Source organism: Silene latifolia, chromosome 10 (assembly GCF_048544455.1).
Source record: "Silene latifolia isolate original U9 population chromosome 10, ASM4854445v1, whole genome shotgun sequence".
Classification (NCBI taxonomy): Eukaryota; Viridiplantae; Streptophyta; class Magnoliopsida; order Caryophyllales; family Caryophyllaceae; genus Silene; species Silene latifolia.
In genome coordinates, this window is record NC_133535.1 from 89,362,119 (window position 1) to 89,434,207 (window position 72,089).

Sequence of the window (72,089 nt, forward strand, 5' to 3'; positions counted from 1 at the left end):
GTTGTCTTTCTTAGTAGCTGTATTGAGCTTCCTATAATTAATGCACATTCTCCATCCTGTAACAAGTTTAGTAGCAATTAATTCATTTTTATCATTCTTTACTACTGTAGTACCTCCCTTCTTGGGTACAACTTGGACAGGACTGACCCACTTAGAATCAGAAATAGAATAAATAATGCCAGCATCAAGTAATTTCTGTACCTCTTTCCTCACCACCTTTTGCATTGCAAGATTTAACCGTCTCTGACCTTGTGCACTAGGCTTGTGACCTTCTTCCAAGTGAATATGGTGCATACAAAAATCAGGACTAATACCTTGTAAATCATCAATGCTATACCCAATGGCCTTTTTATGAGTTTTCAAAACGGTCAACAAAGCAGAAAGTTGGCCTTCAGTTAGGCTAGCATTGACAATTACTGGGTTCATTTCACAGTCATCCAAAAATTCATATTTAAGATGAGAGGGAAGGGGTTTAAGTTCATGTTTCTTTACCTCGGTAGCTTTAGATGGGCTACCTAAGCTGTATACCTTTTGCTTTGGGCATTCCTCTCCAGTTAGAAACTTCTCAATCTCATCAACTTCTTGACTCCATGAACCCGTCTCAGCAGCTGAATCAGAAACAAGGGGAATCTTCAGAGGATACCTGTTCAAACACATAGCAAGACACTCATCAATTGTAAGATCAACAATATCAATACTATGACAAGTTTCTTCTATCATGGGATATTTGAAAGCTTTTCCTAAGTTAAAAACAATTGTATCATCCCCCATAGCTAATGTCAGTCTCCCTCTCCTAACATCTATAACCGCCCCCGCTGTGTGAAGGAATGGTCTACCTAAGATGATAGGAATTTGGGTGTCCTCAGCCATCTAAGACAACAAAGTCAACAGGAATAAAGAATTTCCCCACTCTAACTGGAACATCCTCCAACACACCCAATGGATGCTTAATGGATCGGTCATCCATCTGCAAGGTCATATTAATAACACTCATTGGACCCATATTTAACTTCTTAGAAATAGAATAAGGCATGACACTGACACTAGCTCCTAAATCACAAAGAGCTTTACTAATAGCAAGATGACCGATATGACAAGAAATAGAAAAACTCCCCGGATCCTTTAGCTTAGGTGGTGAATTAGCTTGCAACACAGCGCTGCAACTTTGAGTAAATGCAACCGTCTCTACTTCATGAAAGGACCTCTTCCTCGTCAATATCTCTTTCATAAACTCCGCATAAGCCGGCACTTGAGTGATCAACTCAGTAAAAGGAACACTCACTTGTAAATTCTTTACTACCTCCATGAATCGTCCAAATTGCTTGTCCAACTTAGATTTTTGTTGTCGATGCGGAAAAGGTAGTGAAATAGTAATGGGCTCGGCTGCCTTTGCTTTAGAAACAATTTTTGAAAAACCGTCATCAGTTTTAGAGGGTACTCGATCGAGCCTGGGGTGCACTCGATCGAGTACATGTGATACTCGATCGAGCTTGGGCTTACTCGATCGAGGATCCTCAGCAATTACGTTTTTCTTGCTTTTCTTCTCATCTCGTGTTTTAGTTTCGTCAATTTCTTTCTCGTCGTCACTTAGCTCCAAATTATCCAATCCCTTAGGATGAATATAGGGTACCTCATCTTCATTAATGGGTAACTCATCTTCATTTATAGGCATCTCCAGATTTTGATATGTGGTGCCACTCCTCAATTGAATGACATTAGCTTGCTCATGAGCTTGCTTACGTTGAGGAGGAAAATTTCCGGGCTGTTTTGAAGAATTATGGACCGCCATCTGAGCAACTTGTGTATCCAACATCTTATTATGGGCAATAAGCTCGGAAATATGAGTCGTCTGCTTTTGTTGCATCGACAACGTTTGTTGCAATAGAGCTTTTAGCTCTGCCATCTCATTACTTGGAGCTTGTTCATGGTTTTGTTAAGGAGCTTGAGGAGGTTGTTGATATTGATTATTGTACTGTGGACCTTCTTGATTCTGCCTTTGATAAGCTCCTTGTGGTTGATTACCAGGATTTTGAGGAACCACATATGTGTTTTTCTGTGGATTTTGCACATTCTGACTAGACCATTGAAGGAAAGCATGCTCATTCGTTCTTTCATTGTAAAATTTAGAGAAAAGTGTACCTTGCCTGAAAGACTGATAGGCATTAACCTGCTCCAATGTGCTCAAACACTTAACTGCACTATGACCATCCATACCACATCGTGCACAAGACTCCTCCTGTTGAGTCATAGCATGAACTACCTCTTTATGACCCAAAGATTGGGTAGTCTTCATCTCAGCAATTTGGGCATTAGAGCCTCCAACTGCACCGCAATACCACTATTTGTCCCACTTCCACGTGTACTTCCCCTAGGGTTTCCATACTTAGCAATATGGGTAGCAATCTGATCAATCAACTTCCATGCATTATCATCATTAGTGTTGTCCTGAAACCTCCCATTAGCTAAAGAATCTAGCAAAGCACGATGATCATCATACAGCCCATTGTAAAACTGGTTGCAAAGAAACCACTTTTGAAAGCCATGGTGGGGAACTGAACGAACTAATCTTTTGAAGCGAACCCATGCTTCATTCAAATCTTCAGTGGGACCTTGTTTGAAGCTGGTGATATGACTCCTTAATGCATTAGTCTTCTGTGGTGGAATGTATCTCTTGTAGAAAGTATGAGGTAGAGTATTCCAGTCAGTAACTCCATGATCCTCTATGTCCAAATTTCGCAACCACTCCGCATCACCATCTTTTAAGGAAAAAAAAGGAAAGAGCACCTGTTTGACCTGATCTTGAGTCACCCCAACAGTTAAACGGATGGAACAACAATATGTGACAAATTTCTCCATGTGCTTGGCAGGGTCTTCATTAGCTCCCCCTCCAAATAAATTTCGTTCCATCAAATTTCGTTCCATCCTTTAGGGATGGAATCCAAAGTAGGCTTGGAATGACTTGTTAAAGTAGGCATATTGGTAATCGTAGGAACTGGAATATCAAAGTCAGAAGTATTGTCCTCTTCAAAGGACAGATTTTTTTAAGTAATTGAATGCTCTGTCTCAACGTCAAGTATACTCAAGTCTTCTACTTGACCCGCTTCTTTCTGAAACTTTCGTCTGTAGCGAAAAGTCTTCTCTGTCTCGGGATCTATTGGAAGAATATTGGACCTAGTTGACCTAGACATACACGATACTAACAAGAAAAGTGTGAGAACGGTCTCAAGGAACTAAAGTTCCCTGACCCAAAAGACAAAATAAACAAAAACAAATAAGAAAATTGTTGCCTCCCCGGCAACGGCGCCAAAGTTGATAAGGCTAAAGTCGTACCACCTTAATCAAAGAAATCCTATCTCAGTACTAACAAAATAGCTAGTGGTAAGACAAGTATCGAATCGACAGGGAGGCGGTAATATTCAGTTTGCTAATATTTAGATCGTCTTAAAGTAACCGATTTTCTTGGAGAATTGTTTGGTTTGTTTGCTAACAACTAATTGCAAGTAAAGTAAAGATTGTAAACAATAATATTCAGAAGTCTAGGGAGCGGGTTCACTAGGTCAATTATCTGGGGGTGTATCTTAATCAATTATTAGGTCAATCAAACTATCTAAGGTCACAAGATTGATTAATTCTATTATGTCCTTTAGATTCAGTTTAACATGCAATCGCTATAATTAAACACGACCTATCTGATTATCGCAATCTTTATTAATTCTAACCCAGTCGGTGAAAGTATTAATTCGCTACACTAATTATCGATTCAGGCCTTAAATCAAATAACTAGAATAAGAACAATAATCAAACGATAGTTATACGATATTACTAACATAATCCCCCTTCTAATCAACTTAGATCCCCTTTACCCTAGATGAAAGGTTTAGCTACTCATAGTAATAAGATTATTAACAACAATAGTAATTGATGAAAACATGATTAAAGACATATAACAAGAACAAATAAATAATAACATGAACTAGATTAATTATGAATGAAGAAAGATTAAAGTACCTTAAAATTAATGAGGAACGATTGTAGATCTCAATGTATGCTAGCCGACTAAAACTTAGAGTATTTTCGAGTTTTAAAAAGCAATAAAAGCGTAACCTAATAATTTTCCCGAGTTTAGAATATATAATTCAAATAAGACGTGTTTTAGGAAAATTCGGAAAAGTGCTCAATAGTAAACATCCTCGATCGAGCCTTAGCTTACTCGATCGAGGACATAGCACTCGATCGAGCCTTCATGCACTCGATCGAGGATTCAGCCCTTCTCAGCTTATCTTCGTGTAATATTCACTTCTTATCTTCAATTCCTCTAGTTTCCCGTGTCATGCCTCGTGTATTTTGCTATGCCATATGCGCAGTGCTCAACTTCACTTGTTTCACCTCGTAAATGCGTCATTCCTGCATTTTAACACAAAGTAGCGGCAGTATCGACATTCTACTATAAAAGGCATATAAATGACATATTTGGCACAGAAACCGTATCAAAACCAACATGAAAGGAGTCATAAAGTGTATATAAAAGTGATACATCAATGATTGTGATATGTGGGGTTATACTTTATGTATTGGTTATTATCGTATATGTTGAGGATGTGTTGTTGTTGAGGAGACATAAGACGGTCGTGAGACCGTTTGGGCGTGTCCCGATACCTTGTTGTGAGGTGTGGTGTCGTGGGGCGTGTCCCTGGCACCGGTGGTTGTGGGTACTGTTAGGCCCAAAATATGGATATGGGCTGACTTGGGGCAGCAGGCCTGGAAGTGTTACGGGATGCAGGATATCAGGGGGCCAGGGTGCCAGCGTCAGCAAGCAGCGCAGGAAGTGGGCTTTGACCTACGCGGAAGAAGCCTATGAGAGTCCAACATCTCGCGGGATCCGAAGAAGGAAAGTCCTACCCATTGTTAAATTAGGGATAACTTGGAGGAAAAGCAAGAAACCCTAGTCCAACGAGCTCTCCTATATAAAGAGCTTCAATGCAAAGGAGAAAGATCATCAGAATATACAAGAATTACACTTTAACATTCATAGCAAGCATACGAACTGTATTTCCTCTCGAATTATAGTGAAAATATTGGTGGGATTCCGTCTCCCCCCGCGGTTGTTTCCCACACCGGGTTTTCCGCGTCACCAACATCGCTTGTGTTCTTTGCATTCATTGTTCAAACAGGATAACATACGACGTACACATAAATCGCAATATCGACCTAACGCTAAGACCACTTTAACCCTAAATTGGTAGAAATTTACCAAAATGCAGTTTGGCGCCCACCGTGGGCATATAGTGGTCGTCTTCGTTAGTCAGTCTACTCAACAATTAAAACATGTCTGGACACAAAGAAACAACCTCAGGTAACATCGGCGGTGCACCAGGAACACAGGTGCCACCCCCTTCAGCAGCAACACAAATACCATCTCCCTCGGCAGCAGCGGCAGCACGTACAACTTCGGGTAAAATCACCACTGCTGCTCAGATACCAGCAGCCAAGCAAAGTCAGAGTTCCCAGGTAGCAGCAAGCCCATCCTCGGGAAAGGCTCAGATTAAAGATCCAGGATCCGCCCGAGGGACAAAGCAGGAGCCCCGCAATCGAAAGGGGAGCACAACCTGCAATGTATTCAAGCACCTCCAAGTCCTACCAAAGATCATGATAAGCGGGTTGGACACTTTAGCCGTAACCATCGGGACTATGCGGAGCGAGAATAGAAGCATGAGATCCCAGATGGAGGAGGACAACAACCTCCTCCGAGCAGAGATCAACGAATTAAGGAACCATGCCGCTAGTCCAGCCCCTGGGATGCAAGAAGACAGATTTGGAAGGCCGTCAGCAGAAAGTAAGGATCGAAGGCAGACACGGGTATTACCACGCGAAGTAGCACTCAGGCTGGACATGGAAGGAACACCACAGCCGCGAGGAGGCCTGGTCCCAACAGGACTAGGAGCACTAACACCAGATGAGGAACCAGTGCACCAGGAACCTACACCCACGTCAGGCGCGGTGGGACCGCAGAAAAGCAGAGCCACAATTGCAGTCCCAATAACCGGACTACCGGCCTACGAATCGGGCGAATATACCGGGAAAACGCCCGGGCGGCAAAGAACATCGCAGAAAGCGCGTCAAACGTAAAAATGAACAACAGGACCTCGTACGAAGAGCAGGACATCAGTCACAGGAGCATCTGCGACCCACCGGGAGAGAGACATACATAGAACAACAGTACCAGGAGCTACGAAGCCTCCTCAGGAGGGTCCCCGGCATGCCTCTGCCTATGGAGATGGTCGCACCGAAAGCTACGCCGACTCACCGTTTATCGACGACATAGCCACAAAGGGCCTTACCAAAAGGATTTAGCGTCCCAACAATGACTCTCTTTGATGGAACCACAGACCCCTGTGATCACATCAGTCAATTCAAGCAGAAGATGATGGTTACTACAGCCACGGGAGCCTCAAAAGAGGCATGTATGTGTAAAGGATTTGGTTCAACCCTAACTGGAGCAGCATTGCAATGGTTCGTCGGTCTGCCTAACGGAACCATATCCTCATTCGCTGATTTGGTCAACGCTTTCAATCAACAGTTCTCCAGCGCGAGAACACCCAAGCAAATGAGTGATCTCGTACAGGATCGTTCAGGAGATAGGAGAATCAATCAAGGACTACGTCACTAGATTCAATGCAGAAAAAGTCTCAATACGAGGCTGCGATATGTCCACCGCCATCAACGCCTTCAGGCAAGGCTTGGATAAGGAGTCGAACCTCTACAAAGAATTAACTATGTATCCTTGCGAAAGGTTCGAGGAGGTTCAACAGAGAGCTACTGCAGCATTAAGATTGGAAGAAGATATACAGGCTAGAAAGGGTACAGCAGGCTTCGACAAGACAAACAGGAAATTCGTACCAGAAAAGAGGGACGACAGAACTAAACCATACAGCAGACCTAATATCAGCAGGGTAGCAGAAAAATCTCAACAAATTGATGATTCTCCGCACCCTCCTAAGCTATCTGAGTACGGATTCAACACGGGAATGGAGGGGTTGTTAAAAGCACTCGAAACCAGGTGATCAGGTGAGGTGGCCAAAGCCACCCACTCAGGATCGGCCAAACGACGACAGAGACAGCAGCAAGAGGTGTGAATGGCACCAAGACATAGGACACAGGACGGAAGATTGCTACAAATTGCGGAGGGAGGTGAAGTTCCAGGTACGCAAAGGAAACTTGGACCACCCGTTATCACGTGGGGGCAAGCGGGACGAAGAGAAGCGAGAAAATCGTACTTCCTTCGCTCCACCCGTATGCACGAAGATTATTAACGTGATAACAAAGTGGATCCGAGCTAGCAGGTTTGACATATTCCGCCGCGAAGAGGAAAGCCACCGGGAGTAAAGGGGGTCATCCGAAACCTCGTACGAGTAAGCGAACAATTTACCCCCGGAACTTTCGATGAAACCGACATGGAAAGCGGCGCGAAACGCATGACGATGCCTTGACCATAACATTATCCATTGGCAATTGCACCGTACGGAAAGCATTGGTAGATACGAGGAGCTCGTGAACCTTATCATGCTCGAAACCCTCAAAACCATGGGTTTCGATAAAGAGAACCTGATAAAGAAATCTGTGCCACTGGTGGGATTCAGTGGGGAGACTGCGCATTCAGTAGGTGAGATAACCATCCCAACATATATTGAAGGAGTTAATAAACTGGTAAGATACCTAATCATCGAAGGTCCAACCACCTACAACGTGATACTAGGAAGACCGTGGTTGCATCAGATGAAGGTAGTACCTTCAACATACCATCAGTGTCTCAAGTTCCCAACTCCATGGGGCACAGTTACGGTAAAAGGAGATCAAGAGGAATCCAGAAACTGCTATACCCAAGCCCTCAAAGCTACAACCAAACTCCCTTCATAGCAATTACAGGACCGGGGCACCTCGACAGAATACAAAGAGCCTCCCTCGGAGGAGCTGGACCAGGTACACCTGGACGAGGGACACCCGGATAGAACAGTGTTGATTGGGGCCACCTGCAATGAAGAACTGCGCAACCAACCACCGATTCAATTTCTCAAGAGCAACATGGATTGCTTCGCCTGGTCCCACAATGACATGGTGGGCATAGACCCATCCGTTATCTCACATAAATTAAGCGTAAACCCAAGCTGCACCCCAGTACAGCAGAAGAGAAGAAAATTCGCGGCAGAAAGAAATGAAGTCATCAACAAAGAAGTGGACAGTCTCTTGGCAGCAGATAAAATTAGAGAAGTCAGTTACCCTGAGTGGCTCTCTAACGTAGTAGTGGTACCCAAAAAGAACGGTAAATGGAGGGTATGCGTAGACTTCACAGATCTAAACAAAGCTTGTCCCAAGGATCCCTTCCCACTACCGCATATCGACGCAATGGTGGACGCTACTGCAGGACATGAGGTACTCACTTTCCTCGATGCCTGGAGCGGTTACAATCAGATCAAGATGCATCCACAAGATCAGGAGAAAACAGCATTCATGTCGGAGAGGGGCATATATTGCTACAAGGTCATGCCCTTCGGTCTAAAGAACGCCGGGTCCACCTATCAACGGTTGGTAAATAAAATGTTCAAGCAGCAAATAGGAAAGACCATGGAAGTATACATTGACGACATGGTGGTGAAATCCAAAAAAGAAGAAATGCACATGGAGCACTTGGCGGATACCTTCCAGACATTGAGGGAATTTAAAATGAAACTTAACCCATCCAAGTGCTCGTTTGGGGTGTCCTCGGGAAAATTCCTAGGGTATATGGTGACACAGAGGGGAATTGAGGCAAGCAAAGAGCGAGATAAGAGCAATACTCCAACCGGAATCACCCCGAAGCCAAAAGATGTGCGAGAGGCTAGCGGGAAAGGTGGCGGCCCTAAATAGGTTCATATCAAGGGCCTCGGATAGGTGCAAACTATTCTATGATATACTGAGGAAGAGTCAGAAATTCGAATGGACTAAAGAGCATGAAAAAGCATTCACCGAACTCAAAAGCTACCTAAGCACGCCACCATTACTCGCGAAACCTGAGCAAGGGGAACCACTATTTTTGTATCTCGTCGATCCACGCAAGCGGCCGTAAGCGCGCTTCCGGTTAAAGAACAAGAAGGAGTGCAAAGATCCCGTATATTACATCGCAAGTCTCTGCTCCTGCGCAGAGACAGGTACACTTCTTTTGAAAAATTAGCATTGGCTTTGGTTACGCCTCTTATAAATCGCTCGTACTTTGAATCTCACACCATCCACGTCATAACCAATTACCCGCTAAAGACTATTATGAGGAAGCCCGAACTTTCGGCGGAATGACTAAATGGTCGGTGCATCTTAGTGGCTATGACTTACAATTTGAACCCGAACGGCGATAAAATCCCAAGCCCTAGCGAGACTTCGTCTCGACTTCGCCCCGCAACTCGTGGGGAAGCGAGAAGAAGGAATGCGACGATGATGATGGGAAGCCGGGATGGTGAGGTGTGGACTCGTATATCGACGGAGCCTCTAATGCAAGAGGGGTGGTGTGGGTTTAGTCTTTGCGATCTCCTAAAGGGGATATGATAGTGCAAGCCATTAGGTGCGAATTCAAGGCAACCAATAATGAGGCCGAGTATGAAGCCCTTATACTTGGGATGCAGATGGCGTCAGGGCTCAAGGTAAGGAACCTGAGGGTATACAATGACTCCTTACTTGTGGTAAATCATGTGAACAACGAATATGTGGCACGAGATCCGAAGATGATAGCCTACCTAAAGATAGCCACAGAGCAGAAATCAAAGTTTAGGACATTCAAGATAACTCAGGTGCCAAGAGATCAGAACGTGGAGGCGGACGCCCGGCTACGCTGGGGCAACCTTCCACCCACGTAGCCGTCAAACATACCGATTACCCACGTGTTGACCCCAGCCATCCAGAAGGAGCCAGACCAGGATTCCACAGCAAAGGATGTACACATGCAGTGTGTACAGGGAACCGTAATCTTTGGTTTCCCCGGTGGGACAAACAGGATGCGATTGGAGGATTCCATACCTAAATTGGCTAAGGGATGGGACACTCCCGAAGACGAAAGGAAGCACAAAGTTTTAGAATAAAAGCTTCCGGGTATATCATGATCGATAATATTCTCTTGAGAAAATCATTGGCGGGACCATGCCTCGGTGCTTAAACAAAGCGGAAGCGAAACAATAATCTTGCAAGACATGCATAGTGGAGAATGTGGGAACCACGCTGGAGGACGAAGCCCACAAACAAAATCTTAAGGCGGGGGTATTTCGGCCCACAATGCGCGCAGACGCCATAAACCATGCCAAACGTTGTGAATCATGTCAAAAGGCGGCTCCAAAATCCACCAACCAAGAGAACCAATGCATCCGATTATCTCTCCATGGCCATTCATGATGTGGGGCATGGATATAGTGGGAAAAACGCCAGGGCTCCGGAAAACAGAGTATATATGCTAGTTATGACCGACTACTTCTCAAAGTGGATTGAAGCGAAGCCATGACGGAGGTAAAAGAACAACAGGTGATCTCTTTCATCAAGCGCAACATCATAAGCAGATTTGGGATACCATCCGAGATCATATGCGACAACGGGTCCCAGTTCATATCAGATAACACCGAGGGCTTCTGCGCACGATGGAACATAACACTGAGAAAGTCAGCCCCCAGGTATCCACAAACCAACGGCCAAGCTGAGTCCAGCAATAAAATTATTGTGGAGAACCTCAGGAAGCGGCTGGAAGAATTAGGGGGAAAATGGGCAGATGAACTACCACTGGTACTCTGGTCAGACAGAACAACACCAAAGATGGCAACAGGTCAAACTCCGTTTAGCCTGGTATACGGAGCGGAGGCAGTAATACCCTCAGAAGTCCTGGTACCCACGCACATATACGGTACATCAAACGGCGAATGTAACCAAGTCGAAATGACTAGGAGTCTGGATACAGTTGATGAGCTGCGAGAAAGTGCTTACATACGTATGGCATCATATAAGCAATCCGTAGCAAGGACGTATAACAAGAATGTCAAAATCAGGACCCTCGAAGTAGGGGACCTGGTACTAAGAAGGGTATTTGAAAATACCAAGAACCACAAGGCAGGCAAATTCGCCTATAAATGGGAAGGGCCATATCAGGTCGAAAGCATTGTTAAGAATGGGGCATACAGGTTGATGACCATGCACGATCAAATCCTGGATAAACCCTGGAACATCCGTCACTTGAAACGGTACTTTGTCTGACAAAGTGCCAAAACTTTAGTGTACAAAGGACCTTTCAAAAGTCCGTGAAGCAAAAACAAAAAGTTTTCAAAAAAAAAAAAAAAAAAAAAAAAAAAAAAACAGGGGGGGTTAGTATATGCTTTAGATATTAGTGTGTTTCATAAAAACTTTTTTCCTTTAGTTTTTCTTTTTTAGAAATCAGAAAGAGTCGTTTTAAAACCGAGTAGTACAGGCTGTGGCTTCCTGGATCCAGGTGTTGCCCTGGAACACCATGAGACAGCACCAGGTAATTTGCACTACTTTGGACTTTATAATGCTTCTACGAAGAAGGGCTTTGGTACTAATATCGGTTACTTGTCAGATGAGGCACACTTTGAGGGTCCAGCCCCTGCCATGTGAGGCTACGAAGACGCTTATCTTAAGTCAAGCCACATGGAGAGCATACGCCGAGGTAGCGCGCAGGGTTCGGCATACTAAGACCACCCATACCTTAACGTTAACTCAGTAATTCCTTAGCTAGCTATGTCGTAGATCAATGGGTGCACGCACGGATTTCAAACGTCTGGAACCACAAGGAGCGCAACACTCCTTGTTAGTCAGAAGTATTCAATGAAGGTAAGCTCTAAGTCAGCCGACCCTAGTGATAAGGTATTTCACGTCATGGGTGAAATACGTTATCAACAATCTGTCACCAGAAACAGGGGCTGTGCACCTGGAGCCAGGTCAGCTTCCTGGGTATATCTATGTGGAATCAGAACTCCAGAAATTGGTGGCAAAAACACAAGTATAACAAAAGTAGGGCCTGGATTCCTGGGCCCAAAGCTACTTTAAAATAAGGCACCTGCTACCTTTAGCAGGCGCCGTCAAGAGTTCAACGCCTGCACACCGGCAGGCACAAAACGGACCAAAAACAAGAAAGAAAATAGTTTTTTTTTTTACAAAACTTGCGCCACACAGGGCCAAGTCCCCAGATAATTTGAAATAAAATTTAAGAGAGGTCAATCCTCTCAATAGCTGCTTCCTGACTATTGCTCTGCTCCCCATGCTCTATTTGCTTCTCCATGACAGGTGCCAGGACAGCCTCGGGAGTTGCAGTAGCACCATTGCCAGCCTCCACAGCCAGGATCTCCTCTACAGTCCCAGAGATGGCTCCAGAAATATCCATGGCTGTGTACTCAGGCTCGGATTAGCGGCCCGGCCGGGAGGAAACAGGGCACTCGGTCCATGCCATTGGGAAATGCACGAGCAAACTCGGCCACTCCTCTTCCGGGTTCCGGAGGTGTGCCTCCCCTCGGAATAGGCACGGATGCAGTCAATCCGCCCCTCAAAAGCGAGTGTAGGCTCCCACATTCTTGGCCGGTTCGGCCATCTCTTCAAAGACGGGCCTCTGCCTTTGTTAACCCGAAGTAAAGAACGCGGTTGGCTTCCCGGTCCTCGCCACCGATCTTTGGCGCCTCCTTCTCCCGGAAAGCCGTGTGGAGTGCTCCCTCAACTTGGCACGGTGGTGTGAGCTCCTTGTTCTTCCCCACGAAGCCGGACATTCAACCTTAGCCCTCTGCGGATCTTGCGAAGGTAGAGAGAAGATTGGAGAGCCTGAAATAAAAGAAAAGAACACGTTAGTCGTGGAATCACAAGAGCAAGGGGAGGAGAAGCGGCAAAAAGGAGGCTCACTAGGAAGCGGTGCTCTGCGGCCTGGTCGGTCATCTCCTCGGGGCGGTCGAGTCAAACGCCTTTGAGCGGTCGGGGTCGAAGCCTTTCTAGTGCGGGCGATGGTTGGCCGGTCGGCGTCCCCAAACTCGGCGGGAGGCGTAGAAGCGGCTCGTCGGTATGAACGGGGACCCAGTGTGTACGCGATATTGGGGTAGCTTCAATGGGCTCGGAGCGGGCCTAGAAGAGGACCTTCTTCTTGAGGAGGCAGGAGAGTGAGAGGAGTCAGCAGTTCTCTTCCTGGCATGGCGCATCAGGATTTCGGAGGCAGATGGTTTAGCACTTCCTACAGGAGCACAGGAACGCAGGGAATCAGAATAAAGAATCAAAAGAGACAGGGAATTCCAAGGGATTGAGGGGTATTTACCAGAAGACATGGTTTCTTCGGTAGCAGAATCGTCTAAACCAGCAAGTAGGAGAGGGAATAATCTACGATCTTCAGGGATGGAAAAGAGCTTGGCAACAGAAGTATCCTCGTCCTCGGATTTCTCAGGGTTCTTGAGTTCTGCGTCAAATCAAAGAGTAAGAATAGTAAGCGACGGGGGCAATTAAGAATAAACATGCAAATACACTTACTCTTGGCGAAAACCCAGTGTTCAAACAGGTAGTCGGCACGAATGGGAAGAGATTCAAGCTTGACATAGAAGAAGTCCTCGTACCACCCATCGTCTTTCCCTTTTGCCGCCGAGAGGAGGAAGTTCTCGGTCTTCTCCACAGACCTAAAAGTATATTGGCCGTGCCCCAGTGATCGGCACTCGAACCTATGGGCCAGATCTGATAAACCAATCTTGGCGCCCATACTATTGTTCAGCGCAACGGTGGACAGGAGGATCCTCCACGCATAAGGAGCGATTTGGGCCATAGGGAGAGAGTTCAGGCGGATGAACTCTTGGATCATCGGGGGGAAGGGAAATTTGAGACCAAGGACAAAGGGGTAGGTGTACAAGCAGATCCACCCCGAACGAAAGGCGTCGCTTTCGACCGGGTTTGGGGATGTGGATCACCACATCGTCACCCGACCCAGAGAGCTTTGATCCTGGGTATATCCTCCTGGGTAAGGTGGGAGTCACCGGAATGCGGTCTTTTGAGGACTCCCTGTGTGGGGAAGTCGTCGTTTTCGAGGTCGATGGTGGTGGAAGAAGATGATGTTAAGCGAGTCTTAGCCATAATAAACGAGGAGGGAGAAATGGAAGTACCTGAGAGGACGGATGAAGGCGGCGCTGGTAGTGAAAGGGTGTTGGCGAAGAAGGAATTTGGGAAGACGGAAGTTTGAAAGGTTTGAGGAAATGAAATGATGATGAAAGAGAGAGTGGTGGGCGGATGAGATTAAATAGAAAAGGGTAGTTGGGGTTTTTGAAAATGTGAATTGAAATGGAGTATGCGAGAAGTCACTCAACGATACACTGCAATTTCCCGCTCAAATAATTAGGGTTGCACTTTTCGCAGAAAATTGGGGGCAAACTGTTAGGCCCAAAATATGGATATGGGGCGACTTGGGCGCGAGCCCGGAAGTGTTACGGGATGCAGGATATCAGGGGGCCAGGGTGCCAGCGTCAGCAAGCAGCGCAGGAAGTGGGCTTTGACCTACGCGGAAGAAGCCTATGAGAGTCCAACATCTCGCGGGATCCGAAGAAGGAAAGTCCTACCCATTGTTAAATTAGGGATAACTTGGAGGAAAAGCAAGAAACCCTAGTCCAACGAGCTCTCCTATATAAAGAGCTTCAATGCAAAGGAGAAAGATCATCAGAATATACAAGAATTACACTTTAGCATTCATAGCAAGCATACGAACTGTATTTCCTCTCGAATTATAGTGAAAATATTGGTGGGATTCCGTCTCCCCCCGCGGTTGTTTCCCACACCGGGTTTTCCGCGTCACCAAAATCGCTTGTGTTCTTTGCATTCATTGTTCAAACAGGATAACATACGACGTACACATAAATCGCAATATCGACCTAACGCTAAGACCACTTTAACCCTAAATTGGTAGAAATTTACCAAAACAGGTACGTCGGGCGTTTCCTTGTACCGCCGTGGGGATGGTATAATCGTGTCTCATTTATATCATTGTCATATTGCATATTTACCTGTTAGATGGGTTGCTCACCATGGGGGATTTGGTTGTTCTAAACATTGGCGGGACTTGCAAGGGTAGCCCTGGGCTTTCGGGGGCGGGAATTTATGGCTCTCAAGCGCGGTCTGATGATAGCAAAAGAGCGACAATTATCCCGCCTTTTGACTCAGACTGAATCTCAAGTGATGGAAAGTTTCTTACGTTTAGATCATGAGCTACCTTATGCTCACTCTCACTTAATTAATTAAAATTTGTATGTGTTTCATCAATGACTCCCAGTGGAAAGTAAAGATGCATCACATCTATCAGGAGACGAATCGGTATACAGGCTCGTTAGTAAATCTTGGGGTTTCTCAACCTCAACATCTAGTCACTTTCGGAGAAAATGAGATACCAAATCAGCTCTTTCTTCTTACTCAACAGGATCTTGGCGAGGTGTCTTGGCCGCCCGTCCTACCATTTAATACTGTTTAGAATTTTTCGCTTTCTGTTTTTCGTTATGGGTTAATTCCCCGCTTCATTTGACCCAAAAAAAAAAAAAAAAAAACTTATGTGGCATCTATCAACCAATCAAATGCTCATAAACACGTAATTTTAAAACTCTACCAAACCTTCAGCATCAAACCAACAGAAAAAAAAAAAATAAAATAAAGGCTCCATAAACCTTGACTGAATCGCTCAGTTTCCTTGTAAACAACTAAACAAGTAAAGAACCAAGCAAGAGAGTTTGAAACATAAACCTTGTGCAATGTCTAACAAGCAAAAATCATGGGTTACATTAATGAATCTAGCAGCAATTATATGTGTAATTTCATGGGTACCAATGTCTGAATGCTTAAAAAAACAAGTAGGTGTAGCTAGAAAAGAAGACATACCATTTATTAAATGTCAAGTTTGTCAAAAACTAGCTTCACAAGTTTATTCTCTGGTGCAAAACAAACAAGCTCAAATTTCTCCTAAGAAAGTATGATTCTTTTGATCTGGGTATTCATGAATTTATCAGATATTTACTGGGTATTCTTTATTTTTTGGTTATTTGATTGTTTTATTTGATGGGCAGATCTCAGAGTATCAGATTATTGAGATTGTTGAGAATGTGTGTAATTTGAAGAAGGAAGAAGCTGATTGGATTTTGAAAATCGACATTGTTGAGCGTGGTGATAAGTTGCAGGTAATATACAATCTTATTATGACAAGTTTTTGCAATTGGATTAACTTAATTATAGATTTGATTTCGTATTCAAAATTGTTTATTAGAATTTTCGCCATTAGTCTCGGTTTATTGTTGTGTTTAGCTCTCAACGTGGATGCCTGTTGTTATTGTTATGAGATTTAACTTTATTGCTAATAAAAAGCTCAATGGCTAATTCGTTCAAGGGTGCAGCTGAACTAAGTAAATTTGTAATGAAACCGTAAAAACAATGTGATTCCCCATGAATTTGGTTAATTTTCTGTGTTTGTAATCAGGGCATTGAAATGCTGACAACCCTACTTGTCTTCTTTATATAGAAGAGTATGGTATACCTTGAGAATAAAAATACAAACCCTACTTGTTAGCCTTGATAAAGGGGCCTGCGGATGGTAATGTGTCCAACTAAATCATGGGTCGCTAATTGTTTCTCCCCTCCAAGTGGGAATGTATTAACTTCCTCAGTTCCTCAAGCCTTCCTTGCTTGCCTAACAAATTCTCTAGACAGACAAAAGAGTTGGATTTCAGGAATGTCTCTGGGAGCTGAGATTTTGTAGGAAATGAGTGAGTTGAGATTGGGAGGAAATAAGCCAATTGAGATTTGGGAGGAAAATAAGTGAATTGAAAGAGATATCCCATGATCGTATCCCTTTTGTCAAATGACAATCAACATCGGTGTCTATGTTTCAAGAGACGCCGGATTCCATTAGCAATTACCGTTTGTTCTTAGCTCTGGGGGATAGATTCATCCAGTGTTGAGGATTTCCCAAGTGCATTCTAATAAGTATTGTCTCACATCAGTATAATTAGGTAAAGAGACTAGTTATAAGTAAGTGCGTCAATTCTTTCTATCACTAATTGGGGATTATAGAATGGCACCTCACTTAAATTGTGGACAGTCTACCACACCTGCTTCTATAGACCTACTGCAGGTATGTGGGAATGCAACAAGCGATATGAGAATCAAATGGTCGACAAATGATGCAATGTGGTTACCAAGCTCTCCTCAGATGGTTTAGCTTTGACTTAAATGGTTGGGATCCGGTGATGTGTTGGTTGAGGTCTCTTGTGTTAACCAGATACGGTGCAGCAACCATCTGTCGACAGGGAGCAGCGATCGCGAAAGGGTGAGACTGTTGAGGATTTCTAAAATGTCTGAAAAACATAGTCCCACATCTAGCAGTGATAGACTATTTTTCTAGTAGGATACTCCTCCTACCATCAATTGCTTTTAGGATGAAAGACAACAGTGCCTCACTTTCTGATATGAGCTTACTGCAAGGTTAAACATCCTAGGGGCTAGGCGCCTAATGGTTTGCTTGCGGTTGTTACTGATCGGTGTTTCTGCTCATCTAGCTGTTTGGTTCATGATAGCTTCTGTAGACACGTTTCTTAACAGACGATCAGCAATAAGGCATGTAATTCCGCAAGGGGAGAAACGTACCTCATAAACAGGGCATAAAGATCTATTCATTTTAGTAGAAATTGATAAATGTGAAAACTAAGCATGAACAAGCTGAGTATCATGAAAAATGACAGCTTGAGTGATTCTTAGACTAGTAGAGTAACAAAGTGAAGAAAACAAGGCACTGGAATTAATGCCCGCTGTGATGTTTAATATCTGTACCCAAGCAAAGCAAACTTGTGATGAAACTATAATAACACTGTGAGTGTCTGTTTTGTGGGAAAAAAATATTATTAGCCTTCTAAGGAAACATATTAGCTTCTAAGGAAACATAAGCTACTGAAGGTAAATATATTTTTTGAACAAGTCGATAAAGCAATTTAGCGAAGCTAAGAGAAGTCAAGCTAGATAAGCAAACCTCAACATAAGCCACTAGTCCCCACATCCATAACCTCATATTTAGTTGTGTTTCATGCAAGGTTGCCTAATTCATCATGAATCCCCTCTGATATGGGACATACGCTTCTATAGATCTCTCTCTCTCTCTCTCTCCGAATCCAAAGTCGTATGTTACTCCGACACTTCACTTAACTGCCGTGTCGCGTGTCAGACACTACACTACACGACACGACACTTCGACACTTCAATTTAGACCACAAAACAAGAAAATTCACCCCAAATAGCCGTGTCCGACACGCCGACACGTGTCGGCGTGTCCGAGTAACACAATTCCAAACACCCCGGTCCCACCTTTTTTGTGGGAGGGATTTTGAATTTATGGGGTGTGGATCTGAAGGGAGGAAGTTTATGTTGCATAGATTTTAAATAAGCGTCGCGATAGAATACCTCGAACCAATCCGTGATTAGTTGGGGTTCGAGTGACTTCGGTAGTCCAAGTTTAGTGATTTGTTTCGTATTCAAAATAAAATATTGGTAGAATAAGGAATACCCATGTAAATTCACCCTCCTAATTAATATCCTTATCACTTCAAGTTTAACTCCTTGTAGGCTATTATAGTCTCAGAAGATATACTCCCTCCGTCCCGGTCATTTGTTGTCCTATTCCATTTTGGGGTGTCTCAGTCAATTGTTGTCCTTTCTATTTTTGATGGGGCATATTCTGCACCCGCTGACCGAGTCAACATATTGAGCAAGGTCAAAGATATCCACAAGCAAGTCAACGACTTAGACAAATTAACTTAATCCTAAGCGCGACTGTCGGCTGTCTCTTGTGCCTCGGCTAGACAACTAGCCGGCACACACATCCGCGAACTCATATCCAAGACCCCTCGGCGGCGAGTCAACAGGGCCGCCGGCCGCCATGGGTCCCTCGGCCGAGGGTAGATCGCCTTTCCACCGCTACCCACTTGGCCACTGGCCACTTGCCACTACGTGACAAAAGGTGAAAGTCTATAAATACTCCTCAACTCTCATTGAGGAAAGGATCCACAATTTAACCTAAGAATCACTATTCATCTGGTAATATCTTCCTTATCTCTCTATAAAATATACTTTGCCAAGTAACAACAACTTATCTCTTTAAGTTTACCGACTTGAGCGTCGGAGTGAGTTCGCTCGGTCCCAAAGCCGAGCCCTCGGTTGTTCATTGTTTCAGAGACCGAAAGGAGGATTCAATCAAAGACGCATTCTACAAGCACGGTGGTCACAAATAATCGCTCCGAATTAAACCCGAACAATTGGCGCCGTCTGCGGGGATCGATACTGTGGCTAGTCACATTCATTCCCAAACAAAAAAAAAAAACACACAAAACAAAAACCCACCCAAAAAGCTAAGAAGATGTCGAAACAACAAGAGGTATTCGTGATCGACGAAACCGACTTCTCGCCAAGATGATACCGTTCACAATTAGGGTTGCATAGACCCTCCACCTACGGTAATCCAACCGAGTACGGATGCCAATAATACCGATACGCCGCGCTCCGACCAGTGTCACCATCACGGGACATGTGGTTGATGCAAAAAACCGAAGCTACTCGACCCAATTGGTAGTACGCCACACACCGTCACACCGACAAGAGCGGCGGAACCCGTCCGGAGACCAGGGCCTGAATGTGACTCCAAGAGACTCGAACGAGCACGGAGAAAGCCGGCCCTGTCAAGACGCCGGGGGAGCCCAGAGTGCTAGTGGTGGACCTTAGTCCTTCCCGCACTCGCGGAGGACGGCGTCGCCGCAGACACCGACGAGGCACGCCTGAGGAGTGAAAGAAGTCCGACTCACCGTAGTCGGAGAAGAAACCCGACTCACCGTAGTCGAGAAGAAGCCCTTCCCGCCACGGGGAGAGGAGCCGGACCAGGGACGCGAGGAGCCGATCCGCGTGTCGTTCGACACGTGGTCGACACCCCCGCCGCCTACGCCCTAGACCCCGTGCAACTAAGCTAAAGTTGCCACCCATATCATACAAAGGAGAAGGCGACCCAACCGACCACACCGAGGCTTTCAAGTCTTACATGTCGGTTTGGGAGCAACCCGATGAGGTTTGGTGCCGAGTCTTCCCAACAACCCCGTGGGATGGCACAAAGTTGGTACAAGGGCTACCCGACGGGTCGGTATATCTTTATTACGCCGACTGGGACACATTTTTAGCCCAATATTCTTGCAATAAGAGGAGGGCCGTTGAGACATCGGACCTCCCGACTATCGACAGGAGGAGGCGAGTCTCTCCGGAGTTATGTGAAGAGGTTCGACGCCAGGTTCGCGAGATTCGTGAGTGAACAAATGAGTCTCTCCGGAGTTATGTGAAGAGGTTCGACGCCAAGGTTCGAGCGATTCGTGAGCCGAGCAATGAACTGGCGCCTTCAGCGGCGATGAAAGGCCTCCCGAGAGGAGACTTAAAAATGAGCTCATCAAGTGCGGCGGCTCGAACCTGAGACTCGCGGGAAGATGGCCGATCAAGCCATTAAGGTGGAGGACTACCACAAAACCCGGGTAGGCCCAGCGAGACCGGCACTCGAGAGTAAAAGCCGGGAGGACAACCCTGGATGAAAGACGCCGACAATAATAGTCACTGGTCGACAGTCCGCCAGAAATGTAATCTCGGGCGGCGCCGGGGAATTCGGAACGTACTACCGTGCGGTGATAACGATCATACCCCCCGGTCGTGTCTGCCGCCGAGGTCTTCGCCCGAGCAAGAACGAGGGCCGAGGAAGTGGGAAAGGCCTCCCAAGCCGGGGGGGACGGTGACACGAGCCAAGATCGCGAGTACCACGGCCACACCGGCCACCTTATCGACAACCGCCGCATCTCAAGAATGCCATCAAGAGCCGATCCGAAGGGAGCCTCGGCAAGTATGTTGCCAAAGGCCAAAAGACCGACGCCGGTTCAAATAAGAAATCCGTCTTTGAACGGATAGGAGTGATCCATGTTGTCATCGGGGCAACGAGAACGGTGGTCCGCTCACGGCACAAACGGACTCGAACGAGTCAGATCGTGCCATCAACTTTGTGCCCAAAACAACATCCCCGCTTCCAACGTCCTCGATATGACTATTGGGAAGAAGGACTACGAGGGAGTCATCGCCCCTCACAAATACCCACTTGTAGAAATCCACTTGGACATATCCAACCACCCGGTCAAGAGGTGCCGATTGACACAGCGCCTACACGAACATCATGTTCAGTTCGGAGTGCTTTCTCAACCTCGGTGCGAAGGTTGAAGACTTGAGCCCCCGCACCAATCCGTTGTACACTGACTTTTCCGGGTACTGGTACCCCGGGGTCAATCGTTCGCAAAGGATGTTCGGCGAAGGGAATGCGGCTAAGAATGTCCTAGCCGAGTTCGTGGTCATTGACGGCTCGTCCGCCTTCAACGTTCTCATAAAGCCGAGTCACTTTGAGCGAGGCCGACGCAGTGATGTCCATCCTGCCCACGACACCGATGTATGTCTCGGACCGTGGGGAAGCGCATAAGCTCGTCTCCAAGGACGAGAAGGACGAGGTGGTCAACATCCGGATATCCGCCAGAGGGTGCGCAAATACGAATCCTCAAAGTGGCAAAGAAGTCGAGAAGGGGAAAAGCCCATCCTTACAACGGAGGGCGACCTCGGATGGATGAATCGACGGCTAATCGGGAAGGTCCCTACAAAGTGGTTGAAGAAACGAGGCCGGGTACACACCGGTACCGACGGATACGGGGGTGTGCCTTTGATGAACCATTAGAACACCGACAATCTCGAAATACTTTGTATAGCGGCGGAGGTGCCCAAGACAATCGGGGCACCCCGACGCATGTTTATATCTAATGAAGAATCGTCCAAGTTTTCCATCAAAGTGTTCATTTCCCCCCCCACCATAGTCACTATCAAGAAATAGACGCCTACTAGCGATCACCCCAAGAAGCGACGCCACGCAGCCACCCCAAGAGGTGACGCCACTACAGCGACCCCAAGAGGCAGACGCCACTAGCTCACTATCAAGAAAATGTACGCCACTAGATCACCCCAAGAAGTAGACGCCACTAGCGATCACCCCAAGAGGCAGACGCCACTAGCCACTATCAAGAAATGACGCCACTAGCAAGCCACTATCAAGAAATGACGCCACTAGCCACCCCAAGAGGTGACGCCACGACAAATACCCCAAGAGGTAGACGCCACTAGCCACTCCAAGAGGTGACGCCACTAGCCACTATCAAGAAATGACGCCACTAGCCACCCCAAGAAGTGACGCCACGTCGCCACCCCAAGAGGTAGACGCACTAGCCACCCCAAGAGGTAGACGCCACTGCAGCTCACTATCAAGAAATGACGCCACTAGCCACCCCAAGAAGTGAGACGCCACTAGCAATACCCCAAGAGGTAGACGCCACTAGCACTCCAAGAGGCACGACGCCACTAAAGCCTATCGTAGCGACGTCACTACTACCACCAATGAGTCTGACAGATACGAACGCCAAGTCACACAGAATTCCCTACGCTTCTACGCCAACCGAAGGCCCGACAGGGGACACAACGGTCGATACGCTAAGATGTTTAAAAACGTTAAGCGATTGAGATACGCATTCTAAAATCGCCTCGCCAGGCCGAGGTAAATGAAGAAGCGCTCAATTAATAACGTAAGAAGACAACTCGACGAAGACAACTCGAGGCGAAGACAAGAAAAGAGCTCGGCGAAGCCGCAGGCAAAATAAGCAAACTCCTATTAAAAATGATAACGGGTTACAAGTGAGGAGAATACAGACGACGGCCGTCCCCATGGGGATAAGCCAAAACACAACCTACCAAAGTTGTACAAAATACAAGGAAAAGAAAAGCAAAAGGTTACAGACATATCATTTGAAGCGCCAAAAGATGGCGGGGAGGAAAGGCTTAATAATTGGCTCCCGAACAATTGGCTATCCGAGACGTCGGGTGAGCCTCGTGACGACCGCCGCTCCTCCTTATGCCTGTTCTTTGCCACCATCGCCAGCGTTAGCGCGTCATCTTTGATGGGCGACCCGTGGCTGTCTTGGCGATCTCGGCTTTTCTCAAGCGACCTCGGCCTCGGCTTTCTTGGCGACCTCGGCCTCAGCCCTTCATCCTCTCGGCTTCCTCCTCGCGCCTTAGTCTTCTCGGCGAGGGCGCCTTCTCCGCGCCACCTCTTCCTCCTTCTTCACCCGTACCTCCTCCTTCGCCTTCTCCTCCGCGGCTTTCTCCTTAGCTTCGAGCTTGTCATCAAACACCACAAATTTGTCCCACTGAAAGGAGCCATCAAGAGGGAAGAGCTCCCAATCACTTCCCCGGCGGCTTCCTCGGCCGAGTCCCGTGATTGGGCGCACATGTTAGGGAGGATAACGGTTTGGAGCGTCTCAACGTCCTCCTCCCTTTGGGGCGATGATAGCATCTTTATTCCGAACCACCTTCCCCGGGCCTCGAAACATGCCCTCCATTCGTCCCTCTCGTACGGTAAAGGTCGGCGTGCTTCGAACGTGGCCACGCCCTCTGCGAAGCTTAGCGACTTGCCGCGCCGCAGCCTCGGCCTTGCTCTCTCGTGAGGACTTCCTTTTCGGCGTCCTCCCCGAGTTTTCTCTCGACGGACTCGGATCGCCTCCTCGGCCTCGGCCTTGCCCCTCTCGGCTTCTTTGTTCGCGAGCGTCGAGTTCGAGCTCGAGCCGCTCGAGCCGTGGGGCGCCTTCAAGAATGGCCTTCTCTTGCTCCACAATAAGAGCACCCCGTATCAACCCACTTCGACAAAGAACGACCAAACTTAGGCCCTCCGACTTAATCAGTAAGGTGGTAGGTCGAGGGTAGGAGGTGACAACGGTGGCATCTTGACCACTTACTGCGCGAGCTTTTCTTCTCGCACGCCGTTCAATAGTGTGACCGGTAGACGGCAGCGGTTGATCTACAAAAATTCAATTAAAGCATCCGTGTCAACATACATGACATACCGAGAGCTCGTCATCGAGAACGCCTAATGAACCTGCTAAGTCCGAGCCACGGATAGATCCGTACCACGCTTGGCCTTCTTGGTCGGAGGACGCATTTCCTCGCTGCAGCAGCAGCAGGCGAGCAGCGCAGGGCGACTCTTTCCTCTTACGGACGGGGGGAGATCCCTCCGCACGGAGTCCCCCCATCGGTGATATCAACGATCACCACCGTCTCCTTCGGACGGAAGGGATGGGAGGTGGAATCGATGTCGACGCCGATGCCGCCGAAGACTTTGTTTTCCGCGTTCGGCGCGGCACGTTACTAGCAACCTTCGCCCCGGCCGCCTCCACATTCAAGCCTTTCACCGATCCACGAGATCATTCGGCGACGTTCGCGATCACGGGCTGAGCCTTAGGATGCAAATCGCAACGGTCTTGTCCTTGCAAGCCCCATTCTCCTGAGGATATCCTCGATAGGTCCTGTCCAAAGTGGTCTACAAAGGAAACAAAGCAAGAGTTAAATAGAAGAAATGAATCAAAATTCAAAAAAAAAAAACATTGAGAGCGAGAGATGGGCCTCACACCGACCCCACTCACCCCGTGCTGGGGCTTCTGGTATGAGGCCGACATGGCAGAGACGGCTCATCCCGAAGAATGATCTCGTGTTGGGGAATCCATCTTTTCGGCACCCCACTCTTGTCCGCCTCAAAAGCCTCATCGCCAGCCTTTCTCATCCGCATTAAGAGGGACCTTCACAAGGCGTCCATCTTAAGCTTATTCCAGGTGACCCATTTGTCATGCTCCGCCTTAGTCTCGCACCGCAAATTAACTTGGTCTTTGGAAGGACCAAGCGGATAGTCATCCCAAGACACCTCAACGTACACCCACCGATCTTTCCGATCCTTGCGGAGGAAAGCTTATCAACGAGACGTAACCCGGCTCCATTTCAGACGCTGTACCATCCGACGCGGCCAGAAATGACGGCCGGCGAAGGTGGTGAAGCCGACGGAATAAATTAACCGTTGGGACCTCCTCAAGAGACAGAGCGAAAAGCCGACTATGGTTCTTATAGCCAACGGGTGCGGTGGGCCACGGCGACGTTCACGGCTCTAATGATGGCCATAACGTAATCATTCAATGAAACCGGAGCCCGTACTCAGTGTGGGATGTATACGCAAACCCGGGAGGGCAACAGACGGCCGACCCTCCTCGGGGATAACAATTTTGTACCCCTGCCCGAAGTAGAAATGGCCCTCGAAAAGTGTTTCACGGAACAATGGCGAACTTATGGGTCCAAGCACGGTCGGGCGGACCTTACAAGGGTCGCCGTGATCCATGATGTCTTCGCTCCCCTCATTAGGGACGAGCCCTTTCAGCATCATCATCGTCATCATCAACATCATCATCATCCTCCCAACCCTCCAAAGCTCTTGGATCAACTTCGGGAGAAGGAGACCTAGGGCCCCCGGACCTTATCGGGATGGCGTCTAGTATCTCCTCCTCATCAAGACGCAACGGGAACCCCTGCGCGCACGGTTACTAGGTCCAAAGATCGCGAGAAGACATGGTAGCAACAATTACTTAACAAAATAAGAGATTGAGAAAAATTTGTTTGTTTATCTCGAAGAAAAGCACTAGCCAAGTAACGACTCAAGATTAAAGAAAAAGAAACCCTTGAAAGTCTAGAGAGAAGAAAATTTTAAAGAAAATGAAATTGGTGGCCAATTTCGGGGACTAACTCGCCCTATTTATAGGGGAAAGCCCGTGAAGAAAGACTAATCAGGGCACGGCCAAGAAAACGTCGGCCAATCAAATCAACGTACACGTGTCGGACATGCAACCACGGAATGTCAATCGTTGCAACAATTGAACGTCAATCAACGCAACAAAGATGACCAAGCGTCTTCAACACGCCCTTCATATCTCTTTTCTATTCATCTTCCTCAACAAATTCCTAAGTATCTGTTCTCCGCCGCCACATGATCAACCAAGCTTGTCGGCCACCTACTGGGGGCAATCAAAAGCACGCGGCACTCACAACCTCGGTCTCGGCCAAGACCACTTTCTTTTCCACATCCGATGTCCATTACACATCCACGTGTGGAGGGGGATATGGTACGGCCTAAGCGTAACCAAGCCGAGGAAGAAGAAGCCGGGTAAAAAATTTTCAAACTTACGCAGAATATACGCTCAACATACATCGGAGCCCATACCACGGCATGACTACGCTGGGGCAAATTGATGGGGCATATTCTCGCACCCGCCGACCGAGTCAACATATTAAGCAAGGTCAAAGATATCCACAAGCAAGTCAACGACTTAGATAAATTTAACCGGCGCGACTGTCGGCTGTCTCTTGTGCCTCGGCTTAGACAACTAGCCGCCCGGGCACACATCCGCGAACTCATATCCAAGACCCCTCGGCGAGTCAACAGGGCCCGCCGGTCCGCCATGGGTCCATCGGCCGAGGGTAGAACGGTCTTTCCACCCGCTAGCCACTTGGCCACTTGGCCACTACGTGACAAAAGGTGAAAGTCTATAAATACTCCTCAACTCTCATTGAGGAAAGGATCCACAATTTAACCTAAGAATCACTATTCATCTGGTAATATCTTCCTTATCTCTCTACAAAATATACTTCGCCAAGTAACAACAACTTATCTCTCTAAGTTTACTGACTTGAGCGTCGGAGTGAGTTCGCTCGGTCCAAAGCCGAGCCCTCAGTTTGTTCATTGTTTCAGGAGACCGAAAGGAGGATTCAATCAAAGACGTCATTCTACAAGCACGGGTGGTCACAAATAACTGCTCTGGAATTAAACCCGGAACAATTTTAGTAATGAATTTGATGAGGAATTTAATCATTCACGCTCAATTTGGTGCACTTGTCATCTAACAATTGGCTCCCTCCTCTTTCCTTGGTCTTTGTGCCAAAACCAAAGGATAACAATTAACCGTGACAGAGGAAGTATTTTCATGTAGTGGATTGTATTGTGTTTTTAGACCTGCAAACATTCACATCATTTTCCTTACAAATGTTTTCTTTTAAGTAAAAACGCTGAAAGTTATAACCGAAAATATTTTTGTAGTGAAAATTCTGAATAGTAAATATCCACTTCAAGTTTAAGGGCTGTGGAATGTATTGTGTTTTTAGACCTGCAAGCATTGAGAAATTTCATTATAGTCTGTCTGTTTGTGGTCATGCGAACATTAGGGATCTACTAAAAAAAATTTCATAACCAAATTCCATTTCCAATGAATGCTCTTTGCCTTCCATTAAAAGTTACCTTTGGACAATAATAATTATACATGATTGTTATTTGCTAAAATATGACGCTTCTTGTGAAAATGGCCTTTTGGTGTGAGTTTTAGGCGAAATGTACAGAAAAGGTGGGAGTTTTATAAAAAAAAAAAAAAGTAAAAAAAAAAAAAAAAAAAGGTGCGAGGGAGTTATGAATCTTCTCTTATTTTATTGTGAAAGAGTAATCATTTGATATAAGTCTCGACATAGGGCGCCGCGGTAAGGTCGAGTACATCCGACTCCTCTTACCTTGCATTTGTGGGAGCCCTTTAGGTACTATGGTAATGTATTATTGTCATTACTAACCCAGGTTCTGCTGACTAAGTGGCATCATATTTCAGCCGCATCTGGAGTGTGGCAGTTTGAGCTTCACAAACCATCTCCTATTCTCATTTTCAATATCATGATCAATTTCATGTTCCCTTTGAACACTTGGCTGTGAAAAAAGAAGAAATAGATTATGTGCTCATGATGCATCCATCTCTACAATCCTCTAGTGCTTTGGTTTCCCTCTGCTGAATAGAGATGCTTATTTCTTTGCAGTATTTTTAATTTTAAAAATTTGATTGTTCTACAATATGGGATTCTTTGGTTTCAGTTGATTGATCAAGATGTTGAAGGGCAATGCAACTCAGAATGTAAGACTGTAGAGCGAGCATGTCAAGAGGTTAGTTTCTGCTTAAATGTAGCTTGCATGGTTATATCTTCTACAGCTTTCGTACAGTGTAAGCATGTTACTTCAATGGACGTGGAGCCAGAGTCTCAGAATTTATTGCCTTTGGGATATGATGTTATGAAACAAAATATTACATTAAATTGTCTATACTTGTATTTATGTATTAGAAGTGGATCAATGCATTATTAATAATTTGTCATTTATATAAATAATCTCTATGTATTTTTCCCTAGGGTAAAGTCTGCATACGATTTAATCGACCTTACCTGTTGGCACTATTTTAAAAAGTTTACATTTATATACTCTCCTACGCAGGTTTTGGGATATTCAGACACTGATGTTGCGGAATATGTATATTCTCGAAGACCTCAGCTTGATTCTTTAGTAGATTATCTTTGCAATGACCTCTCTAAAGCATGCACTAACAAGCCGCCTCCTGTCCCGAAGGTAGAACATTTGCATTTACTCGTGTTAAATAAGAGCATGTGTTTCTAGTCTCAAATGTGATTATGTGAATGGTTACTTCATTAACATTGGTAGACATCTAGTAATATCAAGTGTGTTATTCATTACCAATCTCAGTAATTTACTCTCTCATATACATAGGTGTAATGTTTGATGAACAGTAGATTCAGTGAGCTTATAGTCTTATCTATGTTACTTACAATTTCTGATCTAAAGGGATTAAGGAAGTCTGAATGGCAGTTTTGATGCTTACAGAATTCGAACCCAAGTCATAAGTACTACCACTCTTGATGTTACCACCTAAGCTAACTTACATGTGCTCCTATGTTGATAAAATTAACTTTTTATCATTGTGAGAAAACCAACATCTCTAGGCATATGGTTTTAACTATAGACTGTGAATCATGATACTCTTTTTTTATCCTCTCTAAATTCGAAGTTTGGCACAGGATAGGATTCCAGGAGAACCATTTGAGCCAAAAGCAGCAAAAGAAGCTGAAATGGAAAAAATAATGCGATCCATGGAGGTAACTTATCCTTCAGTGTAGAATTATTCATGAAGAATACATCATTTCTGTTGTTGAGTACCACAGTTCGCCCATTTCAGGGTCTTCCAGGAGCACCTGGCATGAAAATGTACTCGAGGGACGAACTAATGGACATGCAAAACTTGGGCGGCAAGGAACCTGATGAAGATGACGAAGATGAGGATGACGATGAGGATGTGAAATTCAGATCCAATGTGGTATGTATTTGGTTTACTGATAATATTATGTTAAATTGCTATTCTATTTTCATCTTTAGTCAAAAATCACTTTTTTTTACTGGGAAATGGGATAGAATAAAGCAAAATAACTTTCTGTATGTCTTATATAGTCGATGAACACAGTCAATGCCTTAAAAGCACTAGGACAATATTTATGTTCTTCTGCTACATTGACTTTTGCTGAACTCAGGGAAAGGCGATGAGGGAGAAGGCCAATAAGAAAGTTGATTGGAAGGAAAAGGTAAAAGAACACATAAAAGGCGCTGAGAAGGTGATAAAGACTCAAGCACATAAGATAAAGCGCCAAGCACATAAAGTAAAGCGTCATCTGCAAAAATGGTGGCGATCAAAAAGAAATGTTGGTTCGAAGAAGAAATCGACGAGTAAAAAGGCAGAACTATAGGAGATTGCTAGTGAATAGATCCATTATTAGAGTGAAATTGTTCTCCTTTTTGCGTTCAAGAGGCTTTTACATAAATTCAGTTTAGAACGTGGAGATTACGTCTGAAGGAGTGTGGAAGTATACATGGACATCCTTGCCGAGCTAATTTCCTGAAGAGTGGATTATGTTGATTTAAATTATAGATTCTAGGACGTTCATTTGTAATGGATTACTTTGTTTTTCACGGTTGCATTATATACAGACAGTAGCTCTCAAGATTTTTCCCAGAGGAAATTCATGTGTAACAAATTATGCCAGAAAGAATCTGTGTAGCTAAGTTCTTTCTGGAATTTGCATAGATTATGCATGGAATCGTAATATATGATAGAATAAATCAATATGGACAACTATGTTGCATCAGTTTGATATTTTGAATAGCCAACATGGTATTGGTAATTACTTCTCAAATCCCTCCATCTAAACTATTTATAACAGATCGAGTCGGTCATCAGCCACTCAAGAAATCACCCATTGTATAAAATACGACCTCACAAGTAACATAACTTGTAAACAAAAGCTAGATTAGTTTCTTAGAAATCTGACCCTTTCTTTCTCTTGTTTCTAGAGAGAGCTTTTTCTCTCTTTTTTGGAGAGCACGTGATTCCTATCACCCAATTAATCCAAGTTTATCATATTACTCAAAGCTTATCCAACTTTCTATCCATAATCAAAAACAAAACATTAGCATTAAACATAATAAAACAAAACCTGAAGATTTTCCAACAAATTAATTGGGCGGTTATGAACCCTATAATTCTATTGCTGACAAACCAAAAAAATTCCAGACCTATTCCGTATAATCTTTGCATTTAAATCTCTAATCATTTTATTACAGGGGGTTTTATTGGTGGTCTGAGTTGTTGGAAGGCTCGAGGCACCGTCTGACCAATTATTTCTCCTCTCTTTGGAGGGGAAACGTTTCTATTCCCCTTGGTGGTTGGGATGCTTGGGCTTCTGTGATCTGACTATAAAAGGGGATTCAGTATGGCCAAGTTTAATCCATCTGCTTATTCATAACAAAAACCTTTAAGAAGGTGTAATATTCATACAAAACATCAATTTTTTGAATATCACGACTCAAAAATGGAGTTGGAGGCACAATTTGGGCGTTTTGAAAACGGTAATTTGAATGATGGTGCTGATGTTCATCATCATGAGGCGGGGGCTGGTGGCAATGTTCATGACAACTTTTACAATCATCAAAACTATCATCATCCACATGCAAATGCTGAGTTCAATCCAGCCAACCCTCTGCATGCTAATCTCTGGCGATTCCCAAGGTCCGGAGGTGTCATCAATGTGGATCCGGCGGAGTTGGGGAGATCAAGGGAGTTTTAGGGTCACTGCTGTTTGGGTTTCTTGGTTGATTACCGTCTTTTTGAGAATGTCCAAATCAACAATTTGATCAAAAGGAAGTGGAGTACCAATGGTAGAATCACTGTGTTTAGGATGGGGAAGATATACGTATTCATTGTGAGGATGCTGGGGACCTGGAGGGCCTTCTAGCAAGATCTACAGTGACTATTGATGGGGCACTTATGGTGCTAGCAAGGTGGTACCCTGATACCGAGTCTGTGGGTTACCCTTTGAATGTCTGAACCTGCATGTAGCTCACGTGGCTGGTAAGCTCTTAAGTCATCATTATTATGTAGAACCCTTTGAAGTGTTACCTAAAAATGACTACCTAAGACTACGAGTTTGTCTGAAGTTGAATCAACCATTGATGTCCGGTTTTTTTCTGGCTATGGAGGGAGGATATTTGTTGTGGGTTCAGTTCAAGTATGAGGAAATTTTTAAGTATTGTATAAAATGTGGAAAGGTAGGGCATAAAGGGTATCAATGCAGGGAGAGTATTGTAACTATTGTGTCTGGGATAAATGGGATGATTGACCGTGCTGGTGAGAGGGGTTTTGTGATCTTTCAGTCCACTGGAAATCATACTGTGTTCAATTTGGATTTGAGGGCTACTGATGAGTAGTATTTTAGTCATATTTTACCCCTCATTTATACCTTATTCCGACTCGATTTTGTGTGCCTTTATCGTTAAATAGCTCATTTATTTACTAATTTATAATAATTAGTCCTCGTAGTTATATTTAATAATTAGTCGGTTTTATATAATATTATTATTATTATTATTATTATTATTATTATTATTATTATTATTATTATTATTATTATTATTATTTTATTTATATTTATATAATGTGTAGGTGAGATGGAATAAACAAGGAGGATCAAGGAGTGAGACGATTAAATAAGCAAAGCGGGCAAAAGGTGAAACAAGTAAGGATTGTCGAAGTCAAAGGTTTGACTTTTGATTTATACTACTCATCACCATATTCGACTCAACTCGACACAGCAACCATCGCCATCCTCAATTTATGCCCCCATCAACACCAATTCGACCACCAATTGTCGACACACAGCCGAACTCGACAACTCCACTGCTCCGTTTCACGAACCCATATCCATCATCCCCTTCATTCACTCGCATTTTGTTGGAAATAGGGGCTTGTTATGCCTTTGTTGTTTTTCCAATTTGTCCCACATTGGTAGAAAATAGTTATTGTCATGTGTTTATATATGACCACACTCCTTACCATATCACTAGTGGGTCATGGGAGGCTTTTGTTGAAGCTTTGCGAGGTGCTTAATTCAGCTCGCACACGCGCGCGCGCGCGTGTCTGGATCCGGATTCGTGATTCGGGATTTGGCAATCGCCTGCGGCGGGCTGCGCCTATCTTTTTGGACCAGAGATGCGTGTTTTGTTTTGGATTGAAGTGACTAGGTTCTTTGATAGATAAGTGTCCAGGTACACAGTCAATGCAATTAAGAGTTGAATCTTTTGTGTTAATGCCCCTTAATTGTGTTTGACTGCTGTAAATGTGGAGTCGTTTTTGGCTCCTCTCCTGCTCCAATTCTCCTATAAATAGGACATGCCTTTCACTTCAGAAATACACAACAACACTCTCTCTTCTTCTCTTCTCATTCTTTCTCTATATAATTTCTGGGTAAAGAAAATTCTGTCGTTCCAATGCTCTCAGTCTCGGGTGGGCGTGCCTGAGTGCAGTAGTGTAAATCCTTGGGGAACTACCGGTCATCTGCTGATCGCCACCACGGTCGTACCGGAAATATAGTTTTAAAGGCAGTGGCTCTCATACTACGTCACTACAAATCGGTTATCTCTAATCTTTTTCATTGTTACTGCAATTTACGAATAACAGCATCACCACGCGGTACCATCCTCATCTCCAATCAAAACCTGACATCAACCCAATACAACCACCTGCTCTTTCCACTTCCGACATCAACTAACCACCATGGTTTCCTTCAATTGCTCGACTCTTCACCTCCATCTTCAATCACACAGCCAGCACCATTCATCAATCCCATCGCCACAAATCACCATGGCTGCCCGGAATCGAGCTCCCATTTCCGTCATCAAATATGTTTGAGGCCAGTTCAGACCTGCTCTCGTTGACCACGACATCACCAACACCTTCATTTTGTCAGCCAACACCGTGCCGCAACTCCGAGCAACAACCGACAGCAGGAACCATCATCAATCCAGTCACCAATCTCGCATACAAGACGCTTTCCTAGCCGGCCCACCGGCTGTCTCCACACCGGCTCCCAACCCGCAACAATTCTCAAGATGACTCTCAACCGGCCAACCGGCAGCCGATCTCCTCACCGGCTCTAAATCCTATTAATTCACCTCTATTTTTCCAGGAGGTTCCCTGTCGGTCATCCACCGACGGCCGGTGGAGCGGCTGTGCACCCCTTTTGCTCGTGTTTCAGACCGTTGCTTTACTTTTCCTTCTTTTTTGTATTGTTGTGTTGTATCAACCATTAACACCCCCTCCCTTTTGATATGTGTCGTGTGTCAATTGTTAGGTGAGTCTTAGATTAATATTAATATTATTATTATTATTATTATTATTATTATTATTATTATTATTTTTTATTATTATTATAAGATGCGCGCAGCTTTCATTAAAATAAAAGTAAAAGTTTACATGAAATTGGTGGGGAGCCGAGAGACAATCTGGGCTCCCACACCCTTAGCAATAGCAAAGCTAAGCCTAGTGAAAATGTAAGCGGCTACCCGAGCCCCCGCATCCTGAGATACCGAGAATTTCTGGATCCGCTTGAGCAAGGCAACAGCATCCGAACCCAGCTCCCCAAGGGAAGAGAAAGAGAAAGGTAGGAAACCATAACCCGCTACCGCACACAAATCCCCATACTTAGCACACTTTCGCTGAGCAAAGATCGGCGACAACCCGCCCTAAGACACAAAATCATCCTTGATCGAGTCAAAGGTTATTATTATTATTATTATTATTATTAGACTATCACACCATAGGTTATGACATTACCAGTTACACTACCATTTAGAATAGAATTAGAATAGCTTATATTATTTCCTCTCAAATATTTGTAGAACCCTAGTAAAATATTTCTCCTCTCTCAATTTTCCTCTTATTAAAGTTGTAATATTTTCTTAATTAGACTTTAATTACTCATCAAATTAGTGTAGATCTAGTTCTAGTCTTATTTATTTGGGTTGTATTTTGAAGATTTGGAAAAATTCATTCTTCCATTATTATCCAAGCTTGTTCATTTCCTCTTAGTTGGTATAATTCTCATCTTTTGTTTACATTTACTTCATTAGTTTACATCTTTTATGTTGGTTAATTGTTATTCACTCAAAGTTACAATCTTTATCATGTTTACCATGCTTGTTTGTATTTTGTTGGAAATTGTTGGTAATTTCTCATCCATGAACATGTGTGAGTAGTCTCATCTAGAGTCATGGGGGGATCTTGGGTCATTAATGGGTGTAAAATTAGGTTATTAACATTTGGAATTGGGTTATTACTTGGTATTTACTTTCATGCATATGAAGTGCTCGATGAATTGTTTGAACGAAAGTTTGAGTCCACTACTACAGATACAGGCTATAACAACGGTTAAAAACCGTTGTTATATAAAAAAGCGGACGTTATTAAAGCTTTCGTTGTTAAAGGTTTTAACAACGGTTGATTTTCCTAAGGAACCCGTTGTGAAAACTATTAACAACGGTTGAAAGTATAAAAAACCGTTGTGGAAAGGGTGACTAAATTTTGGTGGGAAAGTTATAACAACGGTTACAGTATAAAAAACCGTTGTTATAACTAAAGACAACGGGTTTTTTCTAAATAACCGTTGTTGTTTATTTTTTTTAAAAAAATAAATAAATTATATATTACTAGATGCATGCATTATTACGGCCCGTTATAATTCCGATGCATGCATTATTACTGCCAAATCCCTACATATGAAAGGACAATATATGGAATGAGAAGGGTTATAAGATTTGAAGCAGATATGATGGCACAACTTCCTAAACATATATTAATTAAAAAACAACTCAAACGACACATTACGTAGTATAAATTCATGCATTATCTCAATAATTAACCATCCATTCCATTATCTCACTATCTCCAAACCCTAAACTGCTAAAAGAAACTCCAAACCCTAAATCTTTCAAACAAACTCCAAACTTCATCAACAATGAATGATACCATCCGTAAGACTGTTACTATGACCGAGTACAACAGGAGTTTCATCCGCCGGTTGCTGGACATCGAGGACAGGTTCAAGAGCTACTTAGATGAAACTCGATCCGCACTCAAGGACGCCAAAAAAATGGCTTGACAGAGCAGCAGTTGTTGCAGCTATATGACGATATAGCAACTGCTGAACGAAACCTCCAAATAGCAAAGGAAGAGAGGATGGATATCATAGAAGAGAATAAGACTCTCTATGCATATCTAAGAATTGCATTTTTATCAATGTAATTCGCTTTTTAATTTATGTATTTATATATATATATATATATATATATATATGTATATATATATATATATATATATATATATATATATATATATATGTATATATATATATATATGTATATATATATATATATATATATATATATATTAATTAAGTTTATCATGCATTCCTCTCTATCATCTTGCTTCTTCTTTGTTTTATTTTATTTAATTTGTTTTACAAGCTAATAAACGAGAAAAAACAACGGTGACAAAACTAATTAAGCGAATAATACTTAGAGAAAGAACATAATGATCGATAAAAATACATGCAAATGAAATAATTAGAGAAAGAAAATAATGACTGAGATGACAAAACCTAAATTAAACCATGCATATTTACCTGATAATAGAGAAAGTAAGAGACGATGAAACCAACAGTGACGGCGAGATGATAAAGCGACGATGAGAAAGAGAGAAAGAGACAATGAGAAAGTGTGTGTTTGTGTTTGTGTTTGTGTTTGTGTTTGTGTTTGTGTTTGTGTTTGTGTTTGTGTTTGTGTTTGTGTTTGTGTTTGTGTTTGTGTTTGTGTTTGTGTTTGTGTTAGGTTTGTGTTTTGTGGCTGTAGCTGATCTGTGTTTGTGTGGTTTATAGTATGGAAAGTATTGACAACGGTTGTTAAACAAAAACCCGCTGTCATTACAGAATATATTAACAACGGGTCCATAGTAAACCGTTGTTAAAAAGTATTAACAATGGGTTTATAAATAACCGTTGTAATTACTTTTCACTAACTTTGCGCCAATTTTGCGCCAAATTATTAACAACGGTTGTGCATGTTTGACCCGTTGTTAAAACCTATAACAACGGTTATCGAACCATAACCGTTGTAATTAATTTTAGTAAAATTCGCGCCATCCGTTCTACAACGTCTTATGGTGATTTTCCTGAATAAGCGTTGTTAAAGGGGCGTTGTAGTTGCCTGGATTTGTAGTATCGATCTTTCATTAACATGTTTAACTTATCTTTGTGCATTATGCTAGTGGATGGTCTTTATGCTATGATTAGTAGATCGATCGGTCTTGTTCTCATTCATATTAAGTGTTCGTAGAATCGTTTAAATGCAAGTTTGAACCTTTCTTTGACATGTTTGCCTTGTCTTGGTGCTTATACTATTGGAAGGTCTATATACCATGTTAGTGTTGAGTTCATCTTAATAAGTGACAACTTATTAATGAACTTAAGGTGACTAGGAAATTAGTCTTAATTCCTTGACCATTGTCATCACCCATATCTTATTTTAATCTTGTTTTATGCCCTCCTACCCAAGTGAACCCGAAGACTCTAGTTCTCCCATTAATTGAATACAACTCCATTTAGTTTAATTTTATTTAACTCGTTTGCATCTTAGTTTACAATTAATCAACCTCTTACATTTGTTTGACTAAACTAAAAATTTAAACAAACCAAGTATCTAACCCCCGCCATCTTTGTGTTCGACCCCGATTAAATACTACTTTTTAATTGGGTTTTATAAATTACTTTTGGTACCGGAAGTGACGGCAAAAACCGGTTATCAAATTGGCGCTGTTGCCGGGGATAGCGTTAGGTTATACTTAGTTAGTTAGAGTCTTACGCTTAGTCTTAGTTACTTGTTGTTTGCTTTAGTAGTTGTGTGTTTCTTGTAGAGTGTGTGATTTTTGCCTTACCCTAGTGTGTAAAAGCACTAGGAGTCTTACGGTTTCTCAAGTGCATGCCTAGGAGGAACCATCAAGCTTTGCTCTTTGACTCCGACCCCGAAAGGCTTTTTTGAGCCTTAAAGAATAGGACTATTGCAAGAGTTAGAACCTCCACTCAAGCCACTTCAAACCAAACAAATTCATCCACCCAACCTACTATTGTAGACACACCACCACAGCAACCAAACGACATCATTGATTCTCCACTAGAAAATCCATTTCACAACTTCCAATTTCCAAATAGCCCACCTCAAACACCACCCCCTCATATACCAAATCCACCACCACCAATGGCTTTACGTGACCATAACCCTTCTAACCACAATGATGCTTGTGACCCAATTAATTTCGGCACCTTGGCTCCCAACAACTTTGAGATGCACCCCGCCTAAGTGGGGTTGATTGAAAGAGACTTGTTCGGAGGACAAATTGAAGAAGATGCTCATGCTCATCTAAGAAAGTTCAAGAGAAAAGTCTCTATGATGAAAAATAATGGGGTATCCGAAGATACACTAAGGATGATGTTGTTCCCATTCTCCTTGACGGGTAAGGCGGACCGATGGTTGAATGTTCACCCTCCGGACACATTCACAACTTAGGACGCTTTAACAAAGACATTCATGGCCAAGTACTATCCATCATCCAAGACCTCCATGCTCCAAAATGAGATCCACACTTTCCAACAAGAGGATGGAGAATCCTTGGGTGAAGCATGGGATAGATATCAACACCTTATCGCTAGTTGCCCTCACCATGGGATTCCGGATTGGTATGTCACCCAAACTTTCTTCCAAACCTTGTTGCCAAGAACAAAAGAAATGGTGAATGCCTCCGTGGGAGGGGGATTCAATCATTTGGGTGATGAGGAGGGCACGACTCTACTCAAGAAAATGGTGGACTCCGAGGCAAATTATGGCACAAGAGCGAATATCTTGAGAAGAAATAAGCACCCTCCCGAATTCTTAGTGAATGTGGAGACTAATGCTAAGCTTGATATACTCAACAAAAAGCTTGAAGAGTTGAGTAAGAAGAAGCAAGTGAACCAAGTAAGCCAAGCTACCACATCTAATGGACCATCCATGGAAGAAGTTATGCAAAGATCAACTTGTGAGTCATGTGGAGGGATGGGTCACACCTATCAAGTTTGTGCAAATAACCATCACAACAACTTTGATGGGAACAATGTGCAAGAGGTGAATGCATTCCAAGCATTTAACAACTTCTCCCAACGTCCACATAGGGCCTCTTTCAACAACAACCAAGGATCCAACCAAAGCTTTGCCAACCAACCTCAAGCATACCAATATTATGGAGGTAACCAAGGGAACCAAGGTAATCAAAACTTTTACCAAGGAAACCAAGCCAACCAAGGGTTTGGTCAAGGATTCAATCAATGGAACAACAATAATTGGAACAATCAAAGGTACAACCAAGGGCAAAATCACGGATTTAACCAAGGGTACCAAGGGAGCAACCAAACTTCCAACTTTAGAGATCAAGGATATGGCTTTCCTCTTCCAATTTCCAACCAACCTTTCAACCAAGAGCCACCACCCCAAGCTAGTAATACCATGGGAGATGATAAATATGACAACTTGGTGAAATTGATAGGGGATTTGGCAAGTAATACCCAACAACAAATCAAGAGTCTTGAAGCTAAAGTGGCTTCCCAAGCTCTCATGAGTTATCAAAAACCACCGGGTGTATTTCTAAGACAAGGGCCAAACCCAAGAGACCCTATGAAGGCAAAGGTAGTTAATGCTATCATAGTGGGAGTTGAAGAGGAAAGAGAAGAGTCATTTGGTTTGCCAAGTCAAGAGGATTTATCATACACTACTCCCTTTTCCATGACTATGGAAACATTCCAAGAAGTTGACCATGAGCCCGAAAAAGAGAGCATGAGAGGCTATGTGCTTAAGCAAATAATGACAATTCATGGTGCAAGCTTGGATGTTGAAGTCGACCCGGATAAGGGAGAGATGGTTATGACTACACCAACCACTATGAGTGAAGAATTTGTGCTTGAAGAAATTGTGGAAGCACCAAATGTGATGGTCGAAGTTGAGAGGAGCCCGGAAAAAGAAGAGATGATCATAGTGGAAGAACACTCTTTGGCCAAGCAAGAAGGGGCCAATGATACTTCAAGTTATAACAAATTTATGAACTTGGTAATGAAAATGGAGACCTCCAATCCACCTTTGGTGGAGATGCCTCATTACTCCGAATTCCTTGAAGAAGTCATTTCTAGAAGAGTGGACATTAGTGAGCATGAGCTTTATGCCTCAAGTGAGGAGTGCAATTTTGTCAAATCTAAAGAAATCCCCGTTAAACTTGATGACCCCGGGAGTTTCTCAATTTCTTGTACCGTTGGTGACCAAAAGGTGGATAGTGCTTTGTGTGACTTAGGGGCAAGTGTGAGTGTCATACCACTTGCCCTTGTGAAGAGGTTGAATATTTCAAGCTTAATCCGCCCCTCCATATTAATCAAGCTTGCCGACGGGACAATCAAATCTCCGAATGGGATTCTCAAGGATATCATGGTTCAAATTGGTAAGCTTTCAATTCCAACCGATTTTGTTGTGTTGGACATCCCTATGGGAAGACGCTCTCGTGTCATTCTTGGTAGAATATTCTTAGCCACGGGAGGAGCTACCATAGATGTCAAAGAGGGACTATTGTCATTCAAAGTCGGGAAGGAAAAAGTTGAATTCAAGCTACCACATGCTTCAAGGAAAACCGTGATTCAAAACATGTTTGCCGTGGAAACATTAGAACTCCATGAGAATGAAGATGAGAACATGGAACTCTTAATTGCTTGTGAGCCGAAAGTTGATGATGAGTCCCCGGCTAAGTTCCTTGAAGAAGAAGTGAATGTTAAAGAAAAGTGTGGGGAAAAGGGCAAGACTTGGGAAACCGGGTTCGATTCTAGCACCAATGCCCCTCCAATATCAAAACCGAGAATTGAAAAGAAGAAACCAAAAAGATAGAGGAAGAGATCGAAAGGAAATAGGGTATGTGACCCTAGTGTTGACAAAGAGACTAAGAAAAAGCTTGAAGAAGAAATGAACCGAAAATAGCAAGAAGTTCAAGATGCCATGAGTAAGTTGCATGATTTGATGATGAAGACCAAGGGTTCGTGTGTTGTTGATTCTTGTGTTGAAGGTGGAAGGTTGGTGGGATCTCGGGATACTGATCCCGGTTGAATGAAGTCTTTGAATGAAGAGGTTTGGTGGAGTTACTTAAGAACCACCGCAATGTATATATTCTCTTTCTCTTTAATTAAGTTTTTACCGCATTTTGCATTTAATGACATGATTCGAAAAGGAGCTAATCTAAATTAGCTCTCTTTACATTCATATAGTATAGCTTGCATCGTATTACAATATTACATATAGATTAGATCATGCATTGCATACTTATTTGAAAATCACTAAAAATTTGAAAAATCAAAAATCAACAAAAACATGTATTTCATTTCCGAATTTCCTCCACACATTTATTTCCATTGGAAATATGTAAATAAATAAGTGTGGGGAGGAAATTCCATCATTTAAAAATACAAAAACATGCTATTTATTTTCAAATATTCAAAAAAATCCAAAAACATGTTCTTTAATCTCGAAAAAATTCAAAAACCACCAAAAATATGTTGTTTATTTTTCCTATTCTCTCCCTATACTTTGTTCCATTGAGGACAATGTAAAATTCAAGTGTGGGGAGGGAAATATCCACTTTGTGAATATTGTTTATATTTGTACATATACATATATACTTGTAAATTTGACAAAATTTCAAAAAAATCAAAAAAATAGAAAAACTTTCAAAAAAATTACAAAAACATTGCATTGTATATATATACTTGTTTTTTGGCTAACCTTCGGCATAGACATTGACCATTTGAGGCAAAAAGGAGCTAGAAGACCCGCTTGGTAAACTCATTCTAATCTCTTACTCCTTTACCGTTCTTTCTTTATCTATTTTGTATATTTGAAGGAGGATGAGATTTTTGTGCCTTGGATGTTCCTTCTGGGAACTTTTGGTTTTTGGTGTTGGTGTTGATATACTGCTAGGTTTATTCAACTCATTGCATGTTTAATTTATGTTCATTTCAATTTCCGCATGCATTATAACATGTACATATGCGTTTGTCTTAGGTTAGAATCATTTGCATCGGTTTGTATATAAATGTGCACAAATTTTGTCAAGGTTGGGAAGTCTATACCCCCAAGGATGAGTCAAGTCCCAATTGTGCCTCGTCCCTCCCCGTGGCTTGCACCCGTGTCCATAGGTTAGCCGTGGGAAATTTGGGACCCAACTAACGAGTCTAGACCACCCTGTGAGACCATTGACCGTAGGCTAGACCTAAGTCTCGACCTAACTACTCTTATGTGAGGATTAGAGCCTCCTAGGGTTGGTACATTCATGCCCAACCCTCATTTAGGATTGTGAGTAGATCTCCTCGCGGGACGTGTTGTGTCTAGACGAATAAGTGTGTCATTCCGTCCTTAGGCCATGAATTGCATTTTATTTTTGTGCACGAGTTATGAAATAAAATCTATTTTCACATGCATATGAACCTCAGATAGCCAAATAGCCTTGTTTTGTCCCTTTCATTATCTCCCTTTTTGATTCACCCCCTTTGAGCTTTAGCTTCTCCATTTGGCAAACCCACTAAATTAACTACATTCCATAAACACCTTTTCTTGATCAAGAATTGGTCGGTTTTGTAGTAGTGTTTTAGGAGGTGATTTGGGTTATAGTGGTGGATAGTGTACATATTCACTTGAGTCGAAATTTGGCATCTATTTGACGTTGTATACAAATAAGAGGTTTTGATATTGAAATGAAAAACAAAATAGAAAAATTGAAAAAGTCCTTAAAAATCCAAAAAAAGAGCCACTTGTGATTGTAAATAATTGTGTTGAGAAAAGAAAAGAGCAAGCAGCACCCCTCCTCATCATTTAAAGGGGTAGAAAAAGCCGTTGCTAGAATAAGGGGCAATTTGATGTTTTTCCAAAGTGAGTCGGGTTTACACAATTTTTGCTTGATTTTGGGAAACCGAACTCTTGTTATGGTGTAGACGTTTCTCATTTGTTGAAATAAGAGGAGTAGTTTCAAATTTTTCCAATTTGAGTTGGGTTTATGCAATTTTTGCATAGTGTTGGTGATCAATTCTATGTTAGGGCATAGACGTGTCTCATATGTTGCAATAAGAAGTGAGATGTGATGTGTCGACAATTCTTGATTTGAGCTCCACATATCGAAAAGGTGCTTGCACCAATCCCGTTCCGCCCTACTCCCTAGCTCCGTTACAACCCTTGTTTCATGATTTGTGCATTGTTACATTTTGCATTTCATTTGGACATAGGACGGTCTTAAACATTAGATTGCGGGCACGTTCTCACGAGTCGAAGTAGGAGAGTGTTTTGGTTACTTTTTGCACAAAAACACCCGGAATTCAAATGAGAGACGAGTGATAACCGTGAGGATGTCGTTGACTTAGGTCCCCTTAGTCATGGGTCTTTTGGTTGAATCTTGTGTTGGTTTTGTAATTCTCGGAGGTCTAGTCCCTCTTTCCCCTTTCCCGCTCTAGAATCCATTTCTTGATCTTTATTGGATACGTTAGGGTTGCTTAGGCCACGCTTAGGGGGTTGGCACCTCCATTGAGACTCTGAGACGGTATTTCCCGACCGAGACCATATTTTTGAGCTGAAAACTCGGCCACTTAGATGAGGAAGTGGGCCATTTTTTGTTAGATTCATTCTATTACTTATTTCTATGCTCACGTTGTTGGATGCATCGCATTTTTCCTTGCAATCCCCCACTTGCCTTACGAGTTGTGCCTTACCTCATAGGCATGACTACGTGAGTTGAAGGGACGGAGAAGGCCCGTTAATTGTCTCTTAATGGATATTAGTAGTTTAGATAGTCTTTTATATTAAGGGTCTCAGTTTAGTTTAAATGAGCTTACTCGAGGACGAGTAAGGTTTAAGTGTGGGGAGATTTCGTGAGTAGTATTTTAGTCACATTTTACCCCTCATTTATATATACCTTATTCCGACTCAATTTTGTGTGCCTTAATCGTTAAATAGCTCATTTATTTACTAATTTATAATAATTAGTCCTCGTAGTTATATTTAATAATTAGTCGGTTTTATATAATATTAGTATTATTATTATTTTATTTATATTTATATAATGTGTAGGTGAGATGGAATAAACAAGGAGGATCAAGGAATGAGACGATTAAATAAGCAAAGCGGGCAAAAGGTAAAACAAGCAAGGACTGTCGAAGTCAAAGGTTTGACTTTTGATTTATACCTACTCATCACCATATTCGGCTCATCTCGACACAGCAACCATCACCATCCTCAATTCATGCCCCCATCAACACCAATTCAACCACCAATTGTCGACACACAGCCGAACTTGACAACTCCCCTGCTCCGTTTCACGAACCTATATCCATCATCCTCTTCATTCACTCGCATCACCACGCAGTACCATCCCCATCTCCAATCAAAACCCGACATCAACCCAATACAACCACCTGCTCTTCCCACTTCCGACATCAGCTAACCACCATGGTTTCCTTCAATTACTCGACTCCTTACCTCCATCTTCAATCACGCAGCCAGCACCATTCATCAATCCCATCACCACTACTACAGATAGAGGCTATAACAACGGGTAAAAACCGTTGTTAAAACAAAAATCGGACGTTGTTAAAGCGGCCGTTGTAACAGGTATTTACAATGGTTAGGTTATTTACTAAAACCGTTGTGGAAATTATTCACAACGGTTAAAAGTCGTTGTTGTTGCGAGTAAGTCGTTGTGGAAAGTTTGACAAAATTTTGGTGGAAAAGATATAACAACGGTTATAATATAAAAAACCGTTGTTGTATCTTTCCCACCAAAGTTGTGAAGACTTTTAACAAAGGTTATATTTAAAAAAACCGTTGTTAAAAGTAATAACAACGGTTATATGTTAAAAAAAACCGTTGTTAAAATTGACTATTAACAACGGTTTTTTGGCATATAACCGTTGTTATTGATGTTTATTATTTTTTAAAAAAATTTTACAAAATTAGTGCATTAAAAATCCTGTATCAACAACAAAGAAGATATCAACATACAACAAAAGCTCACTTTAAATTGATTAACCCAAAATTAAACACCTGCAAAGTTTTATGCACTAGCACAACGATTTTGTCAAAATATTAATACCACAATTCAAACATCCATTTACATCCGAGAGTTACGACTCCACTACTACGCATGTACATTTTAGTGAATAAAATATTCAACAATACAACTCCAACAAACTTACATCAATCTCGCATCACATCCAACATAACAATAACATCTTAGTGAATAGACTATTCAATATTACGTATTCTCTAAATAGTTGGTAAGCCTACACCTCATTAACATCCCTCATCTCCTCAATTGACACTTTCAAATTTAAATCTGCAATGATACATTTAAGTTAAGATGATGGAAATAAAAAAGGGAAACCTACGTAGATATGAGAAGTGGATGGAAGCAATAAGTTGAGGAAAAAACAAAGGAGGAAGATACCTGAGGAAAATATATGAAAATCACCAAAAGTCTAACCTACAAACAGCATAAAATGAAAGTTTACTAGCAAAAAATCAAGGAATAAAGCAGAAATTAAAAATGAAGGAGAAATCAAAAAGAAGAAAGTGCGGTAGCACAACATAGAAATTTCACAAGTTTAGCCAAAAATGAGCATATATTACATCTTTAGCCATAAAACTAAAAGTCGTGAACCCAAACACTTGAAACTGAAGTAACACAAACAACATTGATCCATCTTAACTTCATAAAATTTGGAAGAAGATTCAAACCATAATGGATATTGTGGGTGGACTAAATTACCGAGTCAAATTAGTTATAGTTGAAAGACTTGTTGATATGCAGCAAATAAATTAAACAGTTCTATAACATTCCAAAGACAAAATATTCTGAGTCTTGCGAATCCTTAGCAATTAAAAACTTTGCACTATATGTAAACTATATATGAACAACATAATTTCTAGTGAAAAAAAGTAGTGATAATTACCAAACGAAGTGGCTTTCGTCCTGCTTTGTCAGTCAGAGTTGCTCCGGCAGCAGTGATTACTACCTGCAGGATCAATTTATCTAAAGAAGAGGTCAATTTAAGATGTTAACCTGAATAAGAGCATATATTACAATCCCAATGCTAGGTAATACCGCTGAAATGGGGAAAATGAAGAGGTCACAGGTTAGTATCTTCGTGAAAAGGAAGGAATACATACCATTTCACGCACCTCTGAAATTAATCATCTATAATCGAACAATAGTATACAAAGAAGCATCATGTCCACCAAACAATATGATCATTAAATAAGGAGCCCATATATTGAGCGAGATTACCTGACAAGAAAGACGGTAAAAGACTACAATGTACAAACTTCCACCATGTTTGACCTTCTAAATCAGCTGAGCATATTAGCATACTACCTCCAAGACTCCAAGACTACAATGTAAAAATTTCCAAGTATAAGAATAATGCGAGACGGTAAAAAAAGTACAAATATCAAACGAAACCTAAAATTCAACAAGGCACCAGAGATTTTAAAATCAAAATAAGCGAAGCAATTACGGTTAGAAAGAATACCTCTAGATCTGAATCCCTTCATGGATACTCTGAAAGATGAAATCCTTATGAAATCAAACAAAACCCTAAAATTTAATAGGGTAATTGATAGTGTAAAATGAATAATTAATAAAGGGGAGAGTGATGTTGATGGTGAGATAAAGAAGGGTTAGTCAAACAACAGTAAAATGGGAAATAAAATAGATGTGCAATTATTAAGATTTTGTGTTGACAAATAAATCGAGTAGGTTAGTATTTCATACCTAACAATTGAAGTAATAAGACGAAAATCAAACCAAAAAATCAATTTCTTGCTCTCGTATTTTTAAAACCCTAGGTTTCTAAAAGTCGATTTTGAGTGATTTTGGTAGTTTTCAAGGTTGGAAAATGGGTTATAAGTATGTAAATTGAGTTAGGGAGAATTTTTGAGTGTTTTGGGGGTGATTTGGTGGGTTTTGAGTGAGTATTGTGTGAGAGGTTTTGTTTTTGAGTGTGAGAGAGATGAAGATGCGAAGGTTGAAGATGAATAAAGAATAGAAAGGGAAAGAAACATAAAGGGTCCGGTTTGTCCCACAATGAAAATATTTTGGTGCGAAGGTAATAACAAGGGCTATATGTAAAAAAACCGTTGTTAAAAGTAATAACAATGGTTATATGTAAAAAACCGTTGTTATAAGTAATAACAAGGGTTATATGTAAAAAACCGTTGTTAAAAGTAATAACAACGGTTATATACAAAAAAAAACCGTTGTTAAAAGTAATAACAACGGTTATATGCAAAAAAACCGTTGTTAAAAGTAATAACAACGGTTTTAAATAAATAACTGTTGTTATAACTTTTCAACTATTAACAACGGTTCTAAAATGAAACACGTGATTACTAATAACAACGGTTTTAAAGAAATAACCGTTGTTATTACTTTTCATAGAATTGCGTCAAAATATACTAATCTGATTAACAACGGTATTACATATAATGCGTTAATATGCGTTGTTAATGGGGCGTTGTTATGGCCTATATTGGTAGTAGTGGGCTGCCTGGAATCGAGCTCCCATTTCCGTCATCAAATAAGCTTGAGGCCAGTTCAGACCTGCTCTCGTTGACCACGACATCACCAACACCTTCATTTCGTCAGCCACCACCGTGCCGCAACTCCGATCAACAACCGACAGCAGGAACCATCATCAATCCATTCACCAATCTCACATACAAGACGCTTTCCTAGCCGGCCAACCGGTTGCCTCCACACCGGCTCCCAACCCGCAACAATTCTCAAGATGGCTCTGAGCCGGCCAACCGGCAGCCGATCTCCTCACCGGCTCTAAATCCTATTAATTCACCTCTATTTTTCCAGGAGGTTCCCTGCCGATCATCCATCGACGGCCGGTGGACCGGCTGTGCACCCCTTTCGCGCGTGTTTCAGACCGTTGCTTTACTTTTCCTTCTTTTTTGTATTGTTGTGTTGTATCAACGATTAACACCCCCTCCCTTTTTATATGTGTCGTGTGTGTCAATTGTTAGGTGAGTCTTAGATTATTATTATTATTATTATTATTATTATTATTATTATTATTATTATTATTATTATTATTATTATTATTATTATTATTATTATTATTATTATTATTATTATTAGATTATTACTATTATTATTGTTATTGTTGTTGTTGTTGTTGTTGTTGTTGTTGTTGTTGTTGTTGTTGTTGTTGTTGTTGTTGTTGTTGTTGTTGTTGTTGTTGTTGTTGTTGTTGTTGTTGTTGTTGTTGTTGTTGTTGTTGTTGTTGTTGTTGTTGTTGTTGTTGTTGTTGTTGTTGTTGTTGTTGTTGTTGTTGTTGTTGTTGTTGTTGTTGTTGTTGTTGTTGTTGTTGTTGTTGTTGTTGTTGTTGTTGTTGTTGTTGTTGTTGTTGTTGTTGTTGTTGTTGTTGTTGTTGTTGTTGTTGTTGTTGTTGTTGTTGTTGTTGTTGTTGTTGTTGTTGTTGTTGTTGTTGTTGTTGTTGTTGTTGTTGTTGTTGTTGTTGTTGTTGTTGTTGTTGTTGTTGTTGTTGTTGTTGTTGTTGTTGTTGTTGTTGTTGTTGTTGTTGTTGTTGTTGTTGTTGTTGTTGTTGTTGTTGTTGTTGTTGTTGTTGTTGTTGTTGTTGTTGTTGTTGTTGTTGTTGTTGTTGTTGTTGTTGTTGTTGTTGTTGTTGTTGTTGTTGTTGTTGTTGTTGTTGTTGTTGTTGTTGTTGTTGTTGTTGTTGTTATTAGACTACCATACCATAGGTTATGACATTACCAATTACACTACCTTTTAGAATAGAATTAGAATAGCTTATATTATTTCTTCTCAAATATTTGTAGCACCCTAGTAAAATATTTCTCCTCTCTCAATTTTCCTCTTATTAAAGTTGTAATCTTTCCTTAATTAGACTTTAATTACTCATCAAATTAGTGTAGATCTGGTTCTAGTCTTATTTATTTGGGTTGTATTTTGAAGATTTGAAAAAATTCATTCTTCCATTATTATCCAAGCTTGTTCATTTCCTCTTAGTTGGTATAATTCTCATCTTTTGTTTACATTTACTTCATTAGTTTACATCTTTTATGTTGGTTAATTGTTATTCACTCAAAGTTACAATCTTTATCATGTTTACCATGCTTGTTTATATTTTGTTGGAAATTGTTGGTAATTTCTCATCCATGAACATGTGTGAGTAGTCTCATCTAGAGTCATGGGGGATCTTGGGTCATTAATGGGTGTAAAATTAGGTTATTAACATTTGGAATTGGGTGATTACTTGGTATTTACTTTCATGCATATGAAGTGCTCGATGAATTGTTTGAACGAAAGTTTGAGTCTTTCATTAGCATGTTTAACTTATCTTGGTGCATTATGCTATTGGATGGTCTTTATGCTATGATTAGTAGATCAATCGGTCTTGTTCTCATTCATATTAAGTGTTCGTAGAATCGTTTGAATGCAAGTTTGAACCTTTCTTTGACATGTTTGGCTTGTCTTGGTGCTTATGCTATTGGAAGGTCTATATGCTATGTTAGTGTTGGGTTCATCTTAATTAAGTGACAACTTGTTAATGAACTTAAGGTGACTAGGAAATTAGTCTTAATTCCTTGACCATTGTCATCACCCATATCTTGTTTTAATCTTGTTTTATGCCCTCCTACCCAAGTGAACCCGAAGACTCAAGTTCTCCCATTAATTGAATACAACTCCATTTAGTTTAATTTTATTTAACTCGTTTGCATCTTAGTTTACAATTAATCAACCTCTTACATTTGTTTGACTAAACTAAAGATTTAAACAAACCAAGTATCTAACCCCCGCCATCTTTGTGTTTAACCCCGATTAAATACTACTTTTTAATTGGGTTTTATAAATTACTTTTGATACCGGAAGTGACGGCAAAAACCGGTTATCAGCTACCCCATGTACTACAAGATACTTGTCTTCCAGATTGCAATTGGGGAATCGTAGGATGGCTACTGAAGGTGATGGGAGACGGGATAGGGAAAGACTTGTTATGTTTGATCTGGGTATTACTCCTGGGGGTCGTGTGCTGCCTGGAATGAGCTTTGCAGTGACTGCTCAACCATTTGCAGGACCAGTTATCTTCCAGGTTGGCCCTGGTGCGGTTCACATGGGTAATGCTGGAGGGGTGTTTAATAATGGGGTGGGTGTGAATGGAGGGGCTGTAGAGAATGGTGATGTGGTTATGGAAGAACAGAATGGAAATCATAATGGGGGTGATCTGAATGGAGATGTTGGTGTGGGTGGGAATGACAATGGAAGGGGTCAAGCTGCTGCAGCTGGACATCAGAATGGAGTGATTGGTGGTGATCAGCAGTGGGATAATAGGGTTGAAGATAGACAGGAACGTGGGGTTAATCAGAGGGGAGCTGGAGGTGGTTGGTTGGGGGAAAATGATAACAATGAGCAAGAGGACTTTCATAGTGCTGGGGAAGAATTTGATGTCCCTGGTAATGGGATGCAAGAAGCTCAAGAGATCCAGAATCTGATGCAAGATGACCTGTATGTGGTCTTTAGTAGAAACGGGGCTGCAAGTGGGGCTTTAGACAGGGATATTAGAGTCCAGCAAGCCATTTTGAATAGGGTTGAAGGTGATGTGGAATGGGCAAGGATGGAAGATGACTATCGTGGGTACAACCAGACTTTTGACCCTCCACCAAGGGGGCTGCCAGTTGTTTATCACCATGGAGATGATGTTGTGTATATGGGATATAGGAGGAGAGGAGCAAGATGCTAATATGGGTGCTGAACAGGAGGCTGGAGGGGTGAGGAATGCTAAGGTAGTGATTGAACAAGATGTTAAAGTCATGATAAATGGGCAGGCTGATGCAGCAGATATGAATGAGCCATATGATGTTATCATTATCAGCTCGGATTCTGAAGGGGAGAACCAGGAGCATTCTGATATTACAAGTCCTTTTTCTGCTGACTGGGATTATAATCCTGATGGCTGGGAGTCCAATTCTGATGACACATCTGAGTTTCGTGAATTTTCATCAATTAACCTAATCTCATCATCTGTTGACACTGATGAAGTGAACACAAAATTAAGGCTAAATGTGGGTGGAAATGGTACGGTTGCTGACCAAATAGCTAACAATTCTGTTTTGATGGCAAATATTTCTCTAGCAATTACTCCAGCTGCCATCACACGCAAGGATCAGGAAATCCAGGGGGCTTCTGATGTTTTGCATAATAAGTTTAAGGGGATTGTTTTTTGGAATGATTCTGCTTTGGCTGGGCAAGGAGAGGAGGATGGTCTGAAAGATAGAGCTGCTGAGAGGAAGGATAAGGGACCTGAGTTGTTTCACATTCCTTCTTATGGTATTTCATTAAAGTTAGTGGCTAATATGGATGAGAATAGGAAGATACCAAGTACTTCTGATAACTTCATGGGTATTGCAGACTGTTATCACATATCTAGCTTTAATGAAGAGTTTGGGGATGTTGTTGTTGTTGTTGTTGTTGCGAGGAAAACGAAATGTTGTTCAGAGGTGAATGAGGAACTGGTACCTGAGGAGGCTGTATCATCTATATCAAAGGCGAAGTCCTATCTGCAACAGTTAGCTAAGAAGAGGTGCTTGGGGATTAGACGCAGTGATGGTAAAGGGGGGAGTACTTCTGGTGGGTTTGTTATGCAGGTGGAGGATATGGACATTGAAAAGTTCACTGATTCGTCCTCTGAGAACAAGAATGAAGGCTTTGCGGAGGTTGGGCCAGTTCAACCTTCTGTCTCACCATGATTGGCCTCACTTGGAATTGTAGGGGTCTTAATAACACGCTCGCCCCTACAATTCCAAAACTTAGAGCGTTATTAAGTAATAAACTATATGACTTTTGCTTTCTTACTGAAACTAAATGTAGTAGTAGTAGTAGTAGTAGTAGTGTATTTCCGTTGTTTAGATCTTTTAGTTTTCATATATCATGTAGGCATTGATGCCAAGGGTAGTTCGGGTGGTCTGTGGGTTGGGTGGAGGAAGGAGGCTAAGATTAGCCATGTTTTGTCTTGTAGCAACTTCATCATCCTATTAGTAGAAAAATATTTTGATCGGTTGTGGTATCTTGTGCTCTTTTATGGTGACCCGTGCACCTATCAGAGGAAATCGGTGTTAGAGGAACTTGAGTGCTGCATCTCTTCTTTCACTCACCCTTACTTAATTTTGGGCGATTTTAATCAAGTTGAATTTGGGTGTGATAAATTAAGTAAAAATACAAGAACCGTGGAGGGTGCTCATGACTTCAATATGTGGAGGGTGCACAATGAGCTTGTGGACATCCCGTTTAAAGGACCAAGGTTGACTTGGTGCAATAATCGTAGAGGAGATAAACGAGTCTATGAAAGGATTGATCGTGCTCTTGGTTCAAAGAATTGGCTCCTTTTGTTTCCAAATTCCGGGATAAAACATTATCCAATCCAGATTTCGGACCATGCCCGCCTATTGAGTTGGACTTGAATCTCACACAGAATAATGGGAAGAAACCGTATAAAATTGATGCCTGAGCTCTGGAGCATGAGGATTGCATTTGGAGGTTAAGAAGGTATGGATGGGTCGAGTTCTTGGGTCCCCGGCCTTTCAACTAACGCGGAAACTTGCCTGTGCCAGAAATCAGGTGAAGAATTGGACTCTTGATCGATATGCGGTAAAACTGGAGACAGCAATGGGATAACTTCGATATTGAGTTGGAAAAGGGGATGGACTTGGCAATTACGGAGGGTAATGATGAATTCTATATGCAAACAAATGAAAAGGTTAGAGAATTCTCGAAAGCGGCAGCTGTTTTCTGGAGACAACGGGCGAAATTTAGATGGACGGTTGAGGACGATACTTGTACTAAATACTTCTTCAACTGGGTTAAAGGTCGAGCGAGAAGGAACCCTATCCTCGGAATTAAGGATTATGATGGTACGTGGATCTATGACCGGGAATGTGTGGGTAGTAGGTTTCAAAGTTCTTTTGTTGATCTTTATTCCAAGAGCTATGATGACGGTGATGAGATGAGGGTAAGGGATATTGAGGATACGTTGTGTGATATTTCAAGGAAAGTTGAAAATGATGATGCAGACGGGCTGAGACGACCGTTTACGGCTAAAGAAGTGAGAAAGGCAGTCTTTCAGATAGGAGCTCTTAAGTCTCCTGGACCAGATGGAGTTCCGGGGATTTTCTATCAGAAGTGCTGGTTCTTCATAAAATAAGATGTTACAAAAGTTGCTCTTTCAATCCTTAACTCCGGCATGGTTCTTAAGGAGCTCAATAGAACCTTTATCATTTTGGTGCCAAAATTAGAGAATCCGGAAGGGGTTGGTGACTACCGTCCTATCAGCTTGTGTAATGTGTTTATGCGGATTGTCTCAAAATGTATTTCCAATCGTCTGGCTAAAGTGATGGGGTATCTTGTGGGAGATTTTCAGAATGCGTTCATTCCGGGGAGGCATATTTCTGATAATATTCTGTTGGCGAATGAGGCAATTCATAAAATAAACTCTCATAAGAAGGGAAGAAATGGTAGGTTCGCTTTTAAGGCGGACATGAGCAAGGCTTATGATAGGGTGCAGTAGGATTTTTTGAAGGTTGTTCTTGAAAAATTTGGCTTTCCGAACAATCTGATAGCTCTGATCATGAATTGTGTCACTACAGTTTCCTACCAGGTTCTCTTCAATGGCGCCCCTATGGATATCTTTCACCCGCGATGCGGGCTTAGGCAGGGGGGTCCACTCTCACCATACCTGTTTGTGCTATGTATGTAGGTTCTCTCTTGTAATATGGTGAGATGTCAGAATAGAGGTGATTTCAAGGGTGTGAGTCTGTGTAGTGGAGAGGAGAATCTGACACATCTGTTATTTGTTGATGACGCGGTGTTCTTTCTCCAGGATCAGAATAATGCTGCTAGTTCTTTGAGGGAGGTTCTTGACAGATATTGTCGGGCCTCTGGGCAAGTTATTAATGAAGAGAAATCTGGTATTTTATTTAGCCCAAGTACGAAACTGGCAAATGCTAGACGATGCCTAAAAAGTCTCAGAATCAAAGGGAATAAGGGTTTGGGTAAATATCTTGGGCTTCCTACGGATTTACAGGAGTCGAAAAGGGAACTTTTCAAGGGTCTTATTGATCAAGTCATGAAGCGTATATCGTCGTGGAATGGAATTTTTCTGTCACCAGCGGGAAGGTTTACCTTAATTTCTTCTGTTCTATCAAATCTCTCCACTTATTTTCTATCGGTATTCAAAATACCGGTAAGTGTGAAAAAGAAGCTGATGCCCTCTTGTCACATTTTTGGTGGGCGGGCTGTAAAGAAGAGAAAACTATTCACTGGTGTAGTAAAAAATTCCTTAGTCTACCAAAAAGTGAAGGTGGACTTGGTGTACGAAACATTGCATGCCTGAATCAGGCGATGCTCGCTAAGCATGCTTGGAAAATCGTAAGTAGTCATAACTCTCTGCTATACCGTGTCTTCCGGAAAATATTAGTAAGGACTTGTAATCGGTCGCATATTTTGGGAAGAAGAAATGGCAACAATTTAGCTTGGGGTGCAAGGAGTATTCTCTATGGGTTGGAGTTTGTTCAACATCATATAGCTTGGAAACCGGGTTTAAATTCCAACTTGAATGTCTGGACGACTAAGTGGGTTAATGGGGAGTCTCCGGAACAGAGGAATGAGTTACTATCTTTGGAGTCGGTAGAGTTCCGCAACACTGAGATTAGGGATCTTCAAAACTCGTTTGGTACTGGGGAGGATCTTTCTTGGAATGAAGACCTTGGGAGACAACTCTTCGCGGAGGAAAGTGCGGACAGAATTTTAGCCATGCCTATTTGTGGATCGCAGATGACAGATAAAGTGTTCTGGTTACATAATAATAAATGTGAATATAGTGTCAAAAGCGGCTATGGCATTATTCAAAATTCCTATATGGAGCGAAATGGCTCGAACAAGGATAAGACAAAATTGGATAATGATGATCGATCCTTTTGTAAAAGTAGGTTGTGGCAATTACCAGGACCACCTATGTGGAAAATTCTCGTGTGGAGAATTATTACTGACACCCTATCGGTTGGTAGTAACTTTGCCAAAAGGAACTTCGATTTGGATCATAATTGCAAACTCTATAATCATGATGAGAGGGTCGTGGAAACAATGGAACATCTGTTTAGGGACTGTGATGTTGCTAGGAGGATATTGGCTTGCTCTGATCTTGGCATTCGATACGACCTCCGTCCGACTATTGGCTTAGCGAAATGGGTCATAAACTGGATTCGCTATCTCGACAAGATGGTTGGCGTGGAGTTCCGTTTGGTGCGCTTCCTTGCAACCTTGTGGTGCTTATGGAGTACTAGAAACAGAGTGTTGTTTAGGGGGGAGGTCTTTCATCCGATGATGTTCCTTAATTCTTGGACGCAAGTGGTCAAAACCGTAGACCGGGCAATGGGAAAGGTGAAGAAAGCACGAGAAAAGGATGATCGGACGGACCATGAGTCTAGCGATGAGAGCCTGACGTGGACTCGGGATAGTAGCCCTATTCATATGATCGGGAATTTGAATGCATGTGAGCGTATTAGGGTTATGGTTGATGGAGGGTGGAAATCTATTGACATGGCTGGGATTGGCTGGGTCGCTCTAACGGGATCTGGGAACAGGTTCTACACCAATAGCAAAGCGATTAAGGCTGAATCGGCTCTACAGACTGAGGCAATTGGAATTAAGTTAGTCCTTATGTGGGCTAAGCAAGGTAGACTCTGGCACTCGGAGATATCTACGGACCATCTCCCTCTCGTTTGCTATTTTGCAGGAATTGAACATGCGCATCACCTGGCGATAGGAGTCCTTGAAGACATTCAATCACTTTGTTCTTTTTTTCATTGCATATCCTTTAGTTTTATTCCTAGGTCGTTTAATGTGTATGCTCACTGCCTTGCTTGCAAGGCTATGATTAATTAGGGTACCTTTCTTTACGGCTGTAAAAAAAAAAATATTAAACTACATATTCTAAAGCCTAATATTACATTTAAGGATATAATCATATACCATACCCAAAATTTTAATTGCTTGGAAGTGCAAAATTACAGAACAGCTCGAAAAAGAAAAGAAAAGGAAATGAAATTAATTTAAATTTGGGCACAAGACCAGTTCCTATTCTACAACAGTTCAATGGGAAAAGCATGAAAATTGCACAATAGCTCTCTCAATAGGGAAACAATATTTGATAAGAGTTTGACAGGGAAGGGGAAAAAAAGGTAGGGCATAGTTCCAGAAATAACTTGCACCAGGCAGCAAGATTATCATCTCATCTTATAGCTCTGGGTCTTCGAAACTCTTCCATGTTGGCCATTGAACGAGTATTGGAGCATCACATCAACATCCCGAGGGTTCTTCTTGTTCTGTGCGACTGTCATTGTTCCGACAATAGCCTCCCCTTCACATATTGATATTACATCCTCAAGGTACAACACCGTTTGCTTCCAGTGGGTGGCTCGTGATCTCGGCCCTGAAAACATGTCGACATTTATATCACGGGTTTATATTTACAGGAGGAGAAAAGGTAAGAGGGCATGAGGGTAACTATAAAACACACCTGTTGAAAAGCCCAATGGTTTATGGCACTTTGTGAATGATACGTCAAAATACGCTACTAGAGCGTGAATGTAGTCAGTGCGCTCTGCTACAAGCTTGAAGGGGGCGGTGAAGGAAGCATCTCCGGGAGACATCTTCGATATGTCCATCGTCTGATAATGGAATAAATTATTGCAAATAGTGAATCACAACAAAGGCTAAAGTCTCGTAATAATATGAGATTAACTTCTACAAATCACTTTATGAAACAGTGTGTTTGGTATCAAAAGAAAAGACCAAAAATTGGGAAGAAGAAAATAGTTAAACAAAGCATACAAAAGAACTACGAGGAGAACCTCTTTAAAGAGAGTTCCAAAGAGGGTTGAGTGAGAAAAATAAGTGTTAAGAGAGATCCAGCAAAAAAAAACAAGAACATTTGGAAAGACGACAAGAAAAAGATTTAACCTCATTCAATTGGAAACGTGAAATCCGAATAAAACTCGTGAGATAAACAAATAAGGAAAGAGGGCTGAGTGAGAAAAAAAAAAGCGTTACGAGTTTAGGAAAGATAGAGACCAAAAAACAACCAAGAACATTTGGAAGACAACAATAAAAAGATTTAACATCATTCAATTAGGAAAAATTAAATCCGAACAGAACCGTGAGATAATCGAAGAAGAGAAGGGAGAAGGACTAACCTTCAGTAAATGGCAATTTGTGACGATCTGATTTTGGTCCACTGTATCAACAAGTGGCTCTAATATGGCTTGTTTTCTAATACAGCTCATGTTGAAGCCGTACACATTGTTCCAATCTAGCAAGGCCATGATTTTTATAAGTTATGATGTGTAAAAGAGCAACAATGCACCTTGAAGGCTCAGGCCAGTGGTGGGGTGAGGGGTCAGACTTCAGATGTAAGCAAGTCATGAATCTAACATAAGATGATATAAAAACAAAGGGGAAGAATGAGATAGAAGCTCACACTCAATCTTGTCTTCTTTATAATCGGCATCCTCAATGGCCGTCAAATAGAGAGATGCTATATCAGGAAATATAACACCATCTCCAACCTACAACACATACAATGAACAGTTGGCTATTATGGTAGCGAGAATAGAAGCAAAAACAAGCAGACGCTTCAGAGACAACTTCTTTTAGCTCTAATATTACCTTTATACTACATACAAAATGACAACTAATGATATAAAAATAGGATATTACATACGAAATGTAGACGTGCAGAATAATTAATAATATTCAAGTTCCCAAGCAAAGTGAGGCTACCCACTTCCGGGAACAGCTTAAGAATCAACAAAAAAAAAGTTTAGTGAACACTGAACATCATAAGGTTTGAGAAATTCCACAGTTTACAGTCATGGTATTTGCTATTTGGACTCTGCTACAAGTCTCGGACACAGCCACACAAGTGCATACTCAAGTGTATTCTGCCAACATGCAACACAGCTACAATGAAGTGTCAACATAACAAAAGTTTGGAGCACCTAACGACTGAATTCTAAGATGGATGAACCGGACACCCTTGATTCGTTTGAAACGGCAACTTTGACAGAATGAAAAAGTCGGCTCACAGTTTACTGTTATTCAAGATTGGAATGATCATGAATTCATGATACACGGTCCAGAAAACTTTGCATGGTATTTGAAAAGCAAAAATTCAAAACAGATTCTCGTTTTAAACAAAAAACAGGTACATCTCTCTGTGTAATGTCCCTAGGTTAGTCAAACTGAGTTTTTTTTAAATCAGAACTCCTGCTGCAAATTGCCTTTTGCATAATTCAATTGGGGATATAAATCATTGTTCATCAGCCCAAGCTGAAGTCTCAAGCTGCAAAAATACAGTCAATTAATAATCCACAGTGAAAATTGTTTGTGCGATGGTAAACAATAACCACTCACCAATTCCACATAGAAGGAACAGCAAGATGCATAGTTTGTACAATGAAACCACACAGAAGAAACAAATTATTCGCTAAGCAGATGAAAAAGCAGACCACTAGGTGAAAACTAAATCAAATCAAAGATGTTACTAAAAGAAAGCTAATGAACAGTGAATTATGTCGAACCACTTACTAGCCACTTATCACGGGCATAGAGAACAGTATTCAGCATATTCTCGTACAAAAGAAAGTATCCCATCCACTCTGAAATAATGATATCCACTTTAGGAACTGGAAGGTCGATCTCCTCGATTTTCCCCTTCAGAACCGTTATCACTGAGAGAGGAACATGTGTTAGCACAAATAAGGAGTACACCACAGAATGAATATAGCAAACTGAGTGTGGCAAACAGAGGCATCACCATTAGCGAATCCATTCGATTCGACAATCTGTTTAGCCATGTCAGCCATGTCCGAGCACTCAACCTAGTAAGCAGAAGAGAAATTAGAAGCCAAAAAACCACGCCTGACTAACAATCAAACCTTAAAAGTAAAAAAGAATTGAACAAGTAAATAATCAATATAAAGAAATGAGAAGACTAATATAAAACGACATTATCCAAATGTAAAAGTGATACAAGCAACCTTGTTGTGTATCAAGGTGGTATTAAAAATTATCCCACGCCAACATATGACGATAACAAACTTGCCCATGAAAGCAATCCAGTCCTAACTCTATCTAAGTGCTAGTCTAGATACTTTGATGCCTCCTTTCACAATTTAAACAAGTTACGAAACGTGTAGATATATTGAAATAAACGATATACCAACATTTGTAGATTACGAGTTCATGACTGATCAAATATACTACTCTCCTATAACAATTCATATACCGCTAATGACTAGATTATAGAACAAATAAAAAAATCACTTTTAGAATGCTTAATTAACTGAAACATAGTAGTGAAAACAAGGCAGTATGCAGTCATGAAGGAGGAAGGAGCTTCAGATGTTCAACATACCGCATATACATGTTTAGCCCCGGCTTTGGCACAAAAAAGAGACAAGATACCAGTCCCAGCACCAACATCAAGAACCACCTTGTCCTTAATGAGAAAGTCATTTTTATATATAACATTTTGATAAGTCTTGGTTCGCACAACATCTTTTAACATTTCCTACAATGCATGACATTAAATAAGATTATTTTTACCAAGAGATATAGTAGTACAGATTGAAACACCTGCAACATGTGTACACATACTCAACTTCATCCACAATTAAGCTTTCAATGAATACAAAACAGCAAATAAAACAGCAACGACTCTTATATATGCATCATTGCATTCTTCCCACCAAACCCTACCACATAAAACTCCTCATAATGATGGGTAAGGTTATTTAGGAAATAGTAAACTTTTCATGGATTCCTCACTAAACTAAACATACATAACAAACAGCCTTGTACCATCGACATATACTAATTGTCTGTAGTACATTGTACATATAGTTGGATCCATTTCAACTGTCTCCAATCATATCAACATTGGGTAAACTTGAAAAGAAAAAAGAAGCACACTTCTTTAATCACTTCCCCTCCCTCCACTAGAAAGATGGTTGATGGTCCATAGAAGAAACTATAAGTTTCACAGGCTGACGGAAGACTTCCACGGTTAATTACTGCACATTATGTGTCACGCTTCCAATACCTCAACAAGTCAATCCAAAACATCCAGCAAATATAAGTAATTTCAAAAGTGTCATGGAAAAAGTCATTTTTTTGTAAGCAGAAGAAATTATTCGCCACAGTTGCACTCCTCTTTCACCCTTACGAGGGTGAAGAAGGAAGAAAACCAAACTACATCTCAATCAAGTATCAACAATTCAAAACAATGTATCTCATAAAATATTGATGAATCAAGAGCCTAGAGTTGAGAAAGCAAACGTACTTCATGGATACCTGTAAAGAAAGACAGAAAAAGAGAAGAAGATGATTAGTAAATGAGCAATACACAAACAAACTAAGCACAAGTCCAGAAGTCGTTGTTGAATTCAAAGTAGATAGAATGATATACCAAAGTGAGAGTAAGAATCAAAGTAATAATCTGCGCTGGTCCTATCATCTTTAGGAATGGCAGAATCATCAACTACCACCATTGAAGAGCTTTCTGCAGCATCTCCATGACCATGAGTTTCATCATCAACACTCATGTTTGAATCTGGGTTTTCATTGCTTTGGTGAACTGGGTTCTTGTTCTTGTTACGACCCATTATTTTTTATATATATTTTATTTTAATAGAAATTCAAACTTGAGGATTTGCTAAACAACAGAAAGGGTTTAAGAGGGGTTCTGCAATGGACTCAATTTAGGGTTTTGCTCTGCTTGTGTTGTATGTTACTCACACAGTCACACATGGAGGCGTCCACCTTAGGTTTAGACTTTGGACTTTGGAGGTACTCATTTATGTTTGTATAAAACACAAGGAACTTAGTGTTATTTATTTATTTTTTTTATTTTATTTTATTTTTGCTAAAATCACCTTATTTACTTATTTAGTTACCTCTAATTTATTGGGAAAAGCTTGTTTAGTTACCCTTTTTATATTTCACGGAATTTCATAATCCCATTAATTTCATATTTTTTACAAAAGCGACGATGGAGGAAGCTTATGTTGTCACAAATATTTTGCGGAGGTATGGAAGTGCCTCGACCAGCTAATCGATTTGACAAAACCACTGTTTCTTTTAATAAGGGGGTACCGCGGTAGAGAAGGAGTAATCTTGCGAGTAGGTTGTGTATTACTGAGGTTGAGGAGCAAAGTCGGTATTTGGGTCTTCCGACGGTAGTGAGGCGGTCTAAGAAAGTGCTTACGGATATAATTCGGGATAAGCCTGTCTGCTTGGCTCGGGAAAATCTTGTCTACGGTGTAACACCCCAATTATCCGGCCAAGATAATTGGAGCGTTACCATCTCGGTTTCCCGAGGTAGGGTTTCAAATTTTCAATCAAAGAACATTTTATTAATGTACTTCCTCCGTTCCATATGATATTTAATGGTTTACATAAACGTAAACAAATGAATAAATAAAATACAACTCGTGACATCTATACTCTTCTAGCCAACAAGACTCGTCTCGTGATATCATCAAGCTCGTCCCGTCTCCGGCATACTATCCAAACAACCTGAACATAACCTGCTCCCCATATGACCAAAGGATAACATATGGATCGACACATGCGACCCCAATGAGATAGGTGACAATTACACAGACACACAAACGTCAGTTTCAATAAATAATTAAAGTGTGACTCGACTCGAGTGTGTGAACATACAACATGACCATGATATGAATGAACCACCATCAACAACCACCACCACGGTAGCGGGACTCGCCCAGACATACCGACAACCACAAACAGGTACCGGGACACACTCAGACGTACCGGGTCCGGAAGCCAACCGGATCCCCTGCCAGACATCGTGTCTCAACCACACGAGTCCCTCCATAACTCAAGCCATTAATGTGCACATCCCTCTTGGAGTGAGAAGCTCCAAGAGGCGACTTAAGCGCAAGACGGTCTCCCAACCGTCTTACGTCTCCAAAACAGGTAACAAATCAAACCACCATGTCCTCCGACATACAAGACAACACACCAAATACGATATACCACATAACATGCCAATTACCGACTCACTCAATACAATGAATGACAAAAGACTCATTTTACAAATAAATGCAACAATGAAACTGAGTAGGATAAACCTACCTCATAGCATATCCGCATAAGCAAATCGTCACACAAGCTAGGCCCGTCTCGTAAAACCGTCTCACAAAACTCATTTCCTAAAATACGATAATAATACAAATACGTATAAATATACTCATCTAATCATACAAATACGTATACAAATACTAATATACTTATACAAATACGTATAAATATACTAATATATTTATACAATTACGTATACGACAAATTAAACTAAATAAACTTGTCTTATACACTACCCCAAATCCCGACTCAACTCAACCACACCACCACCATTTTCGCCACCGTGGCCACCACCACCAGCCACGGTGGGCCACGACCGGCATGTTGGAGCTTGTGTCCTCCACAAATTAGTGTGATAACATTTGTAAATCTCTTACAGGTTCACAAGGGTATACTTCGTATATTTAATCAGTTGATTAACGTTTACCTAATAACGGTTGGCTTGCTAGAAAGTTTGACGCTATTATCATACAGATGGCGGTGATCAACTGGTCCCTAAAGGTCACACCTATAGGATGTGTTTGAGAGATGTGGTTATAGAAATATAATCACATTGATGCCTAATATGACTAAACAGTTAGTCAATGTGTTGATGAGACAATTATTTAATGAAGATTAAATAATATTAGTTGAGACAATTAATCACAATTCGTAAATTGAATATAATAAGTTATATTTAATTAAATGTATGTAATGTTAGCTTGGACGAATTAATCTGTTAATTCGTAATTAAATGTAATCGGTTATATTTAATATCAACAAGATGAATGTGTCATAGTGGTAATAGTGAGGGTACACAAACCAAGAGGTCATGGGTTCGATCCTCACTAGATGACAATTTAACAACATTTTATACATTTTCGGAATAACCAAAATAAGGAAATAATACTCCTTATTTCGGTTATATGGGCCGAAAATAAGGAAGAAAATATCTACCCTATTACTAACCTAATTCACGGTTTAAGTAGGTGAAGGGGAGATGATTTTATAACCTAATTTTTCTACTCATTATCTTTGCCTCCTCTCATCGAAAAAAAACACAAAAACCTAAACTTTTACAGAAAATTTTGGATCGATTCTAGCATAATCAAAAGGGCATATCTCATATCGTCTTGGGTGCAACTGATAGGCGAATATCTACTTTGATATTGTTCTTAGGCCATATTTGCTAGGAGGTTATTTCTGAATCCTTTACTTTTGTTTATGTATTTTATTTTATGACTAGTGATCGTCTTCATTAAATTCGTTATAATCCTTTAATAATAAGGGAAGTATACAGATTATTTCCCACAAGTGGTATCAGAGACAAGGCCACGAATTTTAATTTTGATGATTTTCATAAAATTGTTTGTAAACAATAATTAGGGTTTGCGAAAAAAAAAGGTAATCGGCTGGTTTTTTTTTTTGAGCCGTGAAATTTTTTTTTGTTTCCGTTACTGTTCACGGATGAACAGTACTTTAAAAAAAAAAAAATCTGTTTTTTCCTTTCGGTTTCTCCTGAAAAACCGATTAAAGTTTTTTACGGCTGTTTTTGTTTATGCCGATTTGAAAAGCATCCGAGAAAAGAAAATTTTTTTTCCCGTTACTGTTCACGTGGTTACTGTTCACAGTGGCCAGAATAAATAAAAAAATTTTTTTTTGTTTTGTTATGGTTTTTACAGAAAAACCGCAAGAAGAAAGAAATAAAAACGGGCTGTTTTTGTTGTTTTGTCTATCCAAATTTGAGAGAAAAGTAAAATAAAAAAAAAATTTTGGTTTCATTCATTGTTCACGTCTTTGATGATTTAAAAAAAAAAAATTGTTTTTTTTTTTTTAGTAAAATCGAGAAAAGTTTTCTTTGGGTTGTTTCGGTTTTTACCGAGATAAATTTTAAAGAAAATTTTTTTGGGTTTGTTGTGGCCAATTAATTATTATGAAGCGGTTCATAATTCATGGATACCTAATCATTTTAAAGCAGTTTAAAATTTTGACGGATTAAATTCATATTACAAGTTTAATATGAATTAAGATTGAAATTAATGTGATTAATTGAGGAATTGTCACTTAATTTGATAATTTAAATGGGTGGTTTGGATAAAATTAATCTACATAATTAAAGAATTATGTCTTGCATGTTTAATTTTTTTAGTTGATGCATTTTATTTAGTTGAATGAATCGTTTGAATGGTTTAATTTACGTATTTTTGCAATCGGTTGTAATTTGTAATACTTAGTGTGGCCTTAGTCAAATTATGTTTTCGTAATGAAGGAAACATAATTTTTATGTAATTATGAGATCTCGAATCTCCTTTTTTATTTCTTTAGTTTTGGGTTTTGAAATTAGAATGTAATAAATAGGTTTATTATGTAATTTTATTTATTGTAATTTCAAAGAAGACTAAAGATGGAGGTTGGAGCTCACTCCCGCTACATGGATCAAGATGGAACATCAAGACAAGCTTCTCGGGTCCAAGGATGGATTCCAAACTTGTATTTATGTTCATTTTGATAGGATAGGCCACACTAGGACTCTATTATTGTTTTTACATTTTACTATTCTTATTGTTTTTCATTCACATGCTAGTTAATGCATCATATTCCGCTTAAACCAAACCACCTACTACTAAAATGCATGAAAATTGACTCATATAGATTGTATGTTAGTTTTCATGGACATACAGATGTCACATACTTATTAAACCATCACCTTAGTTTATTCATTCACGCATGCTAGATATTAGTTCACTTAAAATGAATTAAAATAAAGTTGATGGGATCTTCCTCTAAAACGGAAATTGAGATTAGTCTTTATAAGGGCAAACAACTATGAATCCCTTCTTCGTCGGTAGGCATAATATGACTCCTTCTACGTTGGGTAAGTAGTTTGTGTTGACTTAGTTTATCTCAACATTATAGTCCGAAGAGTTTCTCGTGATTATAATGGACTAAAGATAGAATTTACAGAAATTTATCGACCAAGAATTCTAAAGGTAGAATTAGCCAAGAGGTGGGCTTATCAATTTACAGAAATTGAGTCTTGGGATCATTTATATAATTCTTGAGGAAGGTCAATTGTATAAATGCATGAGTCTTCGCGTTATAACAGTATTGCATTAGACTTAAAAATCAAATCGATGCATAGGCTTATTATTCAATTTTGTTTTCGCAGTGTAGAACACGTTAATTTTACTGTTACAACAAATGGCTGGAAATAACGAAATCCCAATGCCAAGTGCCACACTTGATCGCGCGTCCTGGCTGAAAGTTTTTATGGACAACATGAATCAGTTCACACGTCTGAAAAATGACGGGTCCAACTTTGCGGATCGGGAGGCGGATTACGGAATGCTTGCCATTGCGACGGTAAGCTCGTGTACTTAATCGAGCCAAAACCGGTAAACCCAGGCCCCAATGCAGGAGTCAACGAGTCACTCGCTTATAGTGATTTCGTTATGGAAGCGGGTGCGATAAAGAACGTACTCATCTTTGCAATGGAAACCAATTTGCAGAGACGCTTTATTGCCCAAGGTGCAAACAAGATTTTCACCACGCTCACTAACGAATTCTCAAAGGCACCGAGAATCGTTACTTATGAGCATACCTATCGCTTCTTTGATGCGAAACTCCAAAAGGGCCAATCGGTTAGCCCACACATTCTTAACATGACTGAGAATGTCGAGAAATTGGAGGCACTTAATTGCAAAATCAGTGAGAGCATTATCATTGACCGAATGCTTCATTCTCTTCATGATGGTTTGCCCTTTTCAGGGCGAACTACTACATGAATGACTTGAAAAAGAGTCCTCATGAGCTACACTCCCTTCTTGTACAGACCGGGAAGGATATGAAATTGAGTGGGAGCATGAAGCAGGATGTTCTCATGATTTCCAATAAAAGTAAAGGTAAGGGCAAAGCTCATGGCGACCTAGCTGTAGGTAAGCCAAAGTTCAAGAAGCCAGGAAACGGTAAGAGTGGGCCTGGTGAGACTAGTGGCTCACAGGGCAAGACAAAGAGCAAGGGCGGTGACATTGAGTGCCACCATTGTCACAAGACTGGACATTGGAGGAGGAACTGTCCCGTGTACCGTGAGGACATAAAAGCAGGCCGCGTCGTTCCTGTTGGTATGTCAACTTATATTCATATGATTGAGATAAACCATGCAAGTTTCGGAACTTGGGTACTTGATACTGGTTGTGGTTCTCATCTGTGTAGTTATTTGCAGGACCTAAAGAACATCATGCCTCTCGAAAAGGGTGATGTGGACCTGCGAGTCGGGAATGGAGCACGAGTTGCTGCAGTCTCGAAGGGAACATACGTAATCCAACTCCCTAGTGGTTTCGAGTTATTTTTATAATCACATTACTATGTACCCAGTTTATCTAAGAACATTATTTCAGTTTCCGTACTTGCTAAAGACGATTTTGCATTTTCAATAAAGGATAATACCTGTATTTTCTTTTTATGAAATGATTTATGGCAAAGCAATTTCCATGAATGGAATTTACATCTTAGATCAAACCACGGAAGAATTACACATGAATAATAAGAAATTAAAGGTTGGTGACAAAGATCAAACCTATCTATCGCATTGTCGAATGGGACACATAAATGAGAAACACGTAAAGAAACTCGTCGATAATGGGACTATTCCCGCATTCGAATTTTCTACATATGGCACGTGTGAATCATGTCTCATTGGCAATATGACTCGAATTTCCTTCAAAGGTGTTGGAATGCGCGCTAGTGACCTATTAGGACTCATACATACTGATGTTTGTGGACCTATGTCAATTACCGCTAGAGATGGCTATAGATATTTTATCACTTTCACGGACGATTTGAGTAGATACGGATATGTCTACTTAATGAAGCATAAAAGTGAGTCCTTTGAGAAATTCAAGGAATACCAGAACAGGGTTCAGAACCAACTGGGTATAAAGGTTAAAGCACTCCGTTCAGATCGGGGTGGCGAATATCTTTCAAATGAGTTTGATCAACACCTTAAAGACTGTGGAATTGTACTACAGTTAATTAACTCCACCTGGAACACCTCAATTAAATGGTGTGTCCGAACGGAGAAATCGAACCTTACTGGATATGGTTCGATCCATGATGAGTCACACGGTAGTGCCTGATTCATTATGGGGTTATGCTCTTTTGTCACCGCTCTTATACTTAACCAAGTCCGACTAAAGTCACGACAAGACTCCATATGAAATGTGGAGGGGAACGGTCCCTAACTTGTCCTTTATTCGGGTTTGGGGCTGCGAGGCTTATGTCAAGTGGAGACACGAGGATAAGCTCGGCCCGCGATCGGTCAAGACATACTTTATAGGTTATCCAAAAGGAACATTTGGTCATTACTTCTATTCGCCTACCGAACATCGAGTTTTTGTTGCGGCTAGTGCGACGTTCTTAGAGAAAGAATTTCTCGAGAACAAGACAAGTAATAGAACCTTCGAGTTGTCGGAGGTTCCAGAACCAACAACCGAGGAACAGATAGAGGAAGTTGTTTCTCCAACTGATGATACGGTTAATATTCCTGAGGAACCTAGGAGGTCGGGTAGAGTCTCTAATCCTCCGGACAGATACATTGGTATGGTCGAGGAGAATGACGTTTTACTCCTGGAGAGTAATAAACCCACTACCTATAAAGGTGTCATGACCTGTTCCGACTCAAAGCTATGGCTTGAAGCCATGCAATCCGAGATGGACTCCATGTATGAGAATAACGTATGGAATCTAGTTGATTTACCTAATAAGGTAAAACCTCTACAGTGCAAATGGCTTTACAAAATAAAGCGTTCTGTAGACGCGCAACCAGATACCTATAAGGCACGACCAGTGGCAAAAGGTTTCACTCAAGTGCACGGATTGCATTATGATGAGATTTTTGCACCTGTAGTCATGCTACGTTCCATTCGGACAATCTTAGCGATTGCCGCCTTTCATGACTATGAAATTTGGCAAATGGATGTAAAAACCGCCTTATTAAACGGTTATTTGGAGGAAGAATTGTACATGGTGCAGCCCGAAGGTTTCATAGATCCTGAACATCCTAAGAAAGTATGCAAGCTTAAGCGTTCCATTTATGAACTTAAGCAAGCTTCTCGGAGTTGGAATCATCGTTTCGACCAGGTGATAAAAGAGTATGGTTTTACTCGATCGGTCGAGGAACCATGCTTATATACCAAGTCGAGTGGGAGTAAGATTGTATTCTTGATATTGTATGTCGATGACATACTCTTGATTGGGAATGACATTCCTCTCCTATCTTCGGTTAAAGGATGGTTGAAGAACCATTTCCAGATGAAAGATCTGGGTGAGGCACAACGCATTTTGGGAATCCGTATCTACTGAGATAGATCACGACGGACGTTATCACTTAGTCGAGTCTTATTTGGATAAGATTCTTGAGAGGTTCAAAGATGACCAACTCCAAGAAGGGGAACCTTCCAATGACGCGTCCGGGATGCAATTGAGCAAGTCTCGATCACCCACGACGTCTGAAGGGATTGAGCGCATGAGTCGTATTCCTTATGCATCCGCAATAGGATCAATCATGTATGCCATGATATGCACACGTCCAGGCGTGGCATATGCATTGAGTATGACGAGTCGGTACCAAAAGAATCCAGGTGAAACACATTGGATAGTCATTAAAAATATCCTCAAGTACCTACGGAGGAGTAAGGATAGGGTATTGACTTATGGAGGAGATACTAAGCTATGCGCAATCGATTATGCAGATGCTAGCTTCCAAACGAATCGAGATGATTAGAAATCTCGGTTTAGATTCGTTGTTACTCTTAATGGTGTCTTTGCGGTCACCGGAATAGTTCCAAACAGGAAGTTGTAGCAGATTCTACTACTGAGCCATTGAAATATGCTAAGCATGGAGGGCACGTTATTTCCATGATAATTAAACGTGTACCTGAGTTATAGTAGTTGATTATGAATTCGATACGTTATCTTTTTCATAAACTATTTATAACTTCATCGTTTTTATAATATTTTGTTTTTCATGTGGATTGTACTGACAACATTGAACGCCACAAAGTGAACTGAATTACATTATATTTGTTTTTGGTCCGTAATCGCCAATGTGAGCTGATAACTCCGGCTATTATATTGTGCAGTCGATTGATGGTGGGTTCAACGAGCCATAAGTCAAACGGTTGACAGATCGATCACAAATGCGAGATTATAACGATACCTCGTAGGACAACTTTTTGTGACAACGTAATGGAGTCCTAAATGTTTAAAAACATTCGGTGCCAGGTCGTGGATAGGACATCCATTGTGTTCCTAGAGTCGATTCTTTTGACTATCGATTGTCTCTTGAGATTAAGGCGCTTTTGGGTGACTTTGGTTTCTTTCTCACGATCTGCAAATGAATCGGAGGCTAAGTAGATTTTTTCTGGGTCATTTCATACTGTGCTTAAATCTGCAGGATTCGAGTTGAGGAAAATATCCAACCCTTATCAGGTATAGTTATTTATCAGGGCCACTCGAGGAGTTGTAACTGAAATGCATGGCCATGCTCGAATGATGATTCGTTTATCAGTTAAGTTACTCTCTAGTCGGGGAAACCACTCTTGATGATGATCGCTTGTAAAATACGACCTTTGTGAATACGGATTTGCAAATTGTTTTACATTGAGTGGGAGAAATTTTAGGATATGAGAATCGGTTATCGCACATACACTTGTGAGGACAAGTGGGAGTTTGTTGGAGCTTGTGTCCTCCACAAATTAGTGTGATAACATTTGTAAATCTCTTACAGGTTCACAAGGGTATACTTCGTATATTTAATCAGTTGATTAACGTTTACCTAATAACGGTTGGCTTGCTAGAAAGTTTGACGTTATTATCATACAGATGGCGGTGATCAACTGGTCCCTAAAGGTCACACCTATAGGATGTGTTTGAGAGATGTGGTTATAGAAATATAATCACATTGATGCCTAATATGACTAAACAGTTAGTCAATGTGTTGATGAGACAATTATTTAATGAAGATTAAATAATATTAGTTGAGACGAATTAACTGTCAATTCGTAAATTGAATATAATAAGTTATATTTAATTAAATGTATGTAATGTTAGCTTGGACGAATTAATCTGTTAATTCGTAATTAAATGTAACCGGTTATATTTAATATCAACAAGATGAATGTGTCATAGTGGTAATAGTGAGGGTACACAAACCAAGATGTCATGGGTTCGATCCTCACTAGATGACAATTTAACAACATTTTATATATTTTTGGAATAACCAAAATAAGGAAATAATACTCCTTATTTCGGTTATATGGGCCGAAAATAAGGAAGAAAATATCTACCCTATTACTAACCTAATTCACGGTTTAAGTAGGTGAAGGGGAGATGATTTTATAACCTAATTTTTCTACTCATTCTCTTGCCTCCTCTCATCAGTAAAAAACACAAAAACCTAAACTTTTACAGAAAATTTTGGGTCGATTCTAGCATAATCAAAAGGGCATATCTCATATCGTCTTGGGTGCAACTGATAGGCGAATATCTACTTTGATATTGTTCTTAGGCCGTATTTGCTAGGACCGAAGGTTATTTCTGAATCCTTTACTTTTGTTTATGTATTTTATTTTATGACTAGTGATCGTTTTCATTAAATTCGTTATAATCCTTTAATAATAAGGGAAGTATACAGATTATTTCCCACACGGCAGCCACCACGGCCTGCAACTACAATAACAACACGACAACAACAACAACAACAACAACAACAACAACAACAACAACAACAACAACAACAACAACAACAACAACAACAACAACAACAACCTGCAACAACACAAACCCGCAACACCATATACGACCACCCTGATGAGTGCATTTTATATAGTCTTTCTAAGCCTTATTTGCACGCATTTCTATGCATATTACGTAGTATTAAGTTACAAATGTCCCCCGAATTGTCTACTTTGGTTTCTCTTGTCCTATTTGCAGGAATGAACCAAAGAGAAGCGGAATCAAGCTTAGAACATGTTCCTATGCATGCATTTAGGAGATGAGTTGAGTCGGAGCTTGGAAACTACTATTTGGTGATGCGCGTAGAAGTAAGGTAGCTAGGCGAGCAAAGGAAGAGCTTCAGATTACTAATGTCTACTTTGAAGAGCCATATATCGAGTTTTACAACTGATAATCAAGTGATTCAAATTGTAAATGAAAGCTTATCCTGTTAGCTTTCCAAAGCCACCAAAAACGCTCTATTTACCCAAGTAACGAAGAAATAGCGACCATTTGAAGTTCAGTGCGCAAAGCAGGAATTACGCGCTGAACATTGCTCGATCGAAGACTTAATCTACTCGATCGACCCCTTAATCCACTCGGTCGACCACCTAATCTACTCGATCGAGAGGTGGCAAATTGATGTTCCTCGATCGAGTAATTTTTGTGCTCGATCGAGAGGTTTTTGCTAAGAGTTACTCGATCGAGGAGTTCTAATGTCCTCGATCGAGTACTTTTCTATCTGACGTAAGATTTTAATATCTTTTTATCGTCTTAGGTCCAATAAATATCTCTCACATAAATAGGAGAGACTTAATTAGGTTTAGGGAGCTTTTTATCATTTTTCCTCTACTCTTTATACTGTTCGACGTTACACTGCTCTTTATTTTCCGGATCTCAACCTTTGTAATTTCTTTTCTCTCTTTTATGTTAACTAGTTGTTGCGCCGCGCCCTCCCGGGCGCGGAGCCCCAATTTGAACAACCTTTTATAAAATCCCATCAAAAATACCGTGTAGGTGACGTGTGTAAGGAATATAGAAGAATGAGTTTGTGAAAGCTTAAGTTTTATTAACCGTGTAACAAGGTATATATACAAGAGTGTAAAACCCTAATTAGCCTAGGTAACCTAGATTACAAGATAACTATAATACAAGATATTATATGCAAAGATTATTCTAGATGATACAAAGATATGGAGAATAATATGGTTAGTCAGGATTGGGCTTATCAACGTGCGTTGTGTATAGAATAGTTTGCGAATTATTTTGCCAATCTGGGTCAACCATGTAGCGGTCATATTGGCAGCGTAACTGCCTTATTGTGGGTAGGCATCGTCGCATAGGAAGAAAGTCATAATAAAGGTATGAATATACTCCCTCCGTCCCGGTCATTTGTTGTCCTTTGGTTTTGGTACAAAGACCAAGGAAGGAGGAGAGGGACAATTACTAAATGACATGTGGATAAAATTGAGTGTGAATGACCAAATTGTTCATTAAATGCAATCCTAAAATAGAAAGGACAACAATTGACCGAGACACCTGAAAATGGAAAAAGACAACAAATGACCGGGACAGAGGGAGTACATGATAGATAGGATTATGAATTTATGACGGGACAAAGTAGGGAATGTATATAAGGAGAACAAGGTAGTTTATTAAAATAAATGTGGATGCTTCTTGGATTTCGTGTGGTAACCATGCATAAATTGGGTTTATCTTGAGGGACCATAACGGTATGTGGACGGGTGGCGGATGGAAGACTATTTTTGC

At 41.2% G+C, this 72,089-nt stretch overlaps 3 protein-coding genes and 1 non-coding gene across 4 annotated transcripts; 2 read left to right on the forward strand and 2 right to left on the reverse strand.

The window, feature by feature from the left end:
- Window positions 1-15,462: 15,462 nt before the first annotated feature.
- LOC141605722 (uncharacterized) lies at window positions 15,463-29,880 on the forward strand. Its single transcript, XM_074424599.1, has 7 exons — window positions 15,463-15,977; window positions 16,074-16,184; window positions 27,869-27,937; window positions 28,262-28,393; window positions 28,861-28,938; window positions 29,019-29,156; window positions 29,368-29,880. Exons 1-7 carry the CDS (start codon window positions 15,762-15,764, stop codon window positions 29,578-29,580), a joined length of 957 nt encoding a protein of 318 aa, XP_074280700.1. The 5' UTR covers window positions 15,463-15,761; the 3' UTR covers window positions 29,581-29,880.
- A 7,957-nt stretch (window positions 29,881-37,837) lies between these two features.
- On the reverse strand, window positions 37,838-37,944 carry LOC141610385 (small nucleolar RNA R71). Its single transcript, XR_012528294.1, has one exon. It is a non-coding gene; the product is annotated as a small nucleolar RNA R71 (small nucleolar RNA).
- A 14,790-nt stretch (window positions 37,945-52,734) lies between these two features.
- LOC141607877 (uncharacterized) lies at window positions 52,735-55,141 on the forward strand. Its single transcript, XM_074427227.1, has 5 exons — window positions 52,735-52,855; window positions 52,988-52,998; window positions 53,098-53,583; window positions 53,739-55,048; window positions 55,135-55,141. Exons 1-5 carry the CDS (start codon window positions 52,735-52,737, stop codon window positions 55,139-55,141), a joined length of 1,935 nt encoding a protein of 644 aa, XP_074283328.1.
- Window positions 55,142-55,344: 203 nt separating this feature from the next.
- On the reverse strand, window positions 55,345-60,198 carry LOC141605723 (putative protein arginine N-methyltransferase 1.2). The gene is made up of 9 exons (XM_074424601.1): window positions 59,869-60,198; window positions 59,743-59,753; window positions 58,816-58,971; window positions 58,216-58,279; window positions 57,987-58,129; window positions 56,878-56,965; window positions 56,594-56,709; window positions 55,918-56,068; window positions 55,345-55,830 (listed from the first exon to the last, which is right to left on the reverse strand). Exons 1-9 carry the CDS (start codon window positions 60,062-60,064, stop codon window positions 55,625-55,627), a joined length of 1,131 nt encoding a protein of 376 aa, XP_074280702.1. The 5' UTR covers window positions 60,065-60,198; the 3' UTR covers window positions 55,345-55,624.
- Window positions 60,199-72,089: the final 11,891 nt, after the last annotated feature.

Excerpts from the sequence above, each read along its gene's own strand:
- LOC141605722 (XM_074424599.1), top strand. The coding sequence starts at position 15,762 with ATGTCTAACAAGCAAAAATCATGGGTTACATTAATGAATCTAGCAGCA. Across the intron at positions 16,185-27,868 it reads AGCGTGGTGATAAGTTGCAG|TTGATTGATCAAGATGTTGA; the intron begins GTAATATACAAT and ends CTTTGGTTTCAG. Across the intron at positions 27,938-28,261 it reads TAGAGCGAGCATGTCAAGAG|GTTTTGGGATATTCAGACAC; the intron begins GTTAGTTTCTGC and ends TCTCCTACGCAG.
- LOC141607877 (XM_074427227.1), top strand. The coding sequence starts at position 52,735 with ATGGGGTATCTTGTGGGAGATTTTCAGAATGCGTTCATTCCGGGGAGG. Across the intron at positions 53,584-53,738 it reads TATCGGTATTCAAAATACCG|GCGATGCTCGCTAAGCATGC; the intron begins GTAAGTGTGAAA and ends TGCCTGAATCAG.
- LOC141605723 (XM_074424601.1), bottom strand. The coding sequence starts at position 60,064 with ATGGGTCGTAACAAGAACAAGAACCCAGTTCACCAAAGCAATGAAAAC. Across the intron at positions 56,966-57,986 it reads ATGCCCGTGATAAGTGGCTA|GTTGGAGATGGTGTTATATT; the intron begins GTAAGTGGTTCG and ends TATGTGTTGTAG. Across the intron at positions 56,710-56,877 it reads TAAAGAAGACAAGATTGAGT|ATTGGAACAATGTGTACGGC; the intron begins GTGAGCTTCTAT and ends TGGCCTTGCTAG.